At 46.2% G+C, this 72,089-nt stretch overlaps 1 protein-coding gene across 1 annotated transcript; it reads left to right on the forward strand.

The window, feature by feature from the left end:
- Nucleotides 1-21,972: 21,972 nt before the first annotated feature.
- LOC134934540 (putative nuclease HARBI1) lies at nucleotides 21,973-51,095 on the forward strand. Its single transcript, XM_063929963.1, has 3 exons — nucleotides 21,973-22,164; nucleotides 49,694-50,444; nucleotides 50,529-51,095. Exons 1-3 carry the CDS (start codon nucleotides 21,973-21,975, stop codon nucleotides 50,963-50,965), a joined length of 1,380 nt encoding a protein of 459 aa, XP_063786033.1. The 3' UTR covers nucleotides 50,966-51,095.
- The last annotated feature ends 20,994 nt before the right edge of the window (nucleotides 51,096-72,089 follow it).

The raw sequence follows: 72,089 nt of genomic DNA on the forward strand, positions 1-72,089 counted from the left end.
TTTAGCATACTTACTTAGTAGGTGTCAGGATTCTGAGCTTTGGGATGCTGCTGTCGGTAATCTGTACACCAGCATCCCAAGCATCAGGAACCCGATAACAACCCCAATCAGGGCCACATGGACCTGGTGTTGAAACTACCATTAGTTGGAAAATTGCATTGTATTATGATGGTTACTATCATACTGTCATAATGATGGGCCTATTTGTATGTAAAGGCAACAATGCTTAATCGGAGAACGGTCTTCTCCAACCTATCTAGTTCTGTACTATAAAGATGCTGTGTGTACAATATGCAGCTGCTGTGTGTGGTGTGTTGGGTATGGGTGATCGGCGGTTGGGATACCGCCGGTCACCATACCATAGATGGCAAAAGGTTCTATTAAGGGACCAAAATAAAATGACCCCTTTAATAAAAAATTAAGTTCATAAAGGTCTATAAAGAATCATTGTGAATACAAAGCTTACACTATCAAACCTCAGTTACAATTTCTTTCAACAATTTCGAAGTTCAGTTCATGATTTTACAATTGCTATGGTACATTTAAATTGTTTCCTATGGCAAATCCATTTATAATTCCTTTGGGAGTCATTGGTTTCCTTTTTCTCCCTAAGCCACTAAACTGAAAATATAAATCACTGGAACACATGCATTAAGGAAGGTGCAGGTCGTGCTTTGTGTATATAAGTCATGTTGGCATCCAAGCCAACAATAGCTATTTTTAGAGATCACAGTAAAGGATACTGCTCGCTTAGATTGAATCGTGTGAGACCAGGTGCTCAAGCATCCACGTGTATCTGCAACATCTTTATGCTTGAAATTTATTTGATAGAACAATGTGCAGCATTTCTGCTGGGCTGTCTTATCTTTATCACACAGATTTTCTACAGGCAAGTAACATTTGTATCTCCTCCTATCAATAGCGCAAGAGATAAAGTCATTAATGACTCATTATATCATAAATGTTTGTTAATATATTTATATTTTATATCCCATAATTAACAGTGCTTGGTTCTAAATGAAGGGGATACACATTTTGATTTACAGATATTTACACTGAATATCATAACAATATCAATAAATTGTAGTACATTCACCTATACTTCACAACATTCTTAACAATTGGGACAAAATTGATTATGACCAAATCCATACCCAACAGTTTCTTATCCGATGGTGCGGCAACTGGGCAAGGGCAGATTTAGGGGTCAGTGAGCCCCTAGGCACAACAGTAATGCCCCCCCCCCCTTCCCCGCCTGCATAATTTTATTGTTTTTACTGATTGGATATAAACCCTCATTTTAGGATAGCCAATTAATAGAATAATTTTTTTAAAAAAGCCACTAAATATGATTTTTTTTTATGTTTAATTATGTATACATATTTACTAAGTAGGACATCTTACAGGGGTAGTATGTGCATGTCCTACCTATTTCCATTCAAGATGAAATATGGAACAATACAATAGGAATATTTTGCACAAGCATCCAAGAGCCGCCCCCCAACAAGTGCCGCCTATAGGCACGTGCCTCTCGTGCCTAATGGGAAATTCGCCACTGCAACCGGGTCCGTTCTACAAAACCAGGGCATGTCACCCCCATTTTGTATTTTTTCCAAGCCTAGGGTCTAAGTCATCAGACGTAGACTTCCTGGACCTGGCTGACCAGTTCCGACAAGCAGTCTGAGTAAGCTTCGACAACTACACCGACTGACCAAGGGCTGCACCATCGCAATCGTCTCAATGGGGGTCCGATGCTGCGGATGCTGATGCTGGTCGGACACAGAATTTGGATTGCAGATGCATGCATGAGGCGTCTATTTCCTACAAAAGCCTCCTGCTGCCTCACATTTTAGTTGTACGTATTGCACAGCTGCCTCCCTGTAAACCGTACAAATCACTACTCCACATATTAGGCTGTTGGGATTATTTTAACCAATAACAACATATTATGAAATGCACACAAATGACAGAAATTGTTTACTGCATAACACTGTACTACCAACTTTTTCAAAATTGTGCAATATAAGGTACCGTTGCAGCGTCGTATACTATATATAAATAAGTTTTTTTAGTTTTTGTTGAAATTTCAAAGACCGGTGAATAAACTGTTATGGTACAAAGGTAAATGGTAAACTGCTAGAGGTTAAAACAAAGGTTAAGATTAGCAAAAACTGAAAAATTATGTAAATTTGAGAGTTTAAAAAAAGGAACAAGTAATGGACTATAGCAGGGCCATAAAGAGTGGCGCTGGGCCTGGGTACTATAGAGGCTGTTGTCTAATCAGTGGGTGTGTGGCCACACCTCATACAAAAAAATATATATCAGTAAAAATAATTGGGTATATGTAGTGTAGCTGCAGGAGGTTGGGGGTCATCATCACCACCTTACCTTGCTGGCTCCGGGAAGTGTAGCCATCCCCATCTTCCCAGTGATACCAATGAGTTTTTGCTTTCATTGTGTCGTGCCATTTTCCTGAAGCTAATACTGGGAAGATGGTGCTGGGAAGGAGTAGGAACCCGCATCCCGGAGCAAATTAGTTTACTTGGAGAGGGGCGACCCTGGCCCCCTCCGGGCCCCTCCAACAAGCCTGACTCTGGGTAATAAGAACCCGCACCCCTCTCCCCCTTGGTGCCAGTGGCTACTAGCAACTACCGTGTTTCTCCGAAAATAAGACCGAGTGTTATATTAATTTTTGCTCCAAAAGACGCTTTAGGGCTTATTTTCAGGGGATGTCTTATTTTTTTCATGTACAACATTCTACGTTTATTCATGTACATTCATTACACATCCGTTATCAAGTGCGCACGTTATTGCGTTGTGTCTGTACTCCAATTGGTTCATCTTGTTGACAGTGTAACTGGTGCTAGTTTTTGGGGTAGGACTTATATTACAAGCATCCTGAAAAATCATGCTAAGGTTAATTTTCCGGCTAGGTCTTATTTTTGGGGAAACACGGTAGTTAGTTCTGCCGGTATCGTCATCTCCATCAACTGCCTTTACACATATTCAGAGGAGATATATTGTATATGAACTCTTATTGTATTTTAGTGAAGTTTGTCTACTGTCACTCTGCCTGTAAGGAGGATGCATACTAATTCATACCACAAAAATGAATGAACATTCAACTCTAAATGAGACCCATAATGTGTAGCCACAGTTAAGCAGTGGTTTGGTTTCTAGAGCTCTCTATCTACTTTTTTTTTACTATTAGGAAAAAAGTGAAACAATATGCCACATGGTGTGTGAGGCAACTGAATGCTCCTAAAAAAACAGCACTCATAGTGCACTACAGACGCTGGGCTACGTCGTTATCCGCATATGAATTGGTTTAAACTCATACAAAGTCGCAGATGAAGCACAACGTAACTTGGCGTGTGGCAACTGCATCGAAGCTCTTCACACTCAGATGTACAAATGTCACACATCAAATTGATCAGAGCAATCTAGAAAAGTGGTTTTATCACTTTCACTTGTTTTATTTATGTGAAGAAGACTCACATTTTGGGCAAAAACGGTGTTTGGCACGGCAAAGATGCCCATGACCTGGCATGCCGAGAGGGTCTGTTTGCATAGACGTGTACTCATACATCTAGCCTCAGTACACCGCAAAATGCCTGGCTTGAGTGAGTCGGCAGTTGCCGTGCAGCTCTGCTAATGTCGGACATATTTTTTTTTTATTTGCATCGCTATGCAAATAAGATACACAAGCAGACTCTGTTAATTAAAATTATATGCGGCATGCCTATCTGTATGTGACCACAGCTGTATTTGCATATGAGATGCTACATTGCAGAGCTGCATTTCATTTTAATAAACAGAGTCTGCTTGTGTGTCTTATTTGCAAAATGCACAAAAAGATGTCTGTCGTTAGTAAACGCGCTCACGACTAGAAGGGCAGTTTAAAGTGATTGCAGTAACGGTGAAGGAGAACACATCTGTAATTGCCAACCTTTGTTCTTCCCCCTTTGTTCTGCTAAGATTGCAAAACTGCTAATGAAAAAAATCGCATGCTGGAGGCCGCCCAGCACAGGGCAGCCCGGCCAGCATGCAAATTGCCGACAGTGATGCGATTGCAATTCAATTGCAATCACATTGCTGAATTGTGGATGCCCCCTGTCTCCACAGCCTGGATGCGAAGGCAGGCACAGAGCAGACATTTTTGGGGTTGCAGAGGCCACATGTGATGTCACGCGGCTGCAACGAACTGACCAGTGTTTCTGATGGCACGCCACGCAACGCCAAGTCGATGCCCCTGCAATGCCGCATCGCCGCCCCCCGCAATTGCATATCCCTGCACACGCACACCGGGTCCTGTGCGTGTGCATTGTGGGGGCTAGTGGGGAGATTCTATTACATCTCAGTAGTGTCTGCTACTGAATAATTACTGAATAATCCCCAATGACTGCTAATATAGTGATATTGAAAATGATTGTTATTATTATTGACTTCTAATCATTGGATGCTACAAGATGTCCACAGGGCCATACAGTTATATTAAAATTACATCTATATTGCAAAAATATATAGGATAATGATAAGCGCAGTAAATCAACAAAGAAGGTGGAGGTGTATTGAATAGAGGGTAGCATAGAGAGCCTCACTAATGGCCTCATTTATCACCATCCGCATCTGAGGTGTCACAACTGAGGGCCTGAGCTGACGGGAGGCAGCCTCAGTTGTAGGGGCTGAGATGTAACGGAACCTGGGAGGTTGTATCAGACCCCTAGACATGTAAGTAACATGTAGAATAACTGCCCGAAGGCGTGACCACGACAACCAGGATAAAAGTCAATGATGTTTATTATGACATACTCCGTAACACAGCAGCAAATAAGAAAACATAAAACTCAGCAGGGAAACAATACAGTTTCTGGGTACTACAGGGTGGCAAGGGCCACAGGGCTCTGGTAGTATGAGATAGTTCTTATAATCTTCTAGTTGGAAAGTCCTTACCAGGCCCGACTGTAGCAATGGAGATAGCCCAGGATCGTACCAGCTAGTTTTCCAGGAAGAGCTGGGCTGCTGTGGATAAAACGGCTGCTGTGGATACTGTCTGGAACCAGACTGATGTTGGCACGGAGTGGATACTGGCTGGAACCAGTTAAATAATAAATGTAGCTTGAGAGCGATGAAATATGAAATGATATATGGAGCTTGAGAGCGGTGAAATAATAATACCGGTGATAAATGGTAATCTGTAGAAAAGGGTACCGGCACTTTAAGAAGAGCTGATCTCTGCTGGAAGCTGATTGCTGTAAGCAGGTGGATCTATGGCTGGAAGCAGATGAATCCAAGAGGATAGGAGAGTCAGGCTACACCGCAGGTGGAATGCTGGTGCGGGTCTCTTTAGTGGAGGTTTGGAGATAGGAACTGGAACCTCGAAAACAACCACAGGAGAGAGACAAACTGGAACTAGGTTTGACAACCAAAGCACTGACGCCTTCCTTGCTCAGGCACAGATTACTTATACCTGCAGCAAGGAAGGGATTGGCTAGGCAATTATGCAGATTAACATTGCAAACAGCAGATTGGTGGAAATGAACAGATGACAGAATCCAAGATGGCTGCGCCCATGCAGACACTTGGAGGGAAGTTTGGTTTGTAATCCATGTGGGAATTAAAACAGTAATGGCGGCGCCGGCCACAGGAGACAGGAGACGCCAGACTGACATTTAACCACGCGGGCACAGCGGAGGCCGCGGGAGACGCCATTCCGGATGTAACAGGCGTTGCGGTGACCGCGTCTCAGAGTGACAGGAGAGGAGGCAGGAATGTGGACATCAGTATAACAGATGGGATCCGGTCCTGGAACGCTGAGCCAGCCTTAGGAGGCATCTGAAGGGTAAGTAATGGCGTCCAGATACCCGGATCGTGACAGCACCCCCCCCCCCCCCCCTTTAGGAGTGGCCCCAGGACACTTCTTTGGCTTTTGAGGAAACTTGGAATGGAATTTCCGGACCAAGGCAGGAGCATGGACATCAGAAGCATTGGTCCATGAGCGTTCCTCAGGGCCGTAACCCTTCCAGTCAATAAGATACTGTAGTTGACCGTAACGGTGACGTGAGTCCAGGATCTTGGCCACTTCATACTCAACGCCTCGTTGAGTTTGGACTTTCGGAGTTGGAGGAAGTGAGGAATGAAACCGATTCAGAATCAGCGGTTTCAACAGGGAAACATGGAATGTCCTGGGTATTTTTAAGAAGGGAGGTAACTGAAGTCTGTAAGCAACAGGATTGATGACTTGCTCAATTTTGAAAGGACCAATGTAGCGAGGTGCAAACTTCATACTGGGAACTCTTAACCTCAAATTCTTCGTGGATAACCATACTCGATCACCCACCTTGAGAGCAGGAACCGCTCTACGCTTCTTGTCCGCAAACTTCTTATACCTGAACGATGCCTTGAGCAGAGCTGCTCGTACACTCTTCCAGTTGTTTGCAAACTGATGCAAGGTGATATCCACTGCTGGAACAGAAGTTGCTGGGAGCGGTTGGAATTCAGGGACTTTAGGGTGGAATCCAAAGTTGGTGAAGAATGGTGTTGAAGAAGATGAGGAATGATACTGATTGTTATGACAGAACTCGGCCCAGGGAAGTACTTGAACCCAGTCATCTTGAGAGGAAGACACATAGATGCGGAGGAAGGCCTCCAAGTCCTGATTCACCCTCTCAGTTTGACCATTGGTCTGAGGATGGTAAGCCGTGGAAAACTTTAGTTTGACTTGAAGGACTTGACATAAACTTCGCCAGAATTTGGCTGTGAATTGAACTCCTCGATCTGAGATAATTTCTTCAGGCAGACCGTGGAGTTGGAAGATCTCTTGTATGAACACTTGAGCCAACTTGGAAGCTGACGGAAGACCGGTGAGAGGAATGAAGTGTGCCATCTTGGTGAACCGGTCAACTACCACCCAGATGGTATTGAACTTGTTGCACATGGGTAAGTCTGAAATGAAATCCATCGCCAAATGGGTCCATGGTCGACGGGGAACGGATAGTGGAACCAGTTGCCCCGCAGGCGACTGGCGGGATACTTTATGTTGGGCACACTTTGGGCAAGATGCAATAAACTCCATGACGTCCTTTCTCAGAGTTGGCCACCAATAGGACCTAGAGATAAACTCCAGGGTTTTTTGGATACCTGTATGTCCGGCAAAACGGGAAGCATGGGCCCAATGCATGAGCTTCTTCCTCAGTACCGGCTTCACAAAACTTTTCCCTAGTGGGGGCGTAGAGTCCATCCCTACCGTGGAGAATGCCAATGGATTGATAATAGGATGCTTGTCTGAAGACTCTGACTCATTTTCTTGCTCCCATGAGCGGGAAAGGGCATCGGCCTTGCGATTCTGAGAGCCCGGACAGAACTGGAGTTTAAAGTCGAACCTGGAAAAGAAAAGTGCCCATCTGGCCTGACGAGGGTTGAGACATTGTGCGCCTTTCAGATATAAAAGGTTCTTGTGGTCTGTAAGTATGGTGATTGAATGAGAAGCTCCCTCCAACAGATATCTCCACTCCTCTAGAGCGAGCTTGATGGCTAGCAACTCCTGGTCGCCAATGGCATAGTTGCGCTCCGCTGGGGAGAACTTCCGGGAGAAGAAACTGCAAGGATGTTAATGGCCATCTTTAGCCCTCTGAGATAACACCGCTCCCACTCCAACGGAGGAGGCATCCACCTCTAAGATGAAAGGAGAGTCGATGTCGGGCTGTTTCAGAACTGGTGCAGAGATGAACCGTTGTTTTAAGAGATGAAAAGCTTGCGTAGCTTCTTCAGACCACTTGGACGGGTTAGCACCCTTCTTAGTTAAAGCAGTAATAGGCGCCACAATGGTGGAAAAGTCTCGTATAAACTTTCTGTAATAATTGGCGAACCCTAAGAACCTCTGGACCCCTTTGAGGGTTAAGGGTATCGGCCAATTCTGGATTGCTTGTAGTTTCTCAGGATCCATCTCTAGTCTGGAACCGGACACAATGTAACCTAGAAACGGAATGGACTTGACTTCAAAGACGCATTTCTCTAATTTGCAATAGAGATGATTGACACGGAGACGGGACAGAACCTCTTTTACCCAAAAACGATGTTCCTCTAAATTGTTGGCAAAAATGAGGATATCATCTAGATAGACCACGACATGACGGTATAAAATGTCTCTGAAGATCTCATTGACAAAATGCTGGAAGACAGCTGGAGCATTGCTCAATCCGAAGGGCATGACGAGGTACTCATAATGTCCGTCACGGGTGTTAAAGGCGGTCTTCCACTCGTCACCCTCACGGATCCGGATGAGATTGAATGCACCTCTCAAGTCCAGCTTTGTGAAGATGGTAGCTCCGCTAACTCTATCAAAGAGCTCAGTAATCAGGGGTAGTGGATAGCGGTTCTTGATGGTAATGTCGTTCAGACCTCTGTAGTCGATGCACGGACGCAGACCACCATCTTTTTTCTTTACGAAAAAGAAGCCTGCGCCGGCTGGAGAAGAGGAAGGTCGAATGAACCCTTTTGCTAGGTTCTCTTTAATGTATTCCTCCATAGAATGCGTCTCAGGCAGAGACAACGGGTAAGTTCGGCCTCGAGGTGGAACCTTCCCTGGAACAAGATCAATCGGGCAGTCCCATTCTCTATGAGGAGGAAGGATATCAGCAGAAGCCTTACTGAACACATCCGTGAAATCTTGATATGGAGGAGGTGGAACATCAGACGACCTGGGGGAGGAAGAACAGACAGGCAATACTTTAAACAAACATGTCTCAGCACAGGAGGGACCCCATGCCAGAATCTGAGTAGTCGTCCAATCAATAGATAGATTGTGAAGATGGAGCCATGGAAGGCCCAGGACCACAGGATGTGTGGCTCTTGGAATCACTAAAAAAGAAATAAATTCGGAATGAAGAACTCCCACTCTCAGACGAACTGGTAGAGTCCTTAGAGAAACAACTGCATCAAAAATCTTGCTGCCATCCACGGCAGTTAAGGAGATGGACGAAGGAAGTCTCTCCGTGGGTAGGGACCACCGTTTAACATAGGCTTCGGTAATAAAGTTCCCAGCTGCTCCGGAATCAAGGAGGGCAATGACGTTCCGATAACGTTGAGCAACTTGAAGCGAGACTGGGAGATTACAATCGTGAGGAGATGGAGAGGAGATCATTACTCCTAGCCGGCCCTCTCCTTGGCGAGCTAGGATTTGGGATTTTCCCGGACGGTTGGGACAGGCATTGATGGTGTGAGACGGAGCTGCACAATAAAGACAAAGAGACTTAGAGAGACGTCTTCGGCGCTCAGCAGGAGTTAGACGAGAACGGCCAAGTTGCATGGGCTCATCTTTAGATGGTGACAGTTGGCGAGGAGGAGGAGCAGAAGATTTTGGAGCAGATTATCTTCCACGCTCAGTTGCTCTTTCTCTGAAACGTAAATCAACTTTCGTGCAGAGTGAGATTAGCTCATCTAACTTGGAAGGTAAGTCTCTGGTAGCTAACTCATCTTTAATACGCTCAGATAAGCCATGCCAGAATGCAGCATACAGGGCCTCGTCGTTCCATGCCAGTTCGGATGCCAGGATCTGGAACTGTATAAGATATTGTCCTACAGTACGTGATCCCTGGCGTAAATGGAGAATCTCAGATGAGGCTGAAATTACCCGGCCGGGCTCGTCGAAGATACGCCTGAATGTTGACACAAATGCAGTGTAGGAGGATAGCAGGGTGTCGGACCTCTCCCATAACGGTGATGCCCAATCAAGGGCTGAGCCACTGAGAAGAGAGATAATGTAGGCAATTTTTGTACGGTCACTGGGAAAATTGCCAGGTTGTAGCTCAAACTGAATCTCACACTGGTTGAGAAATCCCCTGCAGAATCTTGGAGATCCGTCAAATTTTGCTCGCGTTGGAAGATGAAGACGTGGAGTAGAAATGGGTAAGGTGGGTGGGGTCATAGCTGGAGTCACTGTGGTTGACGCACCGGACGCGTCTGATCCACGGAGGGTTGTCTGAATCCCATCCAGCCGAGTAGAGAGATCCTGGAGACAGCGGATGATGTGGCCCCGTGCAGCCTCCTGATGTTCAAGTCGGGCTGCCAGTTCTTGCATCGGCCTGGCCGCTTGATCCTGGTCTCCGGCTGGATTCATATGGTCAGTGCTTACTGTCACAACTGAGGGCCTGAGCTGACGGGAGGCAGCCTCAGTTGTAGGGGCTGAGATGTAACGGAACCTGGGAGGTTGTATCAGACCCCTAGACATGTAAGTAACATGTAGAATAACTGCCCGAAGGCGTGACCACGACAACCAGGATAAAAGTCAATGATGTTTATTATGACATACTCCGTAACACAGCAGCAAATAAGAAAACATAAAACTCAGCAGGGAAACAATACAGTTTCTGGGTACTACAGGGTGGCAAGGGCCACAGGGCTCTGGTAGTATGAGATAGTTCTTATAATCTTCTAGTTGGAAATCCTTACCAGGCCCGACTGTAGCAATGGAGATAGCCCAGGATCGTACCAGCTGGTGTTCCAGGAAGAGCTGGGCTGCTGTGGATAAAACGGCTGCTGTGGATACTGGCTGGAACCAGACTGATGTTGGCACGGAGTGGATACTGGCTGGAACCAGTTAAATAATAAATGTAGCTTGAGAGCGATGAAATATGAAATGATATATGGAGCTTGAGAGCGGTGAAATAATAATACCGGTGATAAATGGTAATCTGTAGAAAAGGGTACCGGCACTTTAAGAAGAGCTGATCTCTGCTGGAAGCTGATTGCTGTAAGCAGGTGGATCTATGGCTGGAAGCAGATGAATCCAAGAGGATAGGAGAGTCAGGCTACACCGCAGGTGGAATGCTGGTGCGGGTCTCTTTAGTGGAGGTTTGGAGATAGGAACTGGAACCTGGAAAACAACAACAGGAGAGAGACAAACTGGAACTAGGTTTGACAACCAAAGCACTGACGCCTTCCTTGCTCAGGCACAGATTACTTATACCTGCAGCAAGGAAGGGATTGGCTAGGCAATTATGCAGATTAACATTGCAAACAGCAGATTGGTGGAAATGAACAGATGACAGAATCCAAGATGGCTGCGCCCATGCAGACACTTGGAGGGAAGTTTGGTTTGTAATCCATGTGGGAATTAAAACAGTAATGGCGGCGCCGGCCACAGGAGACAGGAGACGCCAGACTGATAAGTGCACATTTAACCACGCGGGCACAGCGGAGGCCGCGGGAGACGCCATTCCGGATGTAACAGGCGTTGCGGTGACCGCGTCTCAGAGTGACAGGAGAGGAGGCAGGAATGTGGACATCAGTATAACAGATGGGATCCGGTCCTGGAACGCTGAGCCAGCCTTAGGAGGCATCTGAAGGGTAAGTAATGGCGTCCAGATACCCGGATCGTGACATGAGGATGCTGATAACATGCAATAAAATCGTCCAAACTCGCAATGCGATAATTGACTACATGTATCAATTATCGCATGCAGGGACAGAGCTTGCGAGAAAGCTGTGTCCCTGAGAATGCCCTCCGCAGCATTATTGGGGGATATTTTGCAAAAAAATATGCCCGGCAGCGCTCACTGGAGCACCAATCATCGACTCCTGGTTGGGCAAGTATGATTTATTTATTTTTTTTACTTTTTTTTTTAAAACGATCAGCTTGTTTGTCCTTCGGACACAAATAGCTGGTCATACTGCCGGCTCCCCGCACAGCTTCCCCTGTGCAGAGGTACTTTTATTGCCAGGGCCGGATTAAGCCTTGGGGGTGCCCGGGGCACTTAAGATAGGGGGGCCCCAATGGAACGTGGGGGATGTATATTAAATTGTGCATACCTCCCAACATGTCCCATTCTAGGAGGGACAAAATGCTCTATACCTGGACTTCCCACTTAATATATGATTGGTGTCACCTGTATTGAACTATTTAATTTATAAGAAAAGTATTTCAGCACAGGTGATTGCAATCATAAATTAAGACGGAAGTCCAGGTAGAGAGCATTTTGTGCCCCCTGGAGAGTGTTATGGTGGGAGGTATAGATTGTAGTGATGAGCGGGTTCGGTTCCTCGGAATCCGAACCCCCCCGAACTTCAGCCTTTTTACACGGGTCCGAGGCAGACTCGGATCTACCCGCCTTGCTCGGTTAACCCGAGCGCGCCCGAACGTCATCATCCCGCTGTCGGATTCTCGCGAGGCTCGTATTCTATCGCGAGACTCGGATTCTATATAAGGAGCCGCGCGTCGCCGCCATTTTCACACGTGCATTGAGATTGATAGGGAGAGGACGTGGCTGGCGTCCTCTCCGTTTAGAATAGAAATAGATAGAGAGTGAGAGTGAGACACTTGATTTACTGGAGCTTAGGAGTACTCAGAGAGTGCAGAGTTTACTAGTGACTGACCAGTGACCACCAGTGCAGTTTTATTATTATTTAATATAATCCGTTCTCTGCCTGAAAAAAAACGATACACAGTGACACAGTATACCATATCTGTGCTCAGCCTCAGTGTGCTGCATCATCTATGTATATCTGACTGTGCTGAGTGCTCACTGCTCACACAGCTTAATTGTGGGGGAGACTGGGGAGCAGTTATAGCAGGAGTACATTAACAGTGCACACTTTTGCTGCCAGAGTGCCACTGCCAGTGTGACTGACCAGTGACCACTGACCACCAGTATATTGTGATTGTCTGCCTGAAAAAGTTAAACACTCGTCGTGTGGTGTTTTTATTCTATAAACGCATTCTGCTGACAGTGTCCAGCAGGTCCGTCATTATATAATATATACCTGTCCGGCTGCAGTAGTGATATATATATATTTTTTATATCATTATCATCCAGTCTATATTAGCAGCAGACGCAGTACGGTAGTCCACGGCTGTAGCTACCTCTGTGTCGGCAGTCGCTCGTCCATCCATAATTGTATACCACCTACCTGTGGTGTTTTTTTTTTCTATCTTCTTGATACTAGTAGCTTACTTTAGGAGTCTGCAGTGCTGACAGTGTCCAGCAGGTCCATCATTATATAATATATACCTGTCCGGCTGCAGTAGTGATATATATATATATATTTTTTATATCATTATCATCCAGTCTATATTAGCAGCAGACGCAGTACGGTAGTCCACGGCTGTAGCTACCTCTGTGTCGGCAGTTGCTCGTCCATCCATAATTGTATACCACCTACCTGTTGTGTTTTTTTTTCTATCTTCTTGATACTAGTAGCTTACTTTAGGAGTCTGCAGTGCTGACAGTGTCCAGCAGGTCCGTCATTATATAATATATACCTGTCCGGCTGCAGTAGTGATATATATATATTTTTTATATCATTATCATCCAGTCTATATTAGCAGCAGACGCAGTACGGTAGTCCACGGCTGTAGCTACCTCTGTGTCGGCAGTCGCTCGTCCATCCATAAGTATACTAGTATCCATCCATCTCCATTGTTTACCTGAGGTGCCTTTTAGTTGTGCCTATTAAAATATGGAGAACAAAAATGTTGAGGTTCCAAAAATAGGGAAAGATCAAGATCGACTTCCACCTCGTGCTGAAGCTGCTGCCACTAGTCATGGCCGAGACGATGAAATGCCATCAGCGTCGTCTGCCAAGGCCGATGCCCAATGTCATAGTACAGAGCATGTAAAATCCAAAACACCAAATATCAGTAAAAAAAGGACTCAAAAATCTAAAATAAAATTGTCGGAGGAGAAGCATAAACTTGCCAATATGCCATTTACCACACGGAGTGGCAAGGAACGGCTGAGGCCCTGGCCTATGTTCATGGCTAGTGGTTCAGCTTCACATGAGGATGGAAGCACTCAGCCTCTCGCTAGAAAAATGAAAAGACTCAAGCTGGCAAAAGCACAGCAAAGAACTGTGCGTTCTTCGAAATCACAAATCCACAAGGAGAGTCCAATTGTGTCGTTTGCGATGCCTGACCTTCCCAACACTGGACGTGAAGAGCATGCGCCTTCCACCATTTGCACGCCCCCTGCAAGTGCTGGAAGGAGCACCCGCAGTCCAGTTCCTGATAGTCAGATTGAAGATGTCAGTGTTGAAGTACACCAGGATGAGGAGGATATGGGTGTTGCTGGCGCTGGGGAGGAAATTGACCAGGAGGATTCTGATGGTGAGGTGGTTTGTTTAAGTCAGGCACCCGGGGAGACACCTGTTGTCCGTGGGAGGAATAGGGCCATTGACATGCCTGGTGAAAATACCAAAAAAATCAGCTCTTCGGTGTGGAAGTATTTCAACAGAAATGCGTACAACATTTGTCAAGCCGTGTGTTGCCTTTGTCAAGCTGTAATAAGTAGGGGTAAGGACGTTAACCACCTCGGAACATCCTCCCTTATACGTCACCTGCAGCGCATTCATCATAAGCCAGTGACAAGTTCAAAAACTTTGGGCGACAGCGGAAGCAGTCCACTGACCAGTAAATCCCTTCCTCTTGTAACCAAGCTCACGCAAACCACCCCACCAACTCCCTCGGTGTCAATTTCCTCCTTCCCCAGGAATGCCAATAGTCCTGCAGGCCATGTCACTGGCAATTCTGACGAGTCCTCTCCTGCCTGGGATTCCTCCGATGCATCCTTGCATGTAACGCCTACTGCTGCTGGCGCTGCTGTTGTTGCTGCTGGGAGTCGATGGTCATCCCAGAGGGGAAGTCGTAAGACCACTTTTACTACTTCCACCAAGCAATTGACTGTCCAACAGTCCTTTGCGAGGAAGATGAAATATCACAGCAGTCATCCAGCTGCAAAGCGGATAACTGAGGCCTTGGCATCCTGGGCGGTGAGAAACGTGGTTCCGGTATCCATCATTACTGCAGAGCCAACTAGAGACTTGTTGGAGGTACTGTGTCCCCGGTACCAAATACCATCTAGGTTCCATTTCTCTAGGCAGGCGATACCGAAAATGTACACAGACCTCAGAAAAAGACTCACCAGTGTCCTAAAAAATGCAGTTGTACCCAATGTCCACTTAACCACGGACATGTGGACAAGTGGAGCAGGGCAGGCTCAGGACTATATGACTGTGACAGCCCACTGGGTAGATGTATGGACTCCCGCCGCAAGAACAGCAGCGGCGGCACCAGTAGCAGCATCTCGCAAACGCCAACTCTTTCCTAGGCAGGCTACGCTTTGTATCACCGCTTTTCAGAATACGCACACAGCTGAAAACCTCTTACGGCAACTGAGGAAGATCATCGCGGAATGGCTTACCCCAATTGGACTCTCCTGTGGATTTGTGGCATCGGACAACGCCAGCAATATTATGTGTGCATTAAATCTGGGCAAATTCCAGCACGTCCCATGTTTTGCACATACCTTGAATTTGGTGGTGCAGAATTATTTAAAAAACGAGAGGGGCGTGCAAGAGATGCTGTCGGTGGCCAGAAGAATTGCGGGACACTTTCGGCGTACAGGCACCACGTACAGAAGACTGGAGCACCACCAAAAACGCCTGAACCTGCCCTGCCATCACCTGAAGCAAGAAGTGGTAACGAGGTGGAATTCAACCCTCTATATGCTTCAGAGGTTGGAGGAGCAGCAAAAGGCCATTCAAGCCTATACAACTGAGCACGATATAGGAGGTGGAATGCACCTGTCTCAAGCGCAGTGGAGAATGATTTCAACGTTGTGCAAGGTTCTGCAACCTTTTGAACTTGCCACACGTGAAGTCAGTTCAGACACTGCCAGCCTGAGTCAGGTCATTCCCCTCATCAGGCTTTTGCAGAAGAAGCTGGAGACATTGAAGGAGGAGCTAACACAGAGCGTTTCCGCTAGGCATGTGGGACTTGTGGATGGAGCCCTTAATTCGCTTAACAAGGATTCACGGGTGGTCAATCTGTTGAAATCAGAGCACTACATTTTGGCCACCGTGCTCGATCCTAGATTTAAAACCTACCTTGGATCTCTCTTTCCGGCAGACACAAGTCTGCTGGGGTTCAAAGAACTGCTGGTGACAAAATTGTCAAGTCAAGCGGAACGCGACCTGTCAACATCTCCTCCTTCACATTCTCCCGCAACTGGGGGTGCGAGGAAAAGGCTCAGAATTCCGAGCCCACCCGCTGGCGGTGATGCAGGGCAGTCTGGAGCGACTGCTGATGCTGACATCTGGTCCGGACTGAAGGACCTGACAATGATTACGGACATGTCGTCTACTGTCACTGCATATGATTCTCTCCCCATTGAAAGAATGGTGGAGGATTATATGAGTGACCGCATCCAAGTAGGCACGTCAGACAGTCCGTACTTATACTGGCAGGAAAAAGAGGCAATTTGGAGGCCCTTGCACAAACTGGCTTTATTCTACCTAAGTTGCCCTCCCACAAGTGTGTACTCCGAAAGAGTGTTTAGTGCCGCCGCTCACCTTGTCAGCAATCGGCGTACGAGGTTACATCCAGAAAATGTGGAGAAGATGATGTTCATTAAAATGAATTATAATCAATTCCTCCGTGGAGACATTGACCAGCAGCAATTGCCTCCACAAAGTACACAGGGAGCTGAGATGGTGGATTCCAGTGGGGACGAATTGATAATCTGTGAGGAGGGGGATGTACACGGTGATATATCGGAGGATGATGATGAGGTGGACATCTTGCCTCTGTAGAGCCAGTTTGTGCAAGGAGAGATTAATTGCTTCTTTTTTGGTGGGGGTCCAAACCAACCCGTCATTTCAGTCACAGTCGTGTGGCAGACCCTGTCACTGAAATGATGGGTTGGTTGAAGTGTGCATGTCTTGTTTATACAACATAAGGGTGGGTGGGAGGGCCCAAGGACAATTCCATCTTGCACCTCTTTTTTCTTTCATTTTTCTTTGCGTCATGTGCTGTTTGGGGAGTAGTTTTTGGAAGGGCCATCCTGTGTGACACTGCAGTGCCACTCCTAGATGGGCCAGGTGTTTGTGTCGGCCACTTGGGTCGCTTATCTTAGTCACACAGCTACCTCATTGCGCCTCTTTTTTTCTTTGCGTCATGTGCTGTTTGGGGGGTGTTTTTTGGAAGGGCCATCCTGCGTGACACTGCAGTGCCACTCCTAGATGGGCCAGGTGTTTGTGTCGGCCACTAGGGTCGCTTAGCTTAGTCACACAGCTACCTCATTGCGCCTCTTTTTTTCTTTGCGTCATGTGCTGTTTGGGGGGTGTTTTTTGGAAGGGCCATCCTGCGTGACACTGCAGTGCCACTCCTAGATGGGCCAGGTGTTTGTGTCGGCCACTAGGGTCGCTTAGCTTACTCACACAGCTACCTCATTGCGCCTCTTTTTTTTCTTCTTTGCGTCATGTGCTGTTTGGGGGGTGTTTTTTGGAAGGGCCATCCTGCGTGACACTGCAGTGCCACTCCTAGATGGGCCAGGTGTTTGTGTCGGCCACTTGGGTCGCTTATCTTAGTCACACAGCTACCTCATTGCGCCTCTTTTTTTCTTTGCGTCATGTGCTGTTTGGAGGGTGTTTTTTGGAAGGGCCATCCTGCGTGACACTGCAGTGCCACTCCTAGATGGGCCAGGTGTTTGTGTCGGCCACTAGGGTCGCTTATCTTAGTCACACAGCTACCTCATTGCGCATCTTTTTTTTCTTCTTTGCGTCATGTGCTGTTTGGGGAGTAGTTTTTTGAAGGGCCATCCTGCGTGACACTGCAGTGCCACTCCTAGATGGGCCAGGTGTTTGTGTCGGCCACTAGGGTCGCTTAGCTTAGTCACACAGCTACCTCATTGCACCTCTTTTTTTCTTTGCGTCATGTGCTGTTTGGGGGGTGTTTTTTGGAAGGGCCATCCTGCGTGACACTGCAGTGCCACTCCTGGATGGGCCAGGTGTTTGTGTCGGCCACTTGGGTCGCTTATCTTAGCCACACAGCTACCTCATTGCACCTCTTTTTTTCTTTGCGTCATGTGCTGTTTGGGGAGTAGTTTTTTGAAGGGCCATCCTGCGTGACACTGCAGTGCCACTCCTAGATGGGCCAGGTGTTTGTGTCGGCCACTTGGGTCGCTGAGCTTAGTCATCCAGCGACCTCGGTGCAAATTTTAGGACTAAAAATAATATTGTGAGGTGTGAGGTGTTCAGAATAGACTGAAAATGAGTGGAAATTATGGTTATTGAGGTTAATAATACTTTGGGATCAAAATGACCCCCAAATTCTATGATTTAAGCTGTTTTTTAGGGTTTTTTGAAAAAAACACCCGAATCCAAAACACACCCGAATCCGACAAAAAAAATTCGGTGAGGTTTTGCCAAAACGCGTTCGAACCCAAAACACGGCCGCGGAACCGAACCCAAAACCAAAACACAAAACCCGAAAAATTTCCGGTGCTCATCACTAATAGATTGTGTATATTAAATTTATACCAATGGTGTATATTAGTTTTAACTAATAGTTTAAATATGCCTGGGTACAGAGTATAGCGCCACCTAATTAAAAGACAACTATTTTATAACTTTTCTTGTAGTGGAACAAAGACAACTTAACCTTAAAATACATATAGAAAAATAACATAATTTATCCTGTCACATGCTGGAATAGCAGCAGCCTCTGTATTACTTACACACTGGGAAAGGACTCAGGAGGACTCTCTGTGTTTGTCTCTATCTCCAGACCCAAATGGTTTAGTTGCATAACAGTTTACACAGGACTCGGACATCCAGGTGGTGAGAAGGAGAAGCTGGGATCCCTGAATCACTTACAGCTCTCTCCACCCTCTTGTTGGTACAGTAGCTCATGAAACATAATATTCCTGTGTCTCTACCTGGACTGCATACTGTCCTGCTCGCATCCTGGCTGCTGGTTCTGCTGTTGCTTAAGAGGTAAAGCTAGTAATGTCAGTGTGCTCTGGCCAGGGGGCCCCCTGACAAGGGGGGGCCCGGGGTACAGTATGCCCTGCATCCCCCCCTAAATCTGGCTATGCATATTGCTGTTCTGCCCTGTGATATCACCAGCTGAAGCTGGCATTTTTATCACAGGGCACACTGCTGTATTTTTTTACATTTTTTTTTTAAATTAAATTCGACTAGATCATATTTCCCATAATAAGTACGGGGAATACGATCTGATTATTAAAAAAAAGTTTCATTAAAGGGTTTGGAGCGTTCATGAAAACTGCTCCAAAAGCCCTTTAATACATTTGCGTGACACTAAAATAATGTGAACATGGTGTGAAAACACCCTTTTTCACATTATTTTAGTAAAAATGGATAGTGCAATGGTTAGCATTACTGCCTCACAGCACTGAGGTCATGGGTTTGATTCCCACCATGGCCCTAACTGTGTGGAGTTTGTATATTCTCCTTGTACTTGCGTGGGTTTCCTCCGGGTTCTCTGGTTTCCTCCCACAATCCAAAAATATACTGGTAGGTTAATTGGCTCCCAACAAAATGAACCCTAATGTGATTGTGTGTGTGTACATGTGATACGGAATATAGATTGTAAGCTCCACTGGGGAGCTTATGTGAACTACTTTCTGTAAAGCACTGCGGAATATGTGTGTGCTATATAAATAACTTGTAATAAATAATAAAAAGAAGCTTAATAAATCGGCTCCTAAGGCTTATAAAAGCAAACAATGATGGGTCTCACATGGGGCAGTAGGGAGCCAACAGCACTTAACAAGGCAGTTATTCAGTACGGATTGCAGATTCTGCTACAAAGCAGAATCTGCAATCCTTTCACATGCTGGGGGCCGTCCATCGTAGGGCAAGGCCACCCAGCATGCAGAATGGCCTGCCCAGCGGCTGCGACCACAATGTGGTCACAGTAACTGTAGACAACCCCCTGCAGCCACAGCTAGGCTGTGTATGCAGTAGGTACGCCGCCATTTTTTAGATAAGAGCATTACTCCCCTGGCAACGAGCATGACACCCCTGGCAATCAGCATTCACCCCTGGAAATGAGCATTCACCCCTGGCAATGAGCATGACACCCAGAGCATAAAAAACCCCTGGCAACGAGCATTCACCCCTAGCAACGAGCATGAAACCCACAGCATTAAAAAACCCTGGCAATGAGCATGACACCCAGAGTGTGAAACTCCTGACAATGATTATTCACCCCTGGCAACGAGCAAGACACCCTCAGCATGAAACCCCTGGCAATGCGCATTACACCCCTGGCAAAAAGCATAACTCCCAGAGCATGAAAGCCCTGGCAATGAGCCTGACACCCAGCGAATGAAACCTCTGTCAACCAGTATTACACCCCTGGCAACGAGCACGACTAGTCCCTTAGACTGTTATATCTATATGATGTTTTGAGATGTGTCACTATGCATAATTTTATTTTTCGTAGTTTTGTTTTTTGGTACTTCCATTATTACATGATTTGATACACAATGCGTTTGATCCGACTACTAATGCTTAGCCTATATAGGTTCACTCTCCTTAATATGTGTGTCGGTTCCTGCACACATAATAAATGTCACCTTATGTATTGTGATAATATATTATTTTATTTCTATGCAGCTATATGTCATTTAATTTTTTCTCATCAATGTTTTTTTTGTTTGTTTTAGTGTATATGATTTCTTTAATGTAAAACAATAACAAATACTCAATTAAACAAAAAGACAGGGAAGGGCACATTTTTTAAAAAAGTGACCAATAAAATGAAGCAGTTTATCTGACTTGTTAATTACACACTTTCCCCACATAAGGGCACTTTACTAGTATTTCAATGTGTGAGCCAAAAAACAGTAAGAACAGAAATGCACATCAAATGGAAATGTTAATATGAAAAAGATGAATACTGTTTGTCTGCCTAAGACTCCTGCTCTTACATAGGTTTTTAGCAGACGTCTGGCAGCAGCAGTGAGCTTCAGTTCCAGCAGATGAATCATTTCAGTATAAGGTTTCATGTGCTGCTGAAACATTAGTTTAGCAAAAAAGTGAGATTTGCCAGTGGCTGCTGTATGGAGCCATGCAATGTCTAGAATAGCTTTCCTAGACATAATAAACCATATAATGCACTTGTGATATACTGTAATGATCGTACCAGAGCTCCAGAAAATCAGTTTATAAAAGTTAGATGAATGAATGAATCATGTAGAAAATGTTCACAAGGTCAAATGCTGGAAATTATTTCTTATAATTACTGAGATTTTCAGACTTGACTAAACTTGACTATAATGGGTGTGATCAGCGCGATAATGGGGGGGGGGGGGGCATTTGAATATCGCCCCCCTATCTCTAGTCACTTTAGATGGGAGATAGGGGGTGCAATAAGATTTGAATTCCCCCCTTAGAATTGGGTGTATTTGCGACAAAGCACAGGTGTAAAATACACAGACCAAAAAAAAATCACATTTGCTATACAGAACATTTTGAGTAAAGCAAAATGCAAGAATGGAATGAATACCTTGTATCAATGTTAGTCATCTGCAGCTGAATTGCATCTAATAAGCAATCGTAGCGGCTGTCTCACACAGGGACGTGCAGTCAGGGGAGGCAGTGCCTCCCCTGTCATTAATGATTAAAATAAACAAAGAAGATACTTAAGACATATTTTCACATTTTCTGTGTCGTAAGTATCTCCTTTATATTATTTTAATAATTTTTGCAGGTAATTTGGGTTTGCGAGGCACTGATAGTGGTGACTCCCATTGTCAAAGGGAAAAGGGAGTGAAGCAGGGGGTGGGGCCATGCCGCGGACTGTAAAAGCCCATTGAAAATTCATGGTAAAGCGGCTCTTCTAGAAGTAACTCGTTGACACAGGGACATGCTTTCAACCCCTGAAATCAAGCCCCTGTCAGTTAGAAAGATGTGATTGGCCAGAGGATCCGTCACTGGATCCGCTGCCTTCACTGGGTGGGTAGCGGGCAGTGGCGGCGGGGACACGGCGGAGGTTCGGGCATCAGCGGTGGTGATCCCTGCCTACTATACTGCAGAGTTTGGCAGGGGTACCAATTTCAAAAATGGGCCTCAGCGTCATTTTTGAAATTCAAGATGGCTGCCGTGAGCCAATCATGGCTCGCCACGTCATCGCCCCACCCTTCTGGCTGACTTATATAAGTCAGCACAATGGAGCAGTCGTCAGTTCGACGGCGGAGGAGAAGTAATGAAGAGCTCCTGAAGGAAGAAGATCTAGTGGAGTCCTGGATGGGAGGTGGCCATGAAAAAGAGCTTAAAGGTCACCGCCCACCAGATGAAGACGCCGGAAGACCGGGGGAGGCGGTGGCCATGAAAAAGAGCTTAAAAGCTGCCTCCTCTCAGGTAATATTTTCTTTACAGAAGGACTACTGGTGGCAGCGGGCCTTTAATGTCCAGGCATGCAGGCACTTGTGGTTCTCCGAGTGCCGGAATGCTTGGGCAGGCTTACAGGAACCTGTAGGTTGCCTGTAAGGAACAATATTATCACACCATGAACCCTGCACCCACCGCCACAAGGGGTGTGGGGCATAGCACTGGTTGTTTTTTTGGGAGGGGGGACCCCATTGTTTTTGGTTTTTTTTGGGGGGGTCCCCACTTTCCGAGGAGTTCCAGTCCTGGTCTGACTGGTTTGGGGGGGGGGGGGGGGGGGGTTAATGTGAAGGCAGGAGGACCCCACAATGAGTGTCTCCCCTGCCATTGAATTATACCCGTGGCTGGTTCAGCCCGGTGCTGGTTTTAGTGATATAAGGGGGACTCTACACTTTTTTTTTATTGACGTGGAGGGGAGGGGAGGGGAGGGTGTGTGTTTAGCAGACAGTGTCTCCCCAGCCCCTGATCTCACCGAACATCACTGACTCTGACCAATCAGATCTAAGCTACTTATTTTGGTTATTGCTGACAAACGGATCAGAAAACTGATTATATCAAACGAATCATGTTCTTAAACATGCAGAAAATAGGATTTTAATTACCTACCGGTAAATCCTTTTCTCATAGTCCGTAGAGGATGCTGGGGTTCCATTTAGTACCATGCGGTATAGACGGGTCCTTTGGGAGCCACTGGCACTTTGTGGGCTGGCTATTCCCTCTATGCCCCTCCAACCAGACTCAGTCTAGAAACTGTGCCCGAGGAGACGGACATACTTTGAGAGAAGGAAATACACAGATAGTAGTGAGATTCACACCAGCTCACACATATCAAGAAAGGAAAGCCAAGCTAACCAACTTGGAACAATTCAGCAACTGCTGAAACAACAATACTGAACCAAGTAACAATGCAGGAATACGAAGCACTGGGTGGGCGCCCAACATCCTCTACGGACTATGAAAAAAGGATTTACGGGTAGGTAATTAAAATCCTATTTTCTCTTACGTCCTAGAGGATGCTGGGGTTCCATTTAGTACCATGGGGATGTACCAGAGCTCCTAGTATGGAAGGGAGAGTGCTGAGGTTCCTGCAGAACAGATTGACCAAACTTTAGGTCCTCAGAGGCCAAAGTATCGAACCGTGATGTGTTTGACACTTGTGGTGTTGCTGTGAGTGTTGGGGTACGCCACTCAATCTGTTTTTCCACTTAACATTTCTTTATTAAGGATCCAATTTATAAGGTCAATACATATCACTCTAACAGCTTAATTAAAATAGTTAAAGAGGATATTGTTTTAAAAGTTCCTGCATTATTGAATACATTCTACACATTGGCCTTTCCTTTTTGTTTCTCCCTGTATACATTACATCGATGATATATGGGATTCTCGTGAGAAAGAAATATTGTTCGAGGAAATCGTTTAAAGATACCTTGATAGGAATTTTTCCACATCGTTAAGAGTGAGTTGGGGTACGCTGTGTATGAGAAATCACACACTCTAAAGAAACCTTGATGTACTTCATACCTTCTTGTCTCCTGTGAGTTTCGGGGTACGCACTGTATCAGACGAATTACTCTATACCTACCCTCACTGCGCACTTTAAGGGTGTATGGATACGGCAGTTCACTGCACAAAGATACCTTGATATATATATATATCCACCCTTTATTGAGTGAGTGGGGTACGCTGGATCTAGACCCTTGCTTTCCCTTTTCTTCAGAGACTTTTTACAGTTTATTATTGTGAATTACTACACATTGGTTGTTTTTGATTTTATGTTTCATATTTGGAATATTCAAACTGGATATTACCTATTTGGAGGATCCAGCCAGAGACATCTGATCCTGCACATTGAACCAGGAACGTATCCCCCTTTTCATTTTTCTCTTTTTGCGCTGTATGTACTAGGAAGGTTTATACTTGTTGTATTTGATTATAGTCTTTAAATGTGGTACATTTATTTTTAAATCTTCAAGTACTCTAGCTGCATTGCGCCATTTGATACACTTTCCTACTTTTCCTTACCTAAACTTAGCAAACGTGTTCGAACCTGACCAAGAAGCAGCTTGGCAAAGCTGTAAAGCCGAGACACCCCGGGCAGCCGCCCAGGTCGAACCCTCTTTACGAGTAGAATAGGCCTTAACAGATCATGGACACGGCAAGCCTGCCGTAGAATAAGCATGCTGGATAGTAAACCTGATCCAACGAGAAATCGTCTGCTTAGAAGCAGGACACCCAACCTTGTTGGGATCATAAAGGACGAATGAAGTGTCCCGATTTCCTGTGACGAGAGGTTCTTTTCACATAAATCTTCAAAGCCCTCACCACATCCAAAGACTTTTAGGTAACTGAGGAGTCAGTAGCCACTGGCACCACAATAGGTTGGTTGATATGAAAAGCAGACACAACCTTAGGAAGAAATTGCTGACGCATTCTGAGCTCAGCCCTATCTTCATGGAAAATCAAATAGGGGCTCTTGCAAGACAAAGCCCCCAATTCAGACACGCATCTAGCAGATACCAATGCCAACAGTTTGACTGCCTTCCAAGTAAGAAACTTGACGATCATCTCCTGCAAAGGTTCAAACCAATCCGACTGCAGGAACTGCAGCACCACATTAAGATCCCAAGGTGCCATAGGAGGCACAAAGGGAGTTTGGATGTGCAGAACCCCTTTCAAGAAAGTCTTAACCTCAGGGAGGGCAGCCAATTGTTTCTTGAAGAATATGGACAAGGCCGAAATCTGGACTTTAATGGAGCCCAAGCATAGGCCCACATCTACACCAGCCTGCAGAAAGAGGAGAAATCGTCCTAGTTGAAACTCCACCGTTGGATACTTCTTGTTTTCACATCAAGACACATACTTTTTCCAAATCCGATGGTAATGTTTTGACATTACTCCCTTCCTAGCCTGTATCAGGGAAGGAATTACCTTTTTCGGAATGCCCTTCCGAGCTAAGATCTGGCATTCAACTTTCATGCTGTCAAACGTAGCCGTGGTAAGTCTTGATAGGTGAACGGCCCCTGTTGAAGAAGGTCCTCGCGAAGAGGAAGAGGCCTTGGATCCTCCAGGAGTAGCTCCAGAAGATCCGCGTACCAAGCCCTCCTCGGACAGTCCGAAGCAGTGAGGATCGCCTGAACTCTTATTCTTTTTATTTATTATTTTGAGAATTCTTGGGATGAATGGAAGTGGAGGGAACAATAGCACTGAGTGGAACACCCACAGAGTTACCTGTGCGTCCACCGCCACTGCCTGTGGGTCTCTCGACCTGCAGCAGTACCTGCAAAGCTTCTTGTTGAGGTGAGAGGCCATCATGTCTACCTGAGGTACACCCCAACGGCTTGTCATCACCACGAACACCTCTGGGTGGAGGCCCCATTCTCCAGGATGGAGATTGTGTCTGCTGAGGAAGTCCGCTTCCCAGTTGTCCACTCTCGGAATATAGATTGCTGATAGCGCCACCGTGTGCTTTTCTGCCCAGAGGAGGATTCTTGTTACCTCTGTCATTGCCGCTCTGCTCTTCGCTCCGCCCTGTCAGTTCATGTAGGACACTGCCGTCACATTGTCTGACTGAACCTGAATGGCCTGATCTTGCAGAAGATGTGCCGCTTGTAGAAGGCCATTGTATACCGCCCTTAGTTCCAGAATGTTTATCGGAAGGATGGATTCCAGACTTGACCACTTTTCTTGGAAAGTTTCCCCTTGGGTTACTGCTCCCCAACCTCTGAGACTTGCATCCGTGGTTAAAAGGATCCAATTCTGAATCCCAAACCTGCAGCCCTCGAGTAGGTGAGAAGTTTTCAGCCACCAGAGGAGTGAAATTCTGGCTTTCGGCGACAGGCGTATCCACTGGTGCATGTGAAGATGTGATCCTGACCACTTGTCTAGGAGATCCAGTTGGAAGGACCTCGCATGGAATCTTCCGTACTGAAGAACCTCGTAGAAGGCTACTATCTTCCCCAGAAGTCGAATGCACTGATGAACCGATACCCGGGCTGGCTTCAGAACATCCCGAAACATTGATTAGATCACCAACACTTTCTCTACCAGTAGAAATACTCTCTACACTTCCGTGTTGAGTATCATCCCCAGGAAGGGCAGTCTCCTTGTCGGTTACAAATGTGACTTTGGGAGGTTCAGGATCCATCCATGATCCTGGAGTAGTCGAGTTGAGAGAGCAATACTCTGCAACAACCTCTCCCTGGAAGACGCTTTTATCAGGAGATTGTCCAGATATGGAATTATGTTCACTCCCTGCTTGCGGATGAGTAGCATCATCTCTGCCATGACTTAGTGAACACTCTCGGTGCTGTGGAGAGGCCAAACGGCAGCGCTTGGAACTGATAGTGACAATCCAGTAGCGCAAATCTGAGATAAGCCTGGTGAGGCGGCCAGATCGGAATGGGAAGGTACGCATCCTTGATATCCAGGAATACTAGGAACTCCCCTTCCTCCAGACCTGATATCACCGCTCTCAGAGATTCCATCTTGAGTTTGAATTCCCTTAAGTAGGGGTTCAATGATTTTAGGTTTAAAATTGGCCTTACCGAACCATCCTGTTTCGGCACCACAAACAGGTTGGAATAATAACCCCTGTGGTGTAGGGTAGGTGGAACTAGGACAATAACATCTATTTGACCAATTTTTGAATGGCTTCCTGTAGAATAGCACTTTCTGTCAGCAAAACTGGTAAGCCTGATTTGAAGAATCTGTGAGGTGGGAGTTCCTGAAACTCCAGTCTGTTGCCCTGGGTAACAGTTTCCATCACCCAGGGGTCTAGGCCTGATGACGCCCAGATGTGACTGAAATCTTTTAGTCTTGCTCCCACCTGCCCGATCCCCAGGCTGGGAAGTTCACCGTCATGCTGACGATTTGGAGGAGACAGAACCTGGTTTGGGATCCAGTCTGAAGATCGACAGTGCCTAGGTCGACAATGTTTAGGTCGACCACTATAGGTCGACAGTCACTAGGTCGACATGGTTTCAATGTCGACTGTGTTTCTAGGTCGACAGGTCAAAATGTCGACATGAGTTTTTAATTTTTTTAAATTTTTTTGAACTTTTTCATACTTAAAGATCCACGCGGACTACGATTGGAATGGTAATCTGTGCCGAGCAAAGCGGTAGCGGAACAAGGCACCTTGCCCGAAGCATGGCGAGCAAAGCGTGCCATGCGAGGGGACACAGTGCTCTAATTGGGCTTCCCGGTCACTGTACGGAGAAAACGACACCCAAAAAAAAGAAAAACTCATGTCGACCTTTTGATCTGTCAACCTAGAACATGTCGACCTAGAAACCCTGTCGACATTCAAACACTGTCGACCTAGTGACTGTTGACCTATAGTGGTCAACAAAAATATTGTCGACCTAGACACTGTCGTTCTAATGATCCACACCCTCTGGTTTCTGTTCCTGAGAACCTGTTGGTGCAGGTTTTCTGGATTTTCCCCGACCACCCCTAAAGAAGGTGGAAAGGGATTTGGATTTTTTAAATTTTGCGGTCCGTAAGGACTGCAGTGTGGACGTAGGAAAAGATTTCCTAGTCGGTGGAGTTGCTGAGGGTAAAAAGGTTGACTTACCCACAGTTGCCATGGAAATCCACGCATCCAATGCATCCCTAAACAGAGCCTGACCTGTGAAGGGTAGGTTCTCCATACTTTTCTTGGATTCTGCATCCGCAGTCCATTGGCGTAGCCAGAGTCCTCTGCGTGATGATAACGCCATAGAAGTAGTCCTTGCATTCAGCATTCCAAGGTATTTCATGGCCTCCACCATGAACCCAGCAGGATCCTGTATGTGACGCAAAAATAAATCAATGTCACACCTATCCATAGAATCTAAGTTCTCTAGTAATGTGCTTGACCACTTTACTATGGCTTTAGAAATCCACGTACAAGCAATAGTGGGTCTTAAAGCCACGCCTGTAGCAGTGTATATAGATTTGAGTGTAGTCTCAGTGTTGTGGTCAGCCAGCTCCTTGAGGGCAGTTGAACCAGGGACAGGTAAAACCACCATTTTAGACAACCTAGATACAGAAGCGTCTACTATAGGTGGTGTTTCCCATTTCTTCCTATCCTCTTCAGGGAAAGGAAAAGCAATAAGAATTCTTTTAGGGATCTGTATTTTTTTCTCTGGGTTTTCCCAGGATATTTCAAATAAAGAGTTCAGCTCTTTAGAAGCAGGGAAGGTGAGAGAGGATTTATTTTCTGTAAAATAAGATTTCTCCTCAAGCTCAGATACCTTCTCAGTAACAGTGGCGCACCCAGGGGGGGTTTCCGAGCACCCAGAAACCTCCCTCCACTAAAAAAAAATAAATTTTTTTTTTTTTTTTTTTTTTAAGCTGCATGAGTATTATTAATGGCTGTCTAGCGTCCTCTGCAGCCTGCTGTCTTCCTGGTGGCACTTGTAAGTGCAATAAAAGTTTACTTTATTTTAATTATAGTACATATATATCCATGTGCATACATATATACACATGTATATACATACATACATATAAACACACACACACATATGATATATATACATGTGTATATATATGTGTACTGTATGTGTGTGTACATATATATATATATATATATATATGTATGCATGTTTAATATGCTATGTATATGTAGTCCGCACCTCCGTGATTGGCTCCGCCCAGTTCTGGAAACCCCCCCATGCAAATCCTGCGTTTGCCACTGAGTAATATGCAAAACATCCCTAATGGCTTCAATCATCAACTGCACCCCCTTAGCAAGAGATGCATCCCCCCCTGCATATCCCCATAATCGTCCCCTGTATCAGAGTCGGTATCAGTATCAACTTGCATTATTTGGGCAAGTGTACATTTATTAGGGTATGTAGGTGGGGTATGGGAGGGAGTAGCAGCTGAATGGTGTAACCCCTCTACAGACTTCCTCAAAAACGGCGTTTCTTTCTCATTATGAGTCATCCTAGATGAAATCTGTGATATCATTCCACTAAAAGAATCCAGCCCCATGGGGGCTCGGATTCGACAGGTTGGGAAAGCACATTGCAGTCCTGTGTACATGGGATAGACTCTTCAGGAGAAGATACACACTCTGCAGCACATTATACAGAGCCCTTAGACATGGTAATGTGGATAAATGCACACACACACACACACACACACACACACACACGTAAATGTCAGACACAGTTTCCCCCAGAGTACCTTCAGCGAGTCACAGAGTATAAGGAGCCAGCCACACAGTGCCCCAGTAGGCAGTGATTAGAATAAACGGCCGGCGCTGACTGAATAACCTTAATAGGATAAACAGTTGTTATAACACTTTCCACCCCTGTCTATAACACCCTGGTACCGCAGAGGAATGCTGGAGTTATGAGGAGGGCAGCGCTCCCTGTTAGCATCTCATCTGTGTGATCTTCAGGGAGAAAATGGCGCTGGTGAGTGCTGGATTCGCTCTGAGAAGCCCCGCCCCTTGTAATGGCGCATCTTCCCACACTTAATGGATTATACTGACCTGAGGTTTTGTGCTACTAACAGCGGGATTAGCCCCTGTTAGCATAGTTGACCAGTGTAGGGTAAGTGCACTGGCCAAGGACGCCCCTCACAGCGCCGTACACCAAGTGCCGCTAAGTTTTCAGGAGTGCAGCCTGTCAGAGCTGCACTCCCACCCTTGTGCAGCCATTCCCGCCAGCGACCCGCTTCCCGGGACGCCGGCGTCATACTCCCCACTCTTCTTTCTTCTGGCTCTGTTAGGATTGGGCGGCCGTGCGCGGGAGTGAGCGGTCGCCTTGTGGGCTTGTGATCAGCACCCTCAGGAGCTCAGTGTCCTGTCAGCGGAGATAGAGAACCATTAACTTCTAGAGTTGGTTCCTACTCCTCCCCCTAAGTCCCACGAAGCAGAGAGGCTGTTGCCAGCAGCCTGCCTGTACCTAACTAACTCAGAAAAATAATAAAACTAGAAAATCTCCTAAGAGCTCCCTTAGCTGTGACCGGCTCCTCCGGGCACATTTTCTAAACTGAGTCTGGTAGGAGGGGCATAGAGGGAGGGGCCAGCCCCCCACACTATTAAACTCTTAAAGTGCCAGTGGCTCCCAAAGGACCCGTCTATACCCCATGGTACTAAATGGAACCCCAGCCTCCTCTAGGACGTAAGAGAAATGTCTGTTTCTGTATTTTATTGCTGGAAAAATAGGATTTTAATACCTACCGGTAAATCCTTTTCTCCTAGTCCGTAGAGGATGCTGGGGACTCCAAAAGGACCATGGGGTATAGACGGGATCCGCAGGAGCTTGTACACACTAAAAAGCCTTTGACTGGGTGTGAACTGGATCCTCCCTCTATGCCCCTCCTCCAGACCTCAGTTATAGGAACTGTGCCCAGGAGAGACGGACATTTAGAGGAAAGGATTTTTGTTCAACTAAGGGCGAGAAACACACCAGCCCACACCACAAACATACCGTACAACTGGAGTAGCATGAAACAGATAACAGTATGAACTAACAACAGCAACAAGCTAAACATAACTGATACACAAACCACGTGTAACTGAAAAAAACAGTATCAACCTAACTGCAAGGAACAGTCCGCACAGGGATGGGCGCCCAGCATCCTCTACGGACTAGGAGAAAAGGATTTACCGGTAGGTATTAAAATCCTATTTTCTCTTACATCCTAGAGGATGCTGGGGACTCCAAAAGGACCATGGGGTCTATACCAAAGCTCCAACATGGGCGGGAGAGTGCGGATGACTCTGCAGCACCGATTGAGCAAACATGAGGTCCTCCTCAGCTAGGGTATCAAACTTGTAAAACTTAGCAAAGGTGTTTGACCCCGACCACGTAGCTGCTCGGCAAAGCTGAAGTGCCGAGACCCCTCGGGCAGCCGCCCAAGATGAGCCCACTTTCCTGGTAGAATGGGCCTTCACTGACTTCGGCACCGGCAGCCCAGCCAAAGAGTGAGCTTGCTGAATCGTACTACAAATCCAGCGTGCAATAGTTTGCTTAGAAGCAGGATTTCCAATCTTGTTGGAATCATACAGGACAAACAGAGCCTCTGTCTTCCTAATAAGAGCCGTCCTGGCGACTTAAATTTTCAAAGCTCTTACAACATCCACAGATTTTGGGACCGCCACAGCATCCGTGGCCACAGGCACAACAATAGGTTGGTTAATGTGAAACGAAGAAACCACCTTCGGCAGAAATCGTTGACGAGTCCGCAATTCCGCTCTATCCGAATGGAAAATCAAATATGGGCTCCTGTGAGACAAGGCCGCCAATTCAGACACTCGTCTGGCAGACGCCAGAGCCAAAAGCATAACCACTTTCCAAGTGAGGAACTTTAACTCAACCTTACGCAAAGGCTCAAACCAGGGAGACATAAGAAACTGCAACACCACTTCCAGATCCCACGGCGCCACGGGTGGCACAAATGGAGGATGAATATGCAGCACTCCCTTCACGAAAGGAAGGACGGCCAATTCATTTTGAAAGAAAATAGATAAGGCCGAAATCTGCACTTTGATGGAACCCAATTTCAGGCCTTCATCCACGCCCACCTGCAAAAAATGGAGGAAACGACCCAAGTGAAACTCCTCCGGAGGAGTTGCTTTGGATTCACACCACGACACATATTTTCTCCAAATACGGTGATAATGTTTCGCCGTGATCTCCTTCCTAGCCTTGAGGAGAGTGGGGATGACTTCCCCGGGAATACCCTTCTGAGCTAAAATCTGGCGTTCAACTTCCACGCCGTCAAACGCAGCCACGGTAAGTCCGGAAACAGGCAGGGACCCTGCAGTAACAGGTCCTCTCTTAGAGGAAGCGGCCAGAGATCTTCCACAAGTAATTCCTGAAGATCCGGATACCAGGCCCTTCGTGGCCAATCTGGAGCGACTAGTATTGCCTGAACCCTTGTTCGTCTTACGATCCTCAGCACCTTCGGAATGAGAGGAAGCGGAGGGAACACATACACCGACTGAAACACCCACGGAGTTACCAGGGCGCCCACCGCACAGGCTTGGGGGTCCCTTGACCTGGAACAATACTTCGGAAGTTTCTTGTTGAGGCGAGACGCCATCATGTCTATCAGAGGAGTTCCCTAACGCCTTGTCACTTCTACAAATACTTCTTGATGAAGAGCCCACTCCCCTGGATGGAGATCGTGTCTGCTGAGAAAATCTGCTTCCCAGTTGTCCACTCCCGGGACGAAGACTGCTGACAGAGCGCTCACGTGCTGTTCCGCCCAGCGGAGAATCCTTGTGGCTTCCGCCATTGCCGCCCTGCTCCTTGTTCCGCCTTGGCGGTTTACATACGCCACCGCTGTGATGTTGTCCGAGTGGATAAGAACAGGGAGACCCTGAAGCAGGTTCTTTGCTTGCAGGAGGCCGTTGTAAATGGCTCTTAACTCGAGAACATTTATGTGGAGAGAAGATTCCTGGCTTGTTTTCCCTGGAAACTTCTTCCCTGCGCTACTGCGCCCCAGCCTCGGAGAGTTGCATTTTTGGTTAGCAGGACCCAGTTCTGGATTCCGAAACGGCGTCCCTCTAGGAGGTGAGAGCTTTGCAGCCACCACAGGAGAGAGATCTTGGCCCTGGAAGATAGACTTATTTTCCGGTGCATGTGTAGGTGAGACCCGGACCATTTGTCCAGCAGGTCCCACTGAAACACCCTGGAATGAGACCTGCCAAACGGTATGGCTTTGTAAGCCGCCACCATCTTCCCTAGCACTCGAGTGCATTGATGAATCGACACACTTGTTGGTCTCAAAAGCTCCTTGACCATGGTCTGTGTTTCTAGAGCCTTGTGCTCTGGAAGAAACACTCTCTGAAGCGTCGCGTCTAGGATCATGCCCAGGAAGGGCAGCCGAGTCGTCGGAAGTAACTGAGACTTTGGCAAATTTAAAATCCAACCGTGATGTTGCAGAACAGTCAGGGATAGTTCCACATTCTTTAACAATAGTTCCTTTGACCTCGCCTTTATCAGGAGATCGTCCAAGTACGGGATAATTGTGACCCCTCACTTGCGAAGGAGTACCATCATTTCTGCCATAACCTTGGTGCAAACCCTCGGGGCCGTGGAAAGCCCAAACGCAACGTCTGAAATTGGTAATGACAATCCTGCACCGCAAATCTCAGGAAGGCCTGATGCGGAGGATAAATCGGGATGTGTAAGTAGGCATCCTTTATGTCGACTGACGCCATAAAATCCCCACCTTCTAGGCTGGAGATCACAGCTCGAAGAGATTCCATCTTGAACTTGAAAGTTTTCAAGTATGGATTGAGGGATTTTAGGTTCAGAATCGGTCTGACCGAACCGTCCGGCTTCGGTACGACAAAGAGGCTCGAATAGAACCCTTCCCCCCGTTGGGACGGGGGAACGGGAACAATGACCCTCTGTTGACACAACCTTTGTATCGCAGCATTTACTACTTCTCTTTCTGGAAGAGAAGCTGGCAAGGCCGATATGAAAAAGCGGCGAGGGGGCATCTCCTGAAACTCCAGCTTTTACCCTTGGGACACTATGTCTAAGACCCAAGGATCCAGGGCTGATTGAAACCAGACCTGACTGAAGACCCGGAGACGGCCCCCCACCGGCACGGACTCCCGCAGGGGAGCCCCAGCGTCATGCGGTGGACTTGGTAGAGGCGGGGGAGGACTTTTGGTCTTGGGTGCCTGATCCTGCAGGCGACTTCTTTCCCCTTCCTCTACCTTTGGAAGCGAGGAAGGACGAGCCTTTACCTCGTTTGTATTTATTAGGTCGAAAGGACTGCATCTGTTGATGGGGTGCCTTTTTCTGTTGTGTGGAAACATAAGGAAGAAAAGATGACTTACCCGCAGTAGCGGTAGACACCAGGTCAGCCAGGCCGTCACCAAACAAGACACTACCTTTGAAGGGGAGAGCTTCCATATTTTTCTTGGAGTCGGCATCAGCATTCCATTGATGGATCCACAGTGCCCTCCTGGCCGAGACCGCCATGGCATTGGCTCTTGATCCCAAGAGGCCAACATCCCTCGCCGCATCCTTTAGGTAATCTGCAGCGTCCTTGATATAACCAAGAGTCAAAAGAATATTATCTTTATCACGGGTATGCATATCAGAAGCTAAATTATCAGCCCATTTAGCAATAGCACTACTCACCCATACCGACGCCACAGCAGGTCTGAGCAATGCACCAGCATTGGCGAAAATGGCCTTCAAAGACGTCTCCAGCTTGCGATCCGCTATATCCTTGAGAGCAGCCGTGTCAGGGGAATGAAGCGCCACCTTCTTGGACAAACGGGACAGAGCCTTGTCGACATTCGGAGACGACTCCCATTATTCCCTGTCATCAGAGGGGAACAGATACGCCATAAAAATTCTCTTGGGAATCTGCCACCTCTTGTCCTGCGACTCCCAAGCTTTTTCACAAAGAGCATTCATTTCATGAGAGGGGGGAATCTTCACCTCAGGTTTTTATCCCTTTAAATAGGCAAATCCTTGTCTCCTGAACTGCAGGTTCGTCAGAGATAGGTAAAACATCTTTAATAGCCACAATCATGTACTGAATACTCTTAACTACCCTTGGGTGTAAAGTAGCCTCATTAAAGTCGACATCTGAATCAGAGTCCGTGTCGGCATCTGTATCTACCATCTTTAAAAGTAAAGTTAGAATATCAGCTATCACTTTATTTGTTACTCATCTCCAAACCGGCTCTTACTGAAGTATGTATCCTGAATAAATAGTCTTAAAAACACAATCCAAATTATTAAAATATGCAGCAATAACTGATGTTTATTTTCTGGTCTACATTACATTTCTTGTAATAAGACATACTAAACTATTACTAAATAAGTTAAAATGTATGATTATTGTTAAATCTAATAATTTGAACAAATTGGAGTACATATTAACAGCAAAATACAAACCATCTGCTTTGAGTCACATTTACCAGTGCATGTTAGAGTTGCTGCATGTTCTCTTTCTGCTTGTGTTATCTTTGAGCCACTATCTTGTCGAGTGTAGTATGTTATTCCGGCGGCCGGGATCCCTGTGCCCAGCATGCCAGCACCGGGATCCCGACCGCCGGCATGCTGGCAGCTGGGCGAGCGCAAATGAGCCCCTTGCGGGCTCGCTGCACTCGCCACGATATTTGCATATTCTGTCACTAGGCCCACAACTTCTCTTTGACCCTTGATGTAGCTTTGTGGCATTTACAGAAGAGAGGCAGTTCTCATAACCCCACTACCACTTACCACATCAGCCCTGCTGTACTTATCCAAAGGCACTTAGGTGAGTTAGGAGGTGAGCCCTCATTTCTGTAGAACTGCACTAAGCTCCAATGTACAGTACCACTGGCCACCAGGGAAGTGTTCCATGGGTCTTGCATAGGGCCGTCTTTTTATATGGGCTCAGTGGGGCCCCAGGAGTAGAAGGGCCCTAGACTGATAGTTGGAGGTCCCCTTTTTCCAGGAGTACCCAAATTTTGAAAATCGGCCCTGGGGAACCGGAGATATCTGACTTCAAAGCAGTGGTCTCCATCCGAGCCTGTTAATTGTTCTTCCCAGACAGATATCTTGGGTTCTATCTTCTATCTGACTTAGAGTATTTCTGAGTGTATACTTCAAAAGCTTGGACTCTCCATTTTCGGTGGACACTGGCAGCTTGTCTCTACTATGCCCAGAACCAGAGATATCAGCCTTCCAGCAGCTCGGCCTCTGCTCCAGCTCCACACGCCTGGTATGTAGTATTATATTTTAGTTGGTGGATTCCTCTGGCTTTTGAACTCTGATCCCCAAGTCCCTAGTATCTCCTGAAAGGTGGGACTCTCTAGTATTTTATCCCATTGAAAAGTAAGAAATCTATTTCCAGGAACTGGAGATATCTGCAGTCAAGTAATCTGCCCCCCCACCAGAAAATGATGAATATTAAGCACACTCCACTATCCACCCCTATTCTGCATATTAAACACCCCCTACCACCCTGGAAGTCATTTACTGGGGCCCATTCATTCTGCCCAATATCCTCTTCTACAGTTTAGTGTTCTCCATCCCACCCCATCTTCCACCATCTATGCAGTAAAGGAGTGATTAGTAGAAATTACTGTTCCAAGTCCTACATGCTCAGCAGAAGATAGAACACCCCCTACCACCTGCGGGACATCAAATCTGCCAATGATAGCACACCCCTACTGCTGGAGGATGGGTAGGGGCCCCAGTGCATTGCTTTGCCCAGGGGCCTACACTGCTGTTAAGACGGCCCTGGTCTTGCAGGTTAATAGATCTTGAAGGCTAATTAAAAAGGAGATATAAGTATATATGCTTCACCACTAGAAGTGCAAATATAATGTTAAAACCTACTTTAACCACTTTATGCAACAAATGTATTCACAAATACTGTTCATTAAAATAAATTAATAATTCAAATAAATAAATTGCAATAAAATTGACCACATACAGTACAAGCATATTTTATTTAATGGCCCTTTTTGAATACCATACTGCAATCAGTCTTAAAACTGTCCAAGCGCCATAGGGGGTGATTCAGACCTGATCGTAGATGTGCTAACTTTAGCTTCCCTGACATGCGGGGAGACGCCCAGCACAGGGCTAGTCCGTAGTGATGAGCACCGGAAATTTTTCGGGTTTTGTGTTTTGGTTTTGGGTTCGGTTCCGCGGCCGTGTTTTGGGTTCGAACGCGTTTTGGCAAAACCTCACCGAATTTTTTTTGTCGGATTCGGGTGTGTTTTGGATTCGGGTGTTTTTTTTCAAAAAACCCTAAAAAACAGCTTAAATCATAGAATTTGGGGGTCATTTTGATCCCAAAGTATTATTAACCTCAATAACCATAATTTCCACTCATTTTCAGTCTATTCTGAACACCTCACACCTCACAATATTATTTTTAGTCCTAAAATTTGCACCGAGGTCGCTGGATGACTAAGTTCAGCGACCCAAGTGGCCGACACAAACACCTGGCCCATCTAGGAGTGGCACTGCAGTGTCACGCAGGATGGCCCTTCAAAAAACTACTCCCCAAACAGCACATGACGCAAAGAAGAAAAAAAAGAGGCGCAATGAGGTAGCTGTGTGACTAAGATAAGCGACCCTAGTGGCCGACACAAACACCTGGCCCATCTAGGAGTGGCACTGCAGTGTCACGCAGGATGGCCCTTCCAAAAAACACCCCCCAAACAGCACATGACGCAAAGAAAAAAAGAGGCGCAATGAGGTAGCTGTGTGACTAAGATAAGCGACCCAAGTGGTCGACACAAACACCTGGCCCATCTAGGAGTGGCACTGCAGTGTCACGCAGGATGGCCCTTCCAAAAAACACCCCCCAAACAGCACATGACGCAAAGAAAAAAAGAGGCGCAATGAGGTAGCTGTGTGACTAAGATAAGCGACCCAAGTGGCCGACACAAACACCTGGCCCATCTAGGAGTGTCACTGCAGTGTCACGCAGGATGGCCCTTCCAAAAAACACCCCCCAAACAGCACATGACGCAAAGAAAAAAAGAGGCGCAATGAGGTAGCTGTGTGACTAAGATAAGCGACCCAAGTGGCCGACACAAACACCTGGCCCATCTAGGAGTGGCACTGCAGTGTCACGCAGGATGGCCCTTCCAAAAACTACTCCCCAAACAGCACATGACGCAAAGAAAAATGAAAGAAAAAAGAGGTGCAAGATGGAATTGTCCTTGGGCCCTCCCACCCACCCTTATGTTGTATAAACAGGACATGCACACTTTAACCAACCCATCATTTCAGTGACAGGGTCTGCCACACGACTGTGACTGAAATGACGGGTTGGTTTGGACCCCCACCAAAAAAGAAGCAATTAATCTCTCCTTGCACAAACTGGCTCTACAGAGGCAAGATGTCCACCTCATCATCATCCTCCGATATATCACCGTGTACATCCCCCTCCTCACAGATTATCAATTCGTCCCCACTGGAATCCACCATCTCAGCTCCCTGTGTACTTTGTGGAGGCAATTGCTGCTGGTCAATGTCTCCACGGAGGAATTGATTATAATTCATTTTAATGAACATCATCTTCTCCACATTTTCTGGATGTAACCTCGTACGCCGATTGCTGACAAGGTGAGCGGCGGCACTAAACACTCTTTCGGAGTACACACTTGTGGGAGGGCAACTTAGGTAGAATAAAGCCAGTTTGTGCAAGGGCCTCCAAATTGCCTCTTTTTCCTGCCAGTATAAGTACGGACTGTCTGACGTGCCTACTTGGATGCGGTCACTCATATAATCCTCCACCATTCTTTCAATGGGGAGAGAATCATATGCAGTGACAGTAGACGACATGTCCATAATCGTTGTCAGGTCCTTCAGTCCGGACCAGATGTCAGCATCAGCAGTCGCTCCAGACTGCCCTGCATCACCGCCAGCGGGTGGGCTCGGAATTCTGAGCCTTTTCCTCGCACCCCCAGTTGCGGGAGAATGTGAAGGAGGAGATGTTGACAGGTCGCGTTCCGCTTGACTTGACAATTTTGTCACCAGCAGTTCTTTGAACCCCAGCAGACTTGTGTCTGCCGGAAAGAGAGATCCAAGGTAGGTTTTAAATCTAGGATCGAGCACGGTGGACAAAATGTAGTGCTCTGATTTCAACAGATTGACCACCCGTGAATCCTTGTTAAGCGAATTAAGGGCTCCATCCACAAGTCCCACATGCCTAGCGGAATCGCTCTGTGTTAGCTCCTCCTTCAATGTCTCCAGCTTCTTCTGCAAAAGCCTGATGAGGGGAATGACCTGACTCAGGCTGGCAGTGTCTGAACTGACTTCACGTGTGGCAAGTTCAAAAGGTTGCAGAACCTTGCACAACGTTGAAATCATTCTCCACTGCGCTTGAGACAGGTGCATTCCACCTCCTATATCGTGCTCAGTTGTATAGGCTTGAATGGCCTTTTGCTGCTCCTCCAACCTCTGAAGCATATAGAGGGTTGAATTCCACCTCGTTACCACTTCTTGCTTCAGATGATGGCAGGGCAGGTTCAGGCGTTTTTGGTGGTGCTCCAGTCTTCTGTACGTGGTGCCTGTACGCCGAAAGTGTCCCGCAATTCTTCTGGCCACCGACAGCATCTCTTGCACGCCCCTCTCGTTTTTTAAATAATTCTGCACCACCAAATTCAAGGTATGTGCAAAACATGGGACGTGCTGGAATTTGCCCATATTTAATGCACACACAATATTGCTGGCGTTGTCCGATGCCACAAATCCACAGGAGAGTCCAATTGGGGTAAGCCATTCTGCGATGATCTTCCTCAGTTGCCGTAAGAGGTTTTTAGCTGTGTGCGTATTCTGGAAAGCGGTGATACAAAGCGTAGCCTGCCTAGGAAAGTGTTGGCGTTTGCGAGATGCTGCTACTGGTGCCGCCGCTGCTGTTCTTGCGGCGGGAGTCCATACATCTACCCAGTGGGTTGTCACAGTCACATAGTCCTGAGCCTGCCCTGCTCCACTTGTCCACATGTCCGTGGTTAAGTGGACATTGGGTACAACTGCATTTTTTAGGACACTGGTGAGTCTTTTTCTGAGGTCTGTGTACATTTTCGGTATCGCCTGCCTAGAGAAATGGAACCTAGATGGTATTTAGTACCGGGGACACAGTACCTCCAACAAGTCTCTAGTTGGCTCTGCAGTAATGATGGATACCGGAACCACGATTCTCACTGCCCAGGATGCCAAGGCCTCAGTTATCCGCTTTGCAGCAGGATGACTGCTGTGATATTTCATCTTCCTCGCAAAGGACTGTTGGACAGTTAATTGCTTGGTGGAAGTAGTAAAAGTGGTCTTACGAGTACGACTTCCCCTCTGGGATGACCATCGACTCCCAGCAGCAACAACAGCAGCGCCAGCAGCAGTAGGCATTACACGCAAGTATGCATCGGAGGAATCCCAGGCAGGAGAGGACTCGTCAGACTTGCCAGTGACATGGCCTGCAGGACTATTGGCATTCCTGGGGAAGGAGGAAATTGACACTGAGGGAGTTGGTGGGGTGGTTTGCGTGAGCTTGGTTACAAGAGGAAGGGATTTACTGGTCAGTGGACTGCTTCCGCTGTCGCCCAAAGTTTTTGAACTTGTCACTGACTTATGATGAATGCGCTGCAGGTGACGTATAAGGGAGGATGTTCCGAGGTGGTTAACGTCCTTACCCCTACTTATTACAGCTTGACAAAGGCAACACACGGCTTGACAAATGTTGTCCGCATTTCTGTTGAAATACTTCCACACCGAAGAGCTGATTTTTTTGGTATTTTCACCAGGCATGTCAATGGCCCTATTCCTCCCACGGACAACAGGTGTCTCCCCGGGTGCCTGACTTAAACAAACCACCTCACCATCAGAATCCTCCTGGTCAATTTCCTCCCCAGCGCCAGCAACACCCATATCCTCCTCATCCTGGTGTACTTCAACACTGACATCTTCAATCTGACTATCAGGAACTGGACTGTGGGTGCTCCTTCCAGCACTTGCAGGGGGCGTGCAAATGGTGGAAGGCGCATGCTCTTCACGTCCAGTGTTGGGAAGGTCAGGCATCGCAAACGACACAATTGGACTCTCCTTGTGGATTTGTGATTTCGAAAAACGCACAGTTCTTTGCTGTGCTTTTGCCAGCTTGAGTCTTTTCATTTTTCTAGCGAGAGGCTGAGTGCTTCCATCCTCATGTGAAGCTGAACCACTAGCCATGAACATAGGCCAGGGCCTCAGCCGTTCCTTGCCACTCCGTGTGGTAAATGGCATATTGGCAAGTTTACGCTTCTCCTCCGACAATTTTATTTTAGATTTTTGAGTCCTTTTTTTACTGATATTTGGTGTTTTGGATTTTACATGCTCTGTACTATGACATTGGGCATCGGCCTTGGCAGACGACTTTGATGGCATTTCATCGTCTCGGCCATGACTAGTGGCAGCAGCTTCAGCACGAGGTGGAAGTCGATCTTGATCTTTCCCTATTTTTGGAACCTCAACATTATTGTTCTCCATATTTTAATAGGCACAACTAAAAGGCACCTCAGGTAAACAATGGAGATGGATGGATACTAGTATACTTATGGATGGACGAGCGACTGCTGACACAGAGGTAGCTACAGCCGTGGACTACCGTACTGCGTCTGCTGCTAATATAGACTGGATGATAATGATATAAAATATATATATATATCACTACTGCAGCCGGACAGGTATATATTATATAATGACGGACCTGCTGGACACTGTCAGCACTGCAGACTCCTAAAGTAAGCTACTAGTATCAAGAAGATAGAAAAAAAAAAAACACCACAGGTAGGTGGTATACAATTATGGATGGACGAGCGACTGCCGACACAGAGGTAGCTACAGTCGTGGACTACCGTACTGCGTCTGCTGCTAATATAGACTGGATGATAATGATATAAAAAATATATATATATATCACTACTGCAGCCGGACAGGTATATATTATATAATGACGGACCTGCTGGACACTGTCAGCACTGCAGACTCCTAAAGTAAGCTACTAGTATCAAGAAGATAGAAAAAAAACACCACAGGTAGGTGGTATACAATTATGGATGGACGAGCGACTGCCGACACAGAGGTAGCTACAGCCGTGGACTACCGTACTGCGTCTGCTGCTAATATAGACTGGATGATAATGATATAAAAAATATATATATATCACTACTGCAGCCGGACAGGTATATATTATATAATGACGGACCTGCTGGACACTGTCAGCACTGCAGACTCCTAAAGTAAGCTACTAGTATCAAGAAGATAGAAAAAAAAAACACCACAGGTAGGTGGTATACAATTATGGATGGACGAGCGACTGCCGACACAGAGGTAGCTACAGCCGTGGACTACCATACTGCGTCTGCTGCTAATATAGACTGGATGATAATGATATAAAAAATATATATATACATCACTACTGCAGCCGGACAGGTATATATTATATAATGACGGACCTGCTGGACACTGTCAGCACTGCAGACTCCTAAAGTTAACTACTAGTATGAAGAAGATAGAAAAAAAAAAAACCACCACAGGTAGGTATACAATTATGGACGAGCGACTGCCGACACAGAGGTAGCTACAGCCGTGGACTACCGTACTGCGTCTGCTGCTAGTATAGACTGGATGATAATGATATAAAAAATATATATATATTACTACTGCAGGACAGGTATATATTATATAATGACGGACCTGCTGGACACTGTCAGCAGAATGCGTTTATAGAATAAAAACACCACACGACGAGTGTTTAACTTTTTCAGGCAGACAATCACAATATACTGGTGGTCACTGGTCACTGGTCAGTCACACTGGCAGTGGCACTCTGGCAGCAAAAGTGTGCACTGTTAAATATATGTTCTCCTGCTATAACTGCTCCCCAGTCTCCCCCACAATTAAGCTGTGTGAGCAGTGAGCACTCAGCACAGTCAGATATACATAGATGATGCAGCACACTGAGGCTGAGCACAGATATGGTATACTGTTACTGTGTCACTGTGTATCGTTTTTTTTCAGGCAGAGAACGGATTATATTAAATAATAATAAAACTGCACTGGTGGTCACTGGTCAGTCACTAGTAAACTCTGCACTCTCTGAGTACTCCTAAGCTCCAGTAAATCAAGTGTCTCACTCTCACTATCTATTTCTATTCTAAACGGAGAGGACGCCAGTCACGTCCTCTCCCTATCAATCTCAATGCACGTGTGAAAATGGCGGCGACGCCATTATATAGATATATATTATTATATATATATTATTATATATATTCTTATATAGAATCCGAGTCTCGCGATAGAATACGAGCCTCGCGAGAATCCGACAGCGGGATGATGACGCTTGGGGCGCGCTCGGGTTAGCCGAGCAAGGCGGGAAGATCCGAGTCTGCCTCGGACCCGTGTAAAAAGCGTGAAGTTCGGGGGGTTCGGTTTCCGAGAAACCGAACCCGCTCATCACTACTAGTCCGCCCCGCTAGTCAGGCCCAACCCCCCCCCCCCCCCCGGCAGAAGTACAAAAGCATCGCACAGCGGCGATACTTTTGTACTTCAGGAATAGCACCCTACCAGCGCAGCTCCTGCGCGCTGACAGGGAGCTACTCGTTGCTGCCCGGGTCGCAACGGCTGCGTGTGATGTCACGCAGCTGCCGCGGCCTGCCCCCCCGGCGGTCCAGCCACGCATGCATTGCCCAGAACGCACCCCCCTAAACGGCTGCAAAATGCCACCGTCCTGCCCCCACCTGCCCAGCGGCCGCCTCTGCCTGTCAATCAGGCAGAGGCGATCGCTGGGCTACGACAGCCCTCGGCTGTCTGGCATGCGCCGGCGCATGCGCAGTTTAGATCTGATCGCTGCTGTGGGTAAATGCACAGCACTGATCAGGTCTGAATCAGCCCCATAGTCCAGCCCAATGATTTTAGGGCCTAATGCAGAGTGATGTGATGTGCTCCTGTGTGTTTTTGCACAGTGGTCAATCAGATCCGAACTGCGCATGCGTATGCACCGCACTGCATCGGCGTGTTGCCCGGCAGCAACATGCATTAGTGCCCTGCGACGAGATGGTGCAAAAAAATCAATTTCCACAGGCTATCGCAAGGAGATTGACAGGAAGAGGCCGTTTGTGGGTGGCAACTGACCATTTTCTGGGAGTGTCAGTAAAAACGCAGGTGGTATCAAGCGTTTTCAGGGAGGGTGTCTGACGTCAAGTCCGGCCCCGATCAGCCTGATTGCAGCGGCTAAGTCCTGGGCTGCACAGAGACTGCACAAAATCAGTCTGTACAGCTCTTCTACACATGCAAATACAACACCTGCACAGAGAAAACCGGAGCGTATCTAGAGAGGAGGGGACCCATACGCATGCGTAAGTCTCCAAAAAAATGGCGCGGCGGCCATTTTTCCTGAGACCTGCGCATGTGCTGTAGACTCTGGCACTGTGCCAGAGTGTCTAGTGCTCAGACAGAGTGCTAACAGCGCTGCTGCGGGACTCGGGAGAGGAGGGGGTCCACACCCGGACACCAGAAAGGTAAGTACTGTATATAGAAGAAAGGAGTGCAGTGTGGGCCCCCTCTGGACTCAGGTGCCATGTGCACAGCACACACTGCACCCATTATAGATACACCACTGGCGAAAACCCACTCCCCTTGTAGGCGGCGACTATCTGATTGCAGGGCTGCAAAAATTGCTGCCCAGCAATCAGATCATACTTGCCTACTCTCCCGGAATGGCTGGGAGGCTCCCGAAAATCGGGTGACCCTCCCGGCCCCCCGGAAGAGCAGGTAAGTCTCCCGGAATCAGGGGTCCCCCTGCCCGTCTGCCCACTTAGTGTGTAAAGTGGGCGGTCCGGGCAGTTGATGACGCGATTCTTGCTGAATCGCGTCATCATAGCCACGCCCCCTGCAGTGCAATGCCGGGGATTGCGGCATTACAGAGAGGGGGCGTGGTTTAAAGGATGTGCCACCGAAACTCCTCCCCATCCCGCCCCTGCACCACCCCCGTCCCGCCTCCGGTCCACCTCCTTCCCACGTCACAGCCCTCCCCTGCCCCCCTGCTGAGCCGACCAGGCTGCTCTCTCCCGCAGAGAGCAGCCAGAATGTCGGCAAGTATGGATCAGATCTAAATTACCCCCTTAGTTAATTGCAGTCTTGCCAACACGCATGTAGCTGTCTTAAGTTTTGTAGTGTAGTAATCCAAATCATTCTCACAGATTCAGTAGTATTGCTGTTATCTACATAGTATCAGAAGTCTTTAATAGTGGTCTTTTCCATACATGGGACTGGGGGCCTAATTCAGATCTGATCACATCAGCAAACTTGTTAGCTAATGGGCAAAACCGTGTGCACTGCAGGTGTGTGTGTGTGTGTGTGTGTGTGTGTGGGGGGGCAGATATAACATGTGCAGAGAGAGTTAGACTGAAATCTAAATTGCAGTGTAAAAACAATGCAGCCAATATTTACCCTGCCCAGAGACAAAGTAACCCACCCAAATCTAACTCTCTCTGCACATGTTATATCTGTCCCCCCAAGAGTGCACATGGGGGGTAATTCCAAGTTGATCGCAGCAGGAATTTTTTTAGCAGTTGGGCAAAACCATGTGCACTGCATGGGAGGCACATATAACATGTGCAGAGAGAGTTAGATTTGGGTGTGGTGTGTTCAATCTGCAATCTAATTTGCAGTGTCAAAATAAAGCAGCCAGTATTTACCCTGCACAGAAATAAAATAACCCACCCAAATCTAACTCTTTCTGCACATGTTATATCTGCCTCCCCTGCAGTGCACATGGGCCCTCATTCCGAGTTGATCGCTAAGAGTCATCGCATCGCAAATGTCCAAAATGTAAGTATCTGCGCATGCGCAAATGCGTGATTACGCATGCGCGACGACATACGTACGACAACTGTGCAAAATTACTTTGGAAAAAAAAAGCCGTAACTGCCAAACGAAAACGAGGAGTGGCGTGGGCGTGGCGGAGGCGAGACTTCGCAATGCTCCGACATGGGCGTGAAAGTGGGCGTACTGTGTGGGAGTATGCAACTAGCATTGGGCGTTGTTTTCGCAAATAAACATTGTCGCTGTTAAAACTAACATAGGAAACCGTAGCACCATTCACGCAGCAGCAGAGTAGGTCTGCAGTTACTCTACATTTGCGAAGTACTGGTACAAGTGTGTATGCAGTAATTAGCAGTTAATTGGAGAGCACATTCATCTGATGTCCAATTACTTGTTAATTACTGAGCACATGAAAGTTACCAACCACCAATTGACTGAACACACATTACATGTTTATTCTACTCACATATTAATCTCACACACTGTCAAATAAGGTTGTTATTTGTGTTTACCTTGGTGTGTAAGCATTTTGTTGAAATGTTTTAATGTGTGTTAGACTACTAAATACAAACAAGTTACATTTTTAGATAAAGTTATAGAATTCTGCTACATTCTTATCAATTAACCAACACCCACATAATGCAGCATACACTATGATTTAGTTTTAAAAGTCACACTAATATATGTTTATAATATCTGTCAATGTTTTCAATGATGTCATGTTGACCAAAGATATTTAATCAAGTTGTCGTGTCTGTTTTATTAATATGGACATTAAAGTGTGGTGCAAAGCATACCTTTTTTTTTAAATTATTTACAATTTTAAGGAGAATTAGCAGATTGGTCACCAAGTGTCTATATGTTGACCTAATCTTTTGTTAACTAAGATTTTGCTAATGCATTACCTTCAAGAAATTGCACACATTTGTAATATGTTTTTTTTATTACGGGAAGAATATTACACAACATTTAAACATGGCTCCACATGAGTCTCACAGGCAGAGATAGACCAAGCACCAAGCAGATGGCACTGACAATAATTAGATAGCAGAACTCAGTACTCTGCAAATTTCTGCTTCTGACAAAAGTATCTTTTAAATGCATAAATTAAACATATTACACACCCTGCCACACACAAATTTGATACCAAATGAAAAAGAATTAGTATCCACCACACAAACACAACAATACACAGCACACTAGTGAGAGGAAGATGGCTCTGTTGTTTGTTAAAAGAAACTCACAGGCTACAATTCCTCCAAACAGAAAAAAGACATTTCACTAAGAGGGAGTGATTCATTCTGGCCACACAAGCCAACTCCAAAATAACATAGAGGCAACTACAAAAACATGGGTGCTGCCCATCTGGAGAGACATCACTTTCTTCTTTTTCTCCCCGCCTGAGGCTGATCTTCTTTGCTTGGTCTGCGGAGTGACCTTCGTTGGGCCTGCCCAGTGGCCTGTTCTTCCTGGGCAGGGGCAGGGGAGGGAGCCGATGTGGTTGGCTCTCTGCCACTGTGGGCAAGGGAGACAGCGATGGCCTGGAGCCCTTGCAAGATGTTATTTGCAAGGGTTTGGTTTGAGGAGGCCAGTTGTTCTTGGGCCTGCCTGATCTCTGCCAGACCTTGGCAGAGTTGAGCAACACCTTGCTCAACACAGGTTCGGATCTCAGTGAGCCGGACAGCTATCTGGCTTACCTCCCGGATGACCCCGTCTTGAAATGTGTTTAGGCTCTCACCATACCTAGCAATTTCAAGCAGGATCTCCGGGATAGCAGAGGGTTGGGTGGGGGGGCCAGTAGGAACCTGCATAGGTGGGTTTTGTTGGCCCACACTGCCAGACCCACTAGGTCCCTCCACCTCAGCCTCAACCACATAACCGGCCTGTGACTCAAACTGTTCACCCCCCTGTGCTGTGTTTTGTGCCAAGCAAATAGAAGAATGTGTGGGGAAAAAGTTGGAGTATAAATTAGTAAAAGATTCTAAATACAGTTCAAATTACAGACAAATAAATGTGTAAACTTACCTTCCAAGTCATGTCCCGTCAGAATCTCAGGCAGGTCCGTGTCCATATGAGACACCCCTTGGCCCTCCTCATAACTGACACAGTCCATCGCCATCTCCTCCAAGTCAGTATACTCCACAGCGACAGGTGGTCCACCCCCTGTAGCCCTTGAGGCATTCCACTCCGCAGCCCTCTTTGCCTTCAGGCGGGATTTGAAGTCAGCCCACCTACATATGTATTGTGAAAGAGGGACAAAGTTGAGTATTATTATTGGTTGTAGAAAATATATAGCACACATGTTCTGCTTGTGTTTGCTAGACAGAACATGATATGTAACTATATTTTTTGATCAACTTAGCACAGAAAATGGATTGTCAAGATGCACTTACCGTCGTCTCACTTCCTGTGATGTTCTGACGACAGAGCCAACTTCATTAACAGATTTTGTGATGTCTCTCCATATGCGTTCTTTTGAAGCAGCACCCATGTTTTTTGGCCCTCTATGTATTTTGGCCATGGCCTGCGTGACCAAGACACGCAACTCCCTCTTAGTGAATGCAGGCTGTCTTTTTTTCCGTCTGGAGGTAGCCTGTGAGGTTTCTTCTTGTTGTTCATCTCCATCTTCCTCCTCACTAGCAGCTTCTGTCTGCTGTGTTTGTGTGGCTAAAGTCAATTCTCCCTCAGTTGGCTCACTATGTGTGTGTGGCAGGGTATCCACACTCAATTGTTGAGGTTCAGAAGCAGAAATTTGCAGAGTACTAGGTCCTGCCTCCACATCCGCAGAGGCGGATTCTAACAAGCGCCTTTGCCACTCTAAGCGTTGTTTCTGCAATGCCATCTGCTGCTCTGCAATGCGGTCTAGCTCTGCTGCGATTTGCTCACGAGAAGCCATGTTTGTGATGACGTGTACGCCGAGGTGTGTGCGCTTATATACCTACGTGCGAATCGTTAATTCACACAGGTGTACACTATTAATCTGGTGAATGATTGCACTGCTTATTTAAGGGCCGAGTTTGCACGCTGTGAGTGTAGGTAGTTTGGAGTTTCATTTGTTTGTTGGCTTGTGCGTGAAGGTGCTAGTGGAATTTGCAGAGTGAGTAATTGTCAAGCATACCTTTGTCCTTTCGTTTGCGTTTGGAATATAGACAGTGTTGCATTGTTTATGCAATTTTTCGTTTGTGAGTATTGTGGAAATGTTATTGTTAATTTTTGGAAGTCAAAGTGTTTTATTAATGTTTTTTTGTTTAATTATTTAATCCCATATATATTTGGCAAGTCCATTTGTGAAAATAAACATGTGCTTATTATTTGTGACTATCATTTGTGTTCTCTTGTAGGTGCTTGTTTTTGGGTCATATAACCCTTTGAGATTTATTTGGATTGGTGTGCTAGGGAACACCAAGTTTTGCTTTCTTTTTGAGCAGGTAAGTGTCCTTGGCCTGTATTGGTGGCTGTTTGTTTTAATGGTCTGTATGTTATTTGTGACTATCATTTGTGTTCTCTTGTAGGTGCTTGTTTTTGGGTCATATAACCCTTTGAGATTTATTTGGATTGGTGTGCTAGGGAACACCAAGTTTTGCTTTCTTTTTGAGCAGGTAAGTGTCCTTGGCCTGTATTGGTGGCTGTTTGTTTTAATGGTCTGTATGTTATTTGTGACTATCATTTGTGTTCTCTTGTAGGTGCTTGTTTTTGGGTCATATAACCCTTTGAGATTTATTTGGATTGGTGTGCTAGGGAACACCAAGTTTTCATTTCTTTTTGAGCAGGTAAGTGTCCTTGGCCTGTGTTGGTGCCTGTTTGTGTTTTGTAAAATAGTTGAGTTTTTTTTTTTTTTGCCTTTTGGCTAAACCAAATTTTTTTTTACCAGGATTGATCTGCAAAGTAGTGTTTGTCTTTCCTGGTCTAGCTACTAAATGCCTATTATTTTTTGTTTGTGGTTTTTTATTGGTGTTAGTGAAGTTTTTTATGCAGAGAAATGTACCCATAAATTTTTTTTGGAAATTGTAAAAATAACATATGTATTTTTAATTAAATTTGTTCTTTATTTGTTATTTGCCAATTTTTTTTACATTTTGGACATGAATTCAACACAGAAAAAATGTACGCTCCTGCAGTAAGTTGACACCACATTTGTCAAAGCATTTTATTGTAGTATATTTGTCAAACTTTAGTTTTGTATTCTTCATCTTTGTTTTTTTTTTTTTAAAAAGTGTGTGATGTCAATATATATTGCAGCAGAAGCCCTACCTCCCCAACCCACGCCAGCACTCCCACCCCAACCGCAAGCCCCACAACCACAGCCGGCTCCTCATCAACCAAGGCAACGGAGGCGTGCTAGGCCACCAATTTTCCGAACCCGTGTCCTACTTTTTGGGATGCCAGATGATGTGGTGGTGCGTAGATACCGGCTGCCACCACATCTAATCCTAGACACTCTCTCCATAATAGAGAGTGATCTGGAGTCTGAAATTCGGTATCCTACAGCAATACCACCATTGACACAATTCCTTGCAGTGTTACATTTTTTGGCTACAGCCTCATATCAGCATGTTGTGGGAGACCTGGTTGGCATGTCGCAGGGCCAGTTCAGTAAGGTCCTGCGGCGTGTCTGCCAGGCTTTCCTAAAGCGGGTGAAGCAGTTCATTGATATGCCTTTGGATGTTGGTGCCCTAGATGTGGTGAAGCGGCAATTTGCGGAAGGTGGTAGTCGCTTCCCACATGTTATTGGGGTTGTGGATGGCACACATGTTGCTATTCAGCCACCAAGACATAATGAAGAAATTTTTAGAAACAGGAAACTGTTTCATTCTCTGAATGTAATGGTTGTTTGTGGGCCATCCCTACAGATCCTTTCCCTGAATGCAAAGTTTACTGGAAGTTCCCATGATGCATATGTCATTAGACAATCAGGGATATGGCAGAGATTAAGATCAAGTCAACGAGCAGACATGTGGTTATTGGGTGAGTTTTTGCTTTAATTTTTGAAACAATCAAAAATAACTTGACAAATATACTATTTTGAAATATTGGATTATCTACCAACAGGAGACCGTGGATATCCTTGCACCCCCTGGCTCATGACTCCTTACCGTAATCCCAGGCCAGGACCACAGATGGCATTTAACTCCGCGCTTACTGCCACTAGGCAGCTGGTGGAGCGCACAATTGGTGTCCTTAAAGGGCGGTTTCATGTGCTCCACCGCACTGGTGGCGACATCATGTATTCGCCGGAGATGGCAAGTAAAATAGTGGTCCTGTGCGCAATACTACATAATATCGCGGTAAGGAGTAGTGTAGAGCTTCCTCAGGCAGAGGAATTGCCTGATGAGGAGCCAGGGGTTGGTCCACGCTTCGGTGGGGGGAGTGTGACACGGAGGGGGAGCCAAGTGAGGGCAAGAATTGTTGCAGAATATTTCAGGTATAGTGTTTTTATATTTTATATTTGCAGAAATAATACAACACAGTATGCTTATGTTTTTTAAACCATGATTGCATTTTGTATGATCTTGTAAAGTGATTGGGTAAGGCTTTTGTTGTGTTGGAATGGGTAATTGTTTTTTTTAACAAAAACCAAAAACACGTTAAGCTTACAATGTTTATTTAGAAATTTAAATACTGTAATGTTAATAAATAGTGTCCTTATTTATTTTATATCCTCAAATCCTGATTCTGTAACCAAACACACAAACAAATGATACTCAATGTTTCACACTTTGTGACTGTCCAGCTGAATGAACACACGAACTGTGGTGAGTACACAGATATGGATAGTAATTTTATCTAAAGTCTGTGTCTCTGTGTGTGTTTTGTTTTCTTAAATTTGTGTTCAAAACATTTTCGCTTCTGCTAATGCGAATTTCCGCTCGTGCCAAATAACACTCTGCTCTTCACAGCATTGCTTAGAGCAATAAAGTTATTAGAAATGACAACATAGATTTTTGACCAATCACATGCTAACAGACACTATAAATATATGCCCAAATAAGGAAAACGCCATTGCCATGATGCGTGCAGCACCGTTCACCAGGCGGGAGCTCCGCGTGCTGGTTGCGGTGATGGACCGCCGCGTAGGCCGCGTTGGGCGCTTCATCCCCAATCGGGTGAAGCGCGAGGCCTACGCGGAGGTCCGCCGCCTGCTGCGGACTCGCGTCCGCAGCAGGCGGACAATCATCCAGCTAGAAAGGAGGTGGAGTGATCTCCGTAGGAGGACTCCAGATTTGTTGGCGGAGATCCGCCAGCAAATTCGGGCTCTGCATACACGAAGTAAGTTACCTTACATAATGTTTTGGTTCAAAATTGTGCTAATGGGTGTTTTTCCAAGTTTAGGGCTTCCGGAATTTATGGTTCAATTGTTCAATACAATGTGCACTGCAGGGGAAGCATATGTAACATGTGCAGAGAGAGTAATTTTTGGGTGGGGTATGTTAAATCTGCATATAAATTTGCATTGTTAAAATAAAGCAGCATGTATTTACCCTGCCCATAATTACTCAAACCAACAAAATCTAACTCTCTCTGCACATGTTATATCTGCCACCCCTGCAGTGCACATGCTTTTGGCCAATTGCAAACGAAATTCCTGCTGTAATCCCCTTGGAATTTCAATCATTTTACAGTAAATGGTAGGCTAATTGCAACCTGCTGTGTCCTTTTTTGGAAATTATGACACTGTGTGTGGTTAGGGAAAACAGTACTGACTGTAGCAAAGTAACACCAAACAAGTGCATGTTTCAAAAAAATAAGAAGCAGGCAGGAAAAAGAACCAAAAAACTTGATCAGTGCTGGCTATATAATAAGGTTCCTGGAATAGTAATCTGTTGCCTAGACCAATCACTATGACTCAATTGACTAGATGAAGGAATGAGCTTCAAAGTAAAAATTTGGACTCATTTTGTTTGCTGTGGCCAACATGAAGAGGATCTTAACATGTTTGCTTTGCTATTACAAAAAAAAAACATTTAACATTGAACAGAACATTGAGAAAAGAAATTGATTACTATGTAATTTCTCATGTTTACAAAATTTGTACACAATTATCATTCTAGGACAACAACAACGGCAAAACTCACCACCCCCTTCCCCTTCCCACTCCCCCTCACCTTCACACTCCCCCTCCCCTTCTCACTCCCCCTCCCCTTCTCACTCCCCCTCCCCTTCACAGTCCCCCTCAGCTTCCCAGTCCCCCTCAGCTTCCCAGTCCACCTCATCTTCCCAGTCCACCTCAGCTTCCCAGGCCCCATCAGCTTCCCTGGCCCACTCCACTTTCCATTCCCCTTCTCACCACACCTCTCCATCTCTTTCTGGGACCCCTTCTCCTCCTTCCCATACCCCTTCTCCTTCTAATTCTACATCCCAATCTGAACCCCCCACACCCTCTATTGCCTTAACTTTCTCTCCGCCCCCCTCGCCCTCTCAATCAGACCCCCCCTCTGAAATTGGCAACCAAATCCAGCCTCCTTCCCCCATCCAGCCTCCTGCCCCAATCCCTCCTCCTTCCCCAATCCCTCCTCCTTCCCCAATCCCTCCTCCTTCCCCCATCCAGCCACCTTCCCCCATCCAGCCAACATCCCCACCCAGTGAATGGGCAGAGGAAGCCCCTGCAGACCGGTCCGGGAGTCTTGAGGTTGCTGTGGAAAGTAAGTTTTGTTTTATAATGAAAAAAATGATTACCCACTTACACTTACAATGTCAAAACATGCAGTGTTGTACTGTTAGAATTCTTGGACCCTGGACAAATATTTGAAAATTTCATCATGGTGTACATGTTGCCTTGACAAATTTGTGAGTGTCATTATATGTACAGTGTGTATGTGTGCAATGTTTTGTGTGTCCACTCTAGGTTGACACTCATTAGGTAGCCAGGGTTGCCAGGAGAACAGGGTTTATATGTGTTAGTTTTTCTGGTAAACAGTTAGACCTGAGTGGAGTTTAGTATGTTGTTTGCCTTTTACACTTGGGCCTGTGTAGTCTGAATATTTACACTTACAAATCACATGCTTCACTTTGTTATGCAGCCTAATGACACACTGTTTTTTTGTGTGAAAGTTACATTCTCAAAATTACTAATTGTTCTACTCAAACCTGTTTGCACTTATTTAGTAAGGGCAGCTTTCAGGGAGTGTGGGAATGCTATGATATGTTGGCCTTCTGAAGATGTGGATATGCAGTGTGATGATGCAGGACCAACCCCCTAAAAATAAAATACAAATAAAACAACAAATGGGAATGAATGCCAACATGGTGTAACATTGACGAAGATGGTAGTTATCTTTAACATGGGATGTCGGACATAGCAACCAATAAGATTATACTTTAAAAATTGGGATCCACTTCTACAATATAATAATCATATTTTTGCTTGATTGCTATGGGCAACGTTCCATCTTAAATATAACTCACATAGTAGTAAATTTAACACATGGTCTGGAACACTTTAAAATCTGATAAAAAGGCTGAGCAGGCTTGTGTGTTCTGCTAATGATTGTACCATAAAACAGGCAGGATGTAGTAACTTTGCCATTAAAGCAGGCCTGTCCAAACTGCGGCACTCCAACTGTTGAGAAACTACACATCCCAGCATGCCCTGACACAGCTTTGCCATTCCCTGACCACAAAACTGTGTAAAGGCATGCTGGTATATGTAGTTTCACAACAGCTGGAGTCCAGCAGTTTGGACATGCCAGCATTTAAGTGTGCTTTGCGCCTTGCTTGGATAATAATTAATGTAATTAAGTTATTAATGTTTGTGTTGCATCTTAATTTCAGATGTTGCAGTTGGAGATCCTACAAGTTTATCCGGGATTCTTTACACCATGCGCCTACACCTGCAAGGAATAATGAATTGTGTTGACCAATTGCAAAAATTTGCTTGATTTTGATTATTTGTTTAAAAAAAAAAAAAATATTAACCAAAAAAAAAAAAAAAAAGTTGATTAAAGTTAACCGGGTGTTGTGTTTATTAATGCAAAAAAGGATCAGCAGATTGGCAGGCAGAATTTGTTTGCAAAAAACATTACACACATCTAACGTTACATTTTTACCAAAAAATACAGGGGATTATTGTGTTAAGAAACATGTAAAAACCTTCATTCACAAACAACACCTTTTTAAAAAAAAAAAAAGTGAAAAAAAAACAAAAACTATTTTACACTTTTACATGTTGATGGGCAATTATGGCAACAAAGTGTTAATCTGGTTTTTTTTACAGACTTAATTGTTTAGGAACATTATCAATCATTACACTAATTGGGTTCGTAATTGAAAAGGGCTTGTGGACTTTAAAAGGAAAGGTGTAATTTCACTTAATAGCCAAAAAAAACTTTTTGGTGCGTTTTACCTTAAAAGTGTGCACTTTTACGGTAAAATGTGTAAATCTACTCAAACTTAGTATTTTTACGATTAAATATGTGTTATTGCGATGGTTTCGCAATGCTGCGATGGTTTCGCATTACTGCGATGTCATTTGGCGTACGCCCACTTTGTGTAATACTGCGTGCGAATTTGCAAAAATACGTTGAGGGCGGAGGTTCGCAAATTTACTACATTAACGCAACTTTGCGAATATGTTGTGCGACCGAAAAACTTAGCGATCAACTCGGAATGAGGGCCATGGTTTTGCTCAACTGCTAAAAAATTTCCTGCTGCGATCAACTTGGAATTACCCCCTTGGTTTTGCCCATTAGCTAACAAATTTGCTGCTGCAATCAGATCTGAATTACCCCCTTGGTTAGAGCAACTGCTTGTCACATAGGGAGACAGCAAATACCCGGTTAGATGTTAAACTGGTGTTCCAATCACTAAGGCCCAGCAACAGGGGGGGGGTCAAAGGGGACACCCGTCCCGGGCCCCAAGGGTCATAGGGGCCCCGAGCATCAGGGACACAAAACAATGTGGCTGCTGCGCCTGTTAATGGTTTTTAAAAATCCTATTCTGCCTGCCAATTGGCTAAGATTTTGGGAGGTGTTTGGCAGCAGAGAGAGCGGGCAAGTATGAGAGGACACCGTGACTGCCGGAGGGAGCACCAGCAGCCGGTTGTTCGTCAAAGCGGCAGCCTTGAGCTTGAGTGACATGGAGGGGAATAACTTCAAGGGCAGAGTAGTTATCCGGAGTGCTCCATGTGTGTTTCTCTTGTGGCCCCCCCACACGAGTTGCCGGGAGGACTGCTGTGCCAGTGGGGGTAATGTATGCGGTAACCGGCATATTGACGGCTCTGTGCTGTGGATCTGGAGGAGACATCAGCGGCATTTTGTAATATGTGTAAGGTTGCTCTATATATGTTATATATATTAGAGGGCAGTGTATGTGTTACATGTATTAGAGGGCTGTGTATGTGTTACATGTATTAGAGGGCTGTGTATGTGTTATATATATTAGAGGGCTGTGTATGCGTTACATGTATTAGAGGGCTGTGTATGTGTTATATGTATTAGAGGGCAGTGTATGTGTTATATGTATTAGAGGCAGTGTATGTGTTACATGTATTAGAGGCAGTGTATGTGTTATATGTATTAGAGGGCTGTGTATGTGATACATGTATTAGAGGGCAGTGTATGTGTTACATGTATTAGAGGGCAGTGTATGTGTTACATGTATTAGAGGCAGTGTATGTGTTATATGTATTAGTGGGCTGTGTATGTGTTACATGTATTAGAGGGCAGTGTATGTGTTACATGTATTAGAGGGCAGTGTATGTGTTACATGTATTAGAGGGCTGTGTATGTGTTACATGTAAGAGAGGGCTGTGTATGTGTTACATGTATTAGAGGGCTGTGTATGTGTTACATGTATTAGAGGGCAGTGTATGTGTTACATGTATTAGAGGCAGTGTATGTGTTCTATGTATTAGAGGGCAGTGTATGTGTTCTATGTATTAGAGGGCAGTGTATGTGTTCTATGTATTAGAGGGCAGTGTATGTGTTCTATGTATTAGAGGGCAGTGTATGTGTTCTATGTATTAGAGGGCAGTGTATGTGTTCTATGTATTAGAGGGCAGTGTATGTGATACATGTATTAGAGGGCAGTGTATGTGGTACATGTATTAGAGGCAGTGTATGTGTTACATGTATTAGAGGGCAGTGTATGTGTTACATGTATTAGAGGCAGTGTATGTGATACATGTATTAGAGGCAGTGTATGTGTTATATGTATTAGAGGGCTGTGTATGTGATACATGTATTAGAGGGCAGTGTATGTGTTACATGTATTAGAGGGCAGTGTATGTGTTCTATGTATTAGAGGGCAGTGTATGTGTTCTATGTATTAGAGGGCAGTGTATGTGTTCTATGTATTAGAGGCAGTGTATGTGTTCTATGTATTAGAGGGCTGTGTATGTGTTACATGTATTAGAGGCAGTGTATGTGTTACATGTATTAGTGGGCAGTGTATGTGTTACATGTATTAGAGGGCAGTGTATGTGTTACATGTATTAGAGGGCAGTGTATGTGTTACATGTATTAGAGGGCAGTGTATGTGTTACATGTATTAGAGGGCAGTGTATGTGATACATGTATTAGAGGGCTGTGTATGTGTTACATGTATTAGAGGGCTGTGTATGTGTTACATGTATTAGAGGCTGTGTATGTGATACATGTATTAGAGACAGTGTATGTGTTACATGTATTAGAGGGCAGTGTATGTGTTACATGTATTAGAGGGCAGTGTATGTGTTACATGTATTAGAGGCAGTGTATGTGTTATATGTATTAGAGGGCAATGTATGTGATACATGAATTAGAGGCAGTGTATGTGATACATGTATTAGAGGGCAGTGTATGTGATACATGTATTAGAGGCAGTGTATGTGTTATATGTATTAGAGGGCTGTGTATGTGATACATGTATTAGAGGGCTGTGTATGTGATACATGTATTAGAGGCAGTGTATGTGTTACATGTATTAGAGGCAGTGTATGTGTTATATGTATTAGAGGGCAGTGTATGTGATACATGTATTAGAGGCAGTGTATGTGTTATATGTATTAGAGGGCTGTGTATGTGTTACATGTATTAGAGGGCAGTGTATGTGTTGCATGTATTAGAGGGCAGTGTATGTGTTACATGTATTAGAGGGCAGTGTATGTGTTACATGTATTAGAGGCAGTCAGGGCCGGACTGGCCATCTGGCAAATGCCAGAAGGGCCGATGGCCACGTGGGCCGGTCCAGCGGTCACTGAGACGCGCTGCCGCTCAGTCCGGCGGCAGCGCGTCTCAGCTGTCAGGATTGGAGAGCTGTGAGGGACGGGGTTGAGAGCGCCGGGCGCCCGCCAGCACGGCTGTGTCTGGCGCGGCGCGTATAGCGGACTTCAAAGCAGTCGCCGGTTCGTGAGCCAATCAGAGCTCGCGGACCGGCAGCCAATCAGAAGCCGCCAGTCCGCGAGCTCTGATTGGCTCACGAACCGGCGGCTGGTTTGAACGCTATACGCTGCCGCGCCCGGCACTCTCACCCCCATCCCTCACAGCCCGGAGGAGGAGCAGCAGCAGTGCAGCAGCGGTAAGCAGCTGCAGCACTGGCTGCTGTGGGGGCAATTGTATACCTGGCACTGTGGGGGCAATTGGCTGGCACTGTGGGGCAATTGTATACCTGGCACTGTGGGGGCAATTGGCTGGCACTGTGGGGCATTTGTATACCTGGCACTGTGGGGGCAATTGTTTACCTGGCACTGTGGGGGCATCTGTATACCATGCACTGTGGGGGCATCTGTATACCTGGCACTGTGGGGGCATTTGTATACCTTGCACTGTGGGGGCATTTGTATACCTGGCACTGTGGGGGCAATTGGCTGGCACTGTGGGGCATTTGTATACCTTTCACTGTGAGGGCAATTGTTTACCTGGCACTGTGGGGGCAATTATTTACCTGGCACTGTGGGGGCATCTGTATACCTTGCACTGTGGGGGCATCTGTATACCTGGCACTGTGGGGGCATTTGTATACCTTGCACTGTGGGGGCATTTGTATACCTGGCACTGTGGGGGCAATTGGCTGGCACTGTGGGGCATTTGTATACCTTTCACTGTGGGGGCAATTGTTTACCTGGCACTGTGGGGGCATCTGTATACATGGCACTGTGGGGGCATCTGTATACATGGCACTGTGGGGGCATCTGTATACCTGGCACTGTGGGGGCATTTGTATACCTGGCACTGTGGGGGGCATTTGTGGATCTGGCACTGTGGGGGCATTTGTATACCTGGCACTGTGGGGGCAATTGTTTACCTGTCACTGTGGGGGCAATTGTTTACCTGGCACTGTGGGGGCATTTGTATACCTGGCACTGTGGGGGCATCTGTATACCTGGCACTGGGGGGGCATCTGTATACCTGGCACTGTGGGGGCATTTGTATACCTGGCACTGTGGGGGCATTTGTATACCTGGCACTGTGGGGGCATTTGTATACCTGGCACTGCACTATCGGGGGCATATAATGTAAATTTCGGCTCATACCGGGTGCTGTAATGTGAATTTTGGCTCATACTGGGGTATATTTACTAACATTCGTAATTTTCGGAAAAAGGTCAAAGTTCAATCACGAATGACATCGAAAGTGTAAAACTGCAACTTTTTGAATTTATTACGCCTAATTTACTAAGCTGTCGTATTCGGATTTTTCATTTGTTCCGATGTCGATGTCATTCGTGTTTTTTTCCCGTTTTTTACGGCAGTGATTAGCAAAACACTGCCGACTTTATCACAATGAATCTCGGCCGGATCTGTGTGATCCGTGCTGGGGTTCATTTTTTTTTTTAAATAAACACTGTAAAACGGAGAAAAAAAATGCGTGGGGTCCCCCCTCCTAAGCATAACCAGCCTCGGGCTCTTTGAGCCGACCCTGGTTGCAGAAATATGGGGGAAAAAATGACAGGGGTTCCCCCATATTTAAGCAACCAGCATCGGGCTCTGCGCCTGGTCCTGGTTCCAAAAATACGGGGGACAAAAAGAGTAGGGGTCCCCCGTATTTTTAAAACCAGCACCGGACTCCACTAGCTGGACAGATAATGCCACAGCCGGGGGTCACTTTTATATAGTGCCCTGCGGCCGTGGCATCAAAAATCCAACTAGTCACCCCTGGCCGGGGTACCCTGGGGGAGTGGGGACCCCTTCAATCAAGGGGTCCCCCCCCCCAGCCACCCAAGGGCCAGGGGTGAAGCCCGAGGCTGTCCCCCCCATCCAATTGGCTGCGGATGGGGGGCTGATAGCCTTTTGTGAAAATGAAAAGATATTGTTTTTAGTAGCAGTACTACAAGGCCCAGCAAGCCTCCCCCGCATGCTGGTACTTGGAGAACCACAAGTACCAGCATGCGGCGGAAAAACGGGCCCGCTGGTACCTGTAGTACTACTACTAAAAAAATACCCAAAAAAAGACAATACACACACACCTTGAAAGTAAAGTTTTATTACATGCATCCACACAAACATACATACATACTTACCTTATGTTCACACGAGGGTCGGTCCTGTTCTCCAGTAGAATCCATGGGGTACCTGTTGAATAAATTCTACTCACCAGATCCAGGGTACCAGGCTCCTCGGATAATCCTTTTGTAATCCACGTACTTGATTAAAAAAAAAAACGGAGACCCGAGCCACGCACTGAAAGGGGACCCATGTTTTCACATGGGTCCCCTTTCCCCGAATGCCAGAAACCCACTCTGACTGATGTCTAAGTGGGTTTCTTCAGCCAATCAGGGAGCGCCACGTTGTAGCACCCTCCTGATCGGCTGTGTGCTCCTGTACTGTCTGACAGGCGGCACACGGCAGTGTTACAATGTAGCACCTATGCTCTCCATTGTAACCAATGGTGGGAACTTTGTAGTCAGCGGTTGACCGAAAGTGACCTCACCGCTGACCACAAAGTTCCCACCATTGGTTACAATGGAGCGCATAGGCGCTACATTGTAACACTGCCGTGTGCCGCCTGTCACAGTACAGGAGCACACAGCCGATCAGGAGGGTGCTACAACGTGGCGCTTCCTGATTGGCTGAAGAAACCCACTTAGACATCAGTCAGAGTGGGTTTCTGGCATTCGGGGAAAGGGGACCCATGTGAAAACATGGGTCCCCTTTCAGTGCGTGGCTCGGCTCTCCGTTTTTTTTTTTAATCAAGTACGTGGATTACAAAAGGATTATCCGAGGAGCCTGGTACCCTGGATCTGGTGAGTAGAATTTATTCAACAGGTACCCCATGGATTCTACTGGAGAAGAGGACCGACCCTCGTGTGAACATAAGGTAAGTATGTATGTATGTTTGTGTGGATGCATGTAATAAAACTTTACTTTCAAGGTGTGTGTGTATTGTCTTTTTTTGGGTATTTTTTTAGTAGTAGTACTACAGGTACCAGCGGGCCCGTTTTTCCGCCGCATGCTGGTACTTGTGGTTCTCCAAGTACCAGCATGCGGGGGAGGCTTGCTGGGCCTTGTAGTACTGCTACTAAAAACAATATCTTTTCATTTTCACAAAAGGCTATCAGCCCCCCATCCGCAGCCAATTGGATGGGGGGGACAGCCTCGGGCTTCACCCCTGGCCCTTGGGTGGCTGGGGGGGGACCCCTTGATTGAAGGGGTCCCCACTCCCCCAGGGTACCCCGGCCAGGGGTGACTAGTTGGATTTTTGATGCCACGGCCGCAGGGCACTATATAAAAGTGACCCCCGGCTGTGGCATTATCTGTCCAGCTAGTGGAGCCCGGTGCTAGTTTTAAAAATACGGGGGACCCCTACTCTTTTTGTCCCCCGTATTTTTGGAACCAGGACCAGGCGCAGAGCCCGATGCTGGTTGCTTAAATATGGGGGAACCCCTGTCAATTTTTCCCCCATATTTCTGCAACCAGGATCGGCTCAAAGAGCCCGAGGCTGGTTATGCTTAGGAGGGGGGACCCCACGCAATTTTTTTAAAGAAAATAACCACTTTCCCACCCCTTCCCACTGATATACATGCACGGATCTCATGGATCCCTGCATGCCTATACAATCACGGATTAAAAAAGCAGGTCTGTTTTTTTTAGCACTTTTTTACGAGTTGTAATTTTTCACGGCAGTGTTTTATTTATTTTTGCTTTGCACTTCTTAGTAAATGACCGAGATTCATACTTAAACAGCCGCGTTTTGACCGATGGTGTATTCATTCGTAATTTTTTTCTTGGACTTCCAAAAAATTACGAATGCCCTCATCAATGCCGTGATTATTGCTTAGTAAATTACCGAGATGACACTTTGATGAAAAAACGGCATCTCGGTCAAAATCGGGACCTTAGTAAATATACCCCACTCTGTGGTATAATGTGAAAAGGGCAGCAGTACTAGATAGTATAAGGGGTCCTACTATTGTTGTGCATAATGCGTATAAGGGGTGTATGGTGTGGTAAACTACACTGAAGGCCACGCCCCCTTTGAGTGACCACGCCCCCTTTTCCGGAGCGCGCGCGCTTAATTACAAACCTCGCATTTCCATACCCCCACTTAAAAATTTCCACTTCAACCACTGGTTGTGTATATTTTAATAGAGAATGATGTACGCCTGTATGTTGTTAGAATATTAATTATATTTGTAAGAACATAGACTAATAAGTGGGAGGAGTCAGGAATAGTAAGGGGAGGAGTCACAGAGGTGGGCCTGTGTGCTTCAAAAATGCCAGGGCCTATTTTTAGTCCCAGTCCGGCCCTGGAGGCAGTGTATGTGTTATATGTATTAGAGGGCTGTGTATGTGTTACATGTATTAGAGGGCAGTGTATGTGTTATATGTATTAGAGGGCAGTGTATGTGTTACATGTATTAGAGGGCAGTGTATGTGATACATGTATTAGAGGGCAGTGTATGTGTTACATGTATTAGAGGCAGTGTATGTGTTACATGTATTAGAGGGCAGTGTATGTGTTATATGTATTAGAGGGCAGTGTATGTGTTACATGTATTAGAGGGCAGTGTATGTGATACATGTATTAGAGGCAGTGTATGTGTTATATGTATTAGAGGGCTGTGTATGTGATACATGTATTAGAGGGCTGTGTATGTGTTACATGTATTAGAGGGCTGTGTATGTGATACATGTATTAGAGGGCAGTGTATGTGTTACATGTATTAGAGGGCTGTGTATGTGATACATGTATTAGAGGGCAGTGTATGTGTTACATGTATTAGAGGCAGTGTATGTGTTACATGTATTAGAGGCAGTGTATGTGTTACATGTATTAGAGGCTGTGTATGTGATACATGTATTAGAGGGCAGTGTATGTGTTATATGTATTAGAGGGCTGTGTATGTGATACATGTATTAGAGGGCAGTGTATGTGTTACATGTATTAGAGGGCAGTGTATGTGATACATGTATTAGAGGCAGTGTATGCGATACATGTATTAGAGGCAGTGTATGTGTTATATGTATTAGAGGGCTGTGTATGTGATACATGTATTAGAGGCAGTGTATGTGTTACATGTATTAGAGGCAGTGTATGTGTTATATGTATTAGAGGGCAGTGTATGTGTTACATGTATTAGAGGCAGTGTATGTGATACATGTATTAGAGGCAGTGTATGTGTTATATGTATTAGAGGGCTGTGTATGTGATACATGTATTAGAGGGCAGTGTATGTGTTACATGTATTAGAGGGCTGTGTATGTGATACATGTATTAGAGGGCAGTGTATGTGTTACATGTATTAGAGGCAGTGTATGTGTTACATGTATTAGAGGGCAGTGTATGTGTTACATGTATTAGAGGCAGTGTATGTGATACATGTATTAGAGGCAGTGTATGTGTTATATGTATTAGAGGGCTGTGTATGTGATACATGTATTAGAGGGCAGTGTATGTGTTACATGTATTAGAGGGCAGTGTATGTGATACATGTATTAGAGGCAGTGTATGTGATACATGTATTAGAGGCAGTGTATGCGATACATGTATTAGAGGCAGTGTATGTGTTATATGTATTAGAGGGCTGTGTATGTGATACATGTATTAGAGGCAGTGTATGTGTTATATGTATTAGAGGGCAGTGTATGTGATACATGTATTAGAGGCAGTGTATGTGATACATGTATTAGAGGCAGTGTATGTGTTATATGTATTAGAGGGCTGTGTATGTGATACATGTATTAGAGGGCAGTGTATGTGTTACATGTATTAGAGGGCAGTGTATGTGTTACATGTATTAGAGGGCAGTGTATGTGTTACATGTATTAGAGGGCTGTGTATGTGATACATGTATTAGAGGGCTGTGTATGTGTTACATGTATTAGAGGGCTGTGTATGTGTTATATGTATTAGAGGCAGTGTATGTGTTATATGTATTAGAGGGCAGTGTATGTGATACATGTATTAGAGGCAGTGTATGTGATACATGTATTAGAGGGCTGTGTATGTGTTATATGTATTAGAGGGCAGTGTATGTGATACATGTATTAGAGGCAGTGTATGTGTTATATGTATTAGAGGGCTGTGTATGTGTTACATGTATTAGAGGGCAGTGTAATATGTACAGTATGTGTGCAAGCTCCCTGAGAGTGTAATGACAGTATACGAGGGCTCTGTGTGTAATATCAGTAGCGGATCTTGCCACGGGCAAGCAGGACTTTTGCCCGGGGCGCCGCCTTCCGGAGGGTGCCGCACCACGGCAAGATCCGCTACTGTGGCCCCCGCCGCTGTGCCCCCCGCTGTGAAGGGAACCAGATGCTACGTGTCTAGTTTCCCTTCGTGGAGGGGACCTTTGCTGTGCGGTGCGCGATGATGTCATTGACCTCTAGTGTCTATGCTGATCCGAGGAGAGGTGCGGCGCCGGCGGAGGTCTGCAGCGGTCTGGAATCAGGAGCGGGGATAGTAAGTATACATTTTTTTAAAATTCTCTTTCAGCGGCGCTACAGGGGGCACAAATGGGGGCGTAACTGACCATGCCCCCGTAGGAGGCCACGCCCCTATCATTTTGCCCAGGGTGCCACAAGGGCAAGAACCGGCCCTGTGTAATATGTGTAGGGTTGCTCTAATATGAGAGCTCTGTATGTGTGCCCAAGCTCCCCAGCAGGGCCGTAACTAGGGATGGCTCAGGGGGCATGCCCCCCGGGTGCAGGAATTGAGGGGGTGCCGAGGAGTTACAGAGGAACAGGGTGGTTTTTTTTTGTTTTTTTTTACCAGCAGTGCTGTGCTGCTCCAGTGGAGCAGCAGACTGCTCCCGGGGCAATGTCTCTGACCCACCTGTCTGCCCACAGTTGGCTCCGACACTGGGGGTCATTCCGAGTTGTTCGCTCGTTGCAGATTTTCGCAACGGAGCGATTAAGGCAAAAATGCGCATGCGCATGGTACGCAGTGCGCATGCGCTAAGTATTTTAGCACAAAACTTAGTAGATTTACTCACGTCCAAACGAAGAATTTTCATCGTTGAAGTGATCGGAGTGTGATTGACGGGAAGTGGGTGTTTCTGGGCGGAAACTGGCCGTTTTCTGGGAGTGTGCGGAAAAACACAGGCGTGCCAGGATAAAACGCGGGAGTGTCTGGAGAAACGGGGGAGTGGCTGGCCGAACGCAGGGCGCGTTTGTGACGTCAAACCAGGAACGAAACGGGCTGAGCTGATCGCAGTGTAGGAGTAAGTCTCGAGCTACTCAGAAACTGCTAAGAATTTTCTATTCGCAATTCTGCTAATCTTTCGTTCGCAATTCTGCTAAGCTAAGATACACTCCCAGAGGGCTGCGGCCTAGCGTGTGCAATGCTGCTAAAAGCAGCTAGCGAGCGAACAACTCGGAATGAGGGCCACTGTGTGGATGAGCTCCAGTGCCTGGGATCTCTCCTATGCCGGCTACTTAAACTCTCTTCTTTGCCATGCAGTGCTGCGACTAGCACGCAGTGAACTGTGCAAGCTATAGAGGTGAGCTGTTGGTGTTTTTAAGCAGCCTATGATCCCTGCTGCCTGGCCAGCACTGACCGATAACAAGCTGCCGCCTACACACCATTGAGAAGACACGCTGTAGTGTAGTGATGTAGTTCAGCATGTAGGGGATGTTGTACGAGTGATTTAATGCAGTGGATATGGGAATGTAGTGCAGTGATATAGTGCAATGTATGGGGACACACAGGGGGTCATGTAGTAGAACACGCTGCTGGGGGGGGGGGGCATGTGACACTTAGGGCATTTGGGGCACATAGGGAAATATAGTCCAGTAGTATCCACTATTTTTTTTCACCAATTTTTGATAATATGATTATTTTAGTCTGACACTATTTGTTTGTTTGCATGTTTTAGGTTTTTTTTTTTTTTTTTTTGGGTGGGGGATGGGGGTGGGGTGGAAAATTACCGCCTTGCCCCGGGTGACGAAAATCCTAGTTTCGGCCCTGTCCCCAGGTGTGTAATATGTATAGGGGGTTATGTGTGTGAGCTCCCCAGGTGTGTAATATTTATAGGTGGGCTGTTTGCCCGTGATCTCCCAGGGTGTGTAACATGTGTAGGGAAGCTACTGCTTCCTGATAACAGTCTATCTGTATATGGAAGCCAACAGCAGAGTACTGTATATGCCCCACTGACTACTACATGTACATGCTTGACGTCACAGACTGTGCTGTTAGTATATATATATATATATATATATATATATATACACTGCTAAAAAAAATAAAGGGAACACTAAAATAACACATCCTAGATCTGAATGAATTAAATATTCTTATTAAATACTTTGTTCTTTACATAGTTGAATGTGCTGACAACAAAATCACACAAAAATTATCAATGGAAATCAAATTTATTAACCCATGGAGGTCTGGATTTGGAGTCACCCTCAAAATTAAAGTGGAAAAACACACTACATGCTGATCCAACTTTGATGTAATGTCCTTAAAACAAGTCAAAATGAGGCTCAGTAGTGTGTGTGGCCTCCACGTGCCTGTATGACCTCCCTACAACCCACACAAGTGGCTCAGGTAGTGCAGCTCATCCAGGATGGCACATCAATGCGAGCTGTGGCTAGAAGGTTTGCTGTGTCTGTCAGCGTAGTGTCCAGAGCATGGAGGCACTACCAGGAGACAGGCCAGTACATCAGGAGATGTGGAGGAGGCCGTAGGAGGGCAACAACCGAGCAACAGGACCGCTACCTCCACCTTTGTGCAAGGAGGAACAGGAGGAGCACTGCCAGAGCCCTACAAAATGACCTCCAGCAAGCCACAAATGTGCATGTGTCTACTCAAACGATCAGAAACAGACTCCATGAGGGTGGTATGAGGGCCCGACGTCCACAGGTGGGGGTTGTGCTCACAGACCAACACCGTGCAGGACGTTTGGCATTTGCTAGAGAACACCAAGATTGGCAAATTCGCCACTGGCGCCCTGTGCTCTTCACAGATGAAAGCAGGTTCTCACTGAGCACATGTGACAGACGTGACAGAGTCTGGAGACGCCAAGGAGAACGTTCTGCTGCCTGCAACATCCTCCAGCATGACCGGTTTGGCAGTGGGTCAGTAATGGTGTGGGGTGGCATTTCTTTGGGGGGCCACAGAGCCCTCCATGTGCTCGCCATAGGTATCCTGACTGCCATTAGGTACCGAGATGAGATCCTCAGACCCCTTGTGAGACCATATGCTGGTGCGGTGGCCCTGGGTTCCTCCTAATGCAAGTCAATGCTAGACCTCATGTGGCTGGAGTGTGTCAGCAGTTCCTGCAAGACGAAGGCATTGATGCTACGGACTGGCCCGCCCGTTCCCCAGACCTGAATCCAATTGAGCACATCTGGGACATCATGTCTCGCTCCATCCACCAACGCTACGTTGTACCACAGACTGTCCAGGAGTTGGCGGATGCTTTAGTCCAGGTCTGGGAGGAGATCCCTCAGGAGACCATCCGCCACCTCATCAGGAGCATGCCCAGGCATTGTAGGGAGGTCATTCAGGCACGTGGAGACCACACACACTACTGAGCCTCATTTTGACTTGTTTTAAGGACATTACATCAAAGTTGGATCAGCCTGTAGTGTGTTTTTCCACTTTAATTTTGAGGGTGACTTGATTTCCATTGATATTTTTTGTGTGATTTTGTTGTCAGCACATTCAACTATGTAAAGAACAAAGTATTTAATAAGAATATTTCATTCACTCAGATCCAGGATGTGTTATTTTAGTGCTCCCTTTATTTTTTTGAGCAGTGTATATATATATATATATATATATATATATATATATATATATTGTATGTGACTTGTGGAGGAGGGGTTGCGAAGGGTGGGTAGATGTCGGTTGAAGGGGGGGAGGGGTCAGAGACATCGGTGCACCAAGCCCCATGATTTCTGTTTCCGGCCCTGCAATCACTACTCACATCCCTGGCTGCAGTCTCTCTGTGTCCAGGCTCTCCTCCATCAATGCCCCAAATGTCATGAGATCCCCACTCCAGCACTCTCTATTCTGCAGTGGTTACAGTGGTAATTGCCTGTGCAATACTTCCGTCACCAGTATCATCTCCTGCAGTAGTTGGCTAGTAGTGGTATTTGTAGGTATAGAGCATGAGTCTTCAACCTGCGGCCCTCCAGCTGCTGTGGAGCTACACATCCCAGCATGCCCTGCCACAGTTTTGTTATTAAGGCAAGCTAAAACTGAGGCAGGGCATGCTGGGATGTGTAATTCCACTAAAGCTGGAGGGCTGCAGGTTGAAGACCCATGGTATAGAGGATAGCAGGTTGTAATCTGGTACAGTATATGGAAGTACAGAGGTACACCGCAAAGAGCCTGAACTTGCCCTCTAGGGAGCAAACCCAGCACGGCCTCAATTTTGTTTTCGTGGCTGATGAGGCATTCGCACTCCACGAGAACATTATGAAGCCATACCCCCAAAGGCACCTGACAAGGGAGAAGCGCATATACAATTATAGGCTATCCCAGGCATGCCGAATTGTAGAGAACAGTTTTGGGATCTTGTCTAGCCGCTTCCGCATATTCCTTACGGCTATCAATTTGCAGGTGGAGAAGATCGATTGGGTGGTGACTGCGTGCTGTATCCTGCACAACTATTTGCGCAGCAAAACCACCCAGCATAAACAGACCAGAGAAGCGCCAGGAGTCCCAGACCCTTAACACCCAGAGGAGACTTCACCATTTCCCTCTGTGGAACCACCTCCACTCCATTTTAGGTCAGCAAAACAGGTCAGGGATGAGTACCTGGCCTATTTTAACGAGGTGGGTGCAGTTGATTGGCAGGAGGCCCACATTTAATTAGTGTACTGTGTGTATTGTGTGTTGGACTGATGGTGAAACTTTGAAAAACATTAGAAGCGTATTTTTAAAAAATACTTACAAATGCTGACAGAGATGGCTCACTGTCTTCAGCCTCTGGTGTCTCTGGTGTGTCAGTCTGAGGGAGGGAGGAGAAACCTGTCTGGGTTGCCTCCTGGTCCAGGACAAACTCCAGCAAACTATAGTACCACAGCGTGGTTTTGTAGATTTGGTCCGAGCCTGCTCCCGACCTTTTTGACTGCTCAATTTTTTTTTGTGTTCTTTCAGGTTCTGAATTTTTTTTTAACCCATTCTTTATCCGCTGTGGATACAAAGGGCCTGCAGCAGGCCACTAGCTCGTCCAATGCCGCAATCCGTCGTACTTTGTCGGAATACCCCTTGGCCTTCACCTTCCAGAGGTATTCGTGTTTGCGATACATTTCCAACAGTCCAGTTATAAAGTCGATGTCTGAATCGGTGGACATATCTGTAATGTTAAAAAAGTGGAGTACATTACAAATGGTTCTATTTTAGGGATACAGTATGTTTGAATGTTTTTATGTTAAAATGTTAATATGGTTAAATGGTTTTTGGTTTACATGGTGTTTATTGTGAAATACAGTAATATATATTTTTTTTAATAAGTTTTTTTTTTAGTAAATACTTTCCTCATTACACAAAGATCAATAGTGCTAATGGTTAAATAGGGGATTTATATAACTTTGGGGCCCCTGAAACACATGGTACACCATTTGGGTACAGTGGCGCTGAAAACAAATGGCCATTTGGGGGTCAAAATGACTTTTTGCCCATAGAAACACATGGTACACCACTGGGGTACAGTGGCGGTGAAAACACATGGCCATTTGGGGGTCAAAATGACTTTTTGCCCATAGAAACACATGGTACACCATTTGGGTACAGTGGCGCTGAAAACAAATGGCCATTTGGGGGTCAAAATGACTTTTTGCCCATAGAAACACATGGTACACCACTGGGGTACAGTGGCGGTGAAAACACATGGCCATTTGGGGGTTAAAATGACTTTTTGCCCATAGAAACACATGGTACACCATTTGGGTACAGTGGCGCTGAAAACAAATGGCCATTTGGGGGTCAAAATGACTTTTTGCCCATAGAAACACATGGTACACCACTGGGGTACAGTGGCGGTGAAAACACATGGCCATTTGGGGGTTAAAATGACTTTTTGCCCATAGAAACACATGGTACACCATTGGGGTACAGTGGCGGTGAAAACACATGGCCAGTAGTGGGGTTCAATGACTTCGAGCCCACAGGAAAATAATACAATGTGAACAATAATTTTTTATACATTGGTGGTCAGTGTGATTAAATTGGTGGTCAGTGGAAAAACCTACCTAGCCCAATAAAAGTTCCGATTTGGAAAGAAAAAATGTGCTGGGCTCTTCTCCTGCTGCGTTGTGTGCTGCTGATGCTGCTGCAGCTGATGGGAGTGTCCAGAGAATGCCACTCAAACTTCTAACGATAGATCGCATGCGATATATCACGAGCACAAAAACCACACTTTTTTTCGTACGATTACATTTGATTCCGACATATCACGAGTGCAGCACTAACGACCTGGAGGATCCGATCCGACGCTCACAGGGCCGTGCATCGGATCGGATCGGATCGTAGACACACCAAACATGCACGATTTCCCACGCTAGGGCCCTCATTCCGAGTAGTTCGCTCTGTAATTTTCTTCGCATCGCAGCGATTTTCCGCTAATTGCGCATGCGCAATGTTCGCACTGCGACTGCGCCAAGTAAATTTGCTAAGAAGTTTGGTATTTTACTCATGGCATTACGAGGTTTTTTCTTCGTTCTGGTGATCGGAGTGTGATTGACAGGAAGTGGGTGTTTCTGGGCGGAAAACTGCCCGTTTTATGGGTGTGTGCGGAAAAACACTGCAGTTTCTGGGAAAAACGCGGGAGTGGCTGAAGAAACGGGGGAGTGTCTGGGTGAACGCTGGGTGTGTTTGTGACGTCAAACCAGGAACGACAAGCACTGAACTGATCGCACTGGAAGAGTAAGTCTCGAGCTACTCAGAAACTGCACAGAAAAATCTTTTCGCAATATTGCGAATACTTCGTTCGCAATTCTGCTAAGCTAAGATACACTCCCAGAGGGCGGCGGCTTAGCGTGTGTACTGCTGCGAAAAGCGGCTAGCGAGCGAACAACTCGGAATGAGGGCCTGGATCGGCCCGAATGACCGAATTGAGCAGAAATTGGACAAAATCGTTCCAGTGTATAGGGCCCTTAACCACTTAACTGATGATTTATTTCGCCGAAAACCGCTCCGAAATTGTCGGGTTTTTTAATGAGTGAATTAAGTGAAGAACATGACATTAACCCTATCCCAAATGATTTTAGTTAAAAAAAAGGAATTTTTAAAAAAAACATTTTTCAAACATCGAAACATCGTTCGGGAACCATCGGAACATAGAGAACATCGCGACTATGGCGGCTTTAATTTTGAATGCCGGGATAGCCTGCAGGTATGCAGGGGGGGTCTGGGGGCGGCTAAGGAGGGTTCATTTACTCTCCCCAGCAGCTGCTATTGTCTGCAGCCTCTGGAGGGGGGGGGGGGATCCTGCCGTGCTGACCGATCGGCAGCACGGCAGACACAGGGAGAGAGTGCAGGGAGGCAGAGGGACCTTCCGGTCCCTCTGACAGCAGCAGCGGAGGGAAGTTTATCTTCCATGCCGCTGCCAACACTCTCTATCTGACTGGTCGCATCCTGTGTGACCAGGTCAGATAGAGCACTTGCAGGTATGGTCGCATCTGATGCGACCATGCCAAGCAAGTGGTTAAGGAGGAAGATAAAGGGATCTGTGAACATCTGCTAGTGAAAGAATTCTACATTTTAGAGCTATCCATGGGGGTCATTTCGAGTTGATTGTAGCTGTGCTAAATTTAGCACAGTTACGATCATCTTCCCTGACATGCGGGGGGACGCCAAGCACAGGGCTAGTCCACCCCGCATGTCAGTCTGGCCCACCCCCACACAAATACAAAAGCATCACACAGCGGCGATGCCTTTGTATTTGAGGAGTAACTCCCGGCCAGCGCAGCTCCTGCGGCTGACCGGGAGTAAACTGTCGCTGCCACTGCGTTGGCCGGACCGCTCCCCCTAAACAGCGGCTTAACGCCGCCATTCAGCCCCCTCCCGCCCAGCGACCACCTCTGTCTCTGTAGGCGCATCTGTTGGCCCACACACATGCCACATAGCGCCGCACCGCACAAAGGAGACCAGCGTGCAACCGACAAGCTACAGCGCCTGGCAATCTTGTCAGCGTGACATAGATTAGCTGGCGGGTGCTGTAGCTTGTGGTCTCTCTCTGTGTCCCCCGCTGGCGCTGTTATAGGAGTAGCTGCTCCCCCCTGCGTTGTTGTCTCGTGGCGCC

This window comes from Pseudophryne corroboree, chromosome 6 (assembly GCF_028390025.1).
Source record: "Pseudophryne corroboree isolate aPseCor3 chromosome 6, aPseCor3.hap2, whole genome shotgun sequence".
NCBI classification, from domain to species: domain Eukaryota; kingdom Metazoa; phylum Chordata; class Amphibia; order Anura; family Myobatrachidae; genus Pseudophryne; species Pseudophryne corroboree.

What these genes read in the sequence shown, in the direction of transcription:
- LOC134934540 (XM_063929963.1), top strand. Translation starts at nt 21,973, where the DNA reads ATGGAGCAGTCGTCAGTTCGACGGCGGAGGAGAAGTAATGAAGAGCTC. An exon ending in TAAAAGCTGCCTCCTCTCAG is followed by an intron (nt 22,165 to 49,693) that starts GTAATATTTTCT and finishes TTTTTTAAAAAG; the next exon opens with TGTGTGATGTCAATATATAT. An exon ending in AGCAGACATGTGGTTATTGG is followed by an intron (nt 50,445 to 50,528) that starts GTGAGTTTTTGC and finishes ATCTACCAACAG; the next exon opens with GAGACCGTGGATATCCTTGC.